Below are 60,948 nucleotides of genomic sequence, written 5' to 3'. Positions count from 1 at the left end.
AGGAGGACCTATGTGATACTTTCAATAATAAAGATTAAAAAAATAAAATCAAAGAAAAAATCATAGAGGCACACCTAAAATCTGTATTATGCATATTGTGTAAATATGGTCCTTCGTTTTATATATGCATGTACATGCATGTACATACATGTATAGAAATATAAATAAATAATTTAAAGAATATTAAGGGTGTCCCAAGCAAAGCAGTCCCATCTAACAGGCAAGGAAATGGAGCTTCTGAGCGGCTCTGGACGATTCCCCCACAGCATCTTAGCCTAATGGGACAGCCCGGAAGTTCACATGACTATTACTGACACAGGATTAGCGTGACTGTAGGGGAAAGGTTCAACGCGCGCGTCTCTGACGTAATTTATGCGCGACTCTCTCTTGTTTTCGGTGTTGAGTTTGAGGGTTTTTCTGAACTATGCCTAAAGTTGTGTCCCGATCTGTTGTCTGCTCCGACACCCGGGACCGGGAGGAATATGACGACGGAGAGAAGCCCCTCCATGTCTACTACTGTCTATGCGGCCAGATGGTTCTGGTGCTGGGTGAGTAGTGGGGAACTGGCGCACGCGGAGGGGGGAGGGGGAGGCTCTGTGAGGAGCAAAACTTACGGTTCTCAAGTGTGATTTTTCTTCTGGCTGTGATCTGGAGCCAAGTCTCTTTGAAGATTGGTAGGCTTTCCCTCTGCATCAAAATCTTCTACATCCCCGCCCCGGAAGGCAGCTTTTCTGTTTGCATCCAAACCTCCCTGGAAACTAATCACTCTTTCAGAAAAAGATACACTGTATCTTCTCCTCTCACTTCGCCGCCTGATGCAGTAAATAGCTCTTATGTGAAAATGCAAATGGAACCCTTCCTTGATCCAACATTCTCCTCCAGCTATAACCCCATTTCTTTGCTTTTTTAAAATAGCAAAACTTCTAAAAAGAGTTGCTTATATTGGCTGTTTCTGCAACCTCACTTCCCACTTGACCTCACTTCAGACATCCCACCTCACCATCTAAACCATATTTGTCAAAGTTAATAAATGAACATATTACCAGTTCCAGTGGTCAGTCAACGGTCATTTTAGTCCCCATCTCAGCAGCATTTGACAGATTTGAGCACTCTATCCTCCTTGAAACACTTTATTTGCTTCCAAGACTCTACACTCTCCTGATTTTCCTCCTCTCTCGGTTTTTTTTCCTCTTCTGAGTGTCTGGTTCTTTTTTTTCTGTTTCAGACTTTGGCCTTGCAAGGCCCTGGGGCTCAGTCCTCTGACCTGTTCTCAATCTGTACTCACTCCCTAAGTGATCTCAACCATTCCCAAGCTTTAAATACCCTATATACGCTTATGACTCCCAAATGTTCATCTTTAACCTGCACTTCTCCTCAAACTCCACCTGCCAATTTTTTTAAAATATATTTTATTGATTTTTTACAGAGAGGGAGAGGGATAGAGAGTTAGAAACATCAATGAGAGAGAAACATCGATCAGCTGCCTCCTGCACATCTTCCACTGGGGATGTGCCCGCAACCCAGGTACATGCCCTTGACCGGAATCGAACCGGGGACCTTTCAGTCCGCAGGCCGACGCTCTATCCACTGAGCCAAACCGGTTTCGGCTCGACCTGCCAATTTTATGTCTCTATTTGGATGTCTAAAGAGCCTTCCAAAGATATCATTGACTTCTGATGCCCTACTCCATGCTCTTCACTGTTCCCCTCAGTCTTCCTTATTGCAAACAGTGGTACCACTGTTCACCCAGTATCTCAGAATCATTTTGTTGTTGTTGTTAATCCTCACCCAAGGATATTTTTCCATTGATTTTTAGAGAGTGGAAGGGAGGGGGAGAGACAGAGAGAAAGAAACATCAAGCATCAATGTGAGAGAGACACATGGATTGGTTGCCTCCCACATGTACCCTGACCAGGGCCAGGGATGGAGCCTGCAGCTGAGGTATGTGCCCTTGACTGGAATTGAACCTGGGACCCTTCAGTCTGCGGGTCGACTCTATCCACTGAGCCAAATTGGCTGGGGCTCTTTTTTTTTTATCCTCATCTGAGGATATGTTTTCATTGATTTTTAGAGAGAGAGAGAAGGGGGAAGGAGGGGCAGGAGGGAGGGAGGGAGGGAGGGAGAGAGGGAGAGAGGGAGAGAGAGAGAGAGAGAGAGAGAACGAACCATGGATAGGGTGCCTCCCATACATGCCCTTACGGGATCAAACCTGAAACCTTCTGGTGTACAGGACAATGTTCCAACCAACTGAGCCGCCAGGATAGGGCTCAGACTCATTCTTGAAATCTCTCTCTCTTCTGGCTGAGTACAGTGAACTTTATTGATGCATGACAAGGTAGGGCTCCCTAAGCCCCTCCCTTTCTTCAGGGGTCTGGGATAGAAACTGTGGAGATCAAATTTTCAATGTGTTGGGGGATTGATTTGGGGCAAGGACTCCCCACCAGCTGAGGGCCTCTGCTTTCACTGGGGCTGGTGGTCCAGGGGGCTCTTACTGCTTGGAGGCCGTGTGGACCATAAGGTCCACCATTCTGTTGCTGTAGCCAAATTCATTGTCATACCAGGAAACAATCCTGACAAAGTGGTCATTGAGGGCAATGCCAGCACCAGCATTGAAGATGGAGGAGTGGGTGTCACTATTAAAGTTGCAGGAGACAGACAACCTGGTCCTCAGTATAGCCCACGATGTCCTTGAGGGGGCCCTCTGACACCTAATGATACCTTTTTTTTAATTTACAGATTTTTTAAAAATTTATTTTCCCTGTATTGATTAAGTTATTACAAATGTGGCCCTGACCGGTTTGGCTCAGTAGAGCACCGGCCTGTGGACCGAAAGGTTCCAGGTTCGATTCTGGTCAAGGGCATGTGCCTTGGTTGCAGGCACATCCCCAGTAGGAAGTGTGCAGGAGGCAGCTGATCGATGTTTCTCTCTCATCGATGTTTCTAACTATCTCTCTCTCTTCCTCTCTGTAAAAAATTCAATAAAATATATAAAAAAAGATATTACAAATGTGTCCTTATCCCCCCAATGTCCTCTCTTCCCCCCCAATCCTGCCCTCACCCTCACCCTCAGCCCCTGTTGTCCACATCCATCGCTTATGCTTATATGCATGCATACAAGTCCTTTGTTTCATCTCCCCCCCTCACCCCCACCCTCCCCTATCTTCCCTCTGAGGTTTGAGCATCTGATCGATGCTTCTCTTGAAGGGACAGAACGGAACTTGAAAGAACTAAGCAGAACTAAGCAGAAATGCACCCTCCTCCCTCTTCAAGGACGAGGCAGAGACATGCTCTTCTCCCTCTCCTCTATCTTGTCTTGCAAGGCTGGGCCCTCAGCCCAAGCCGCCCCCCCCCCCGAGACTGACCACAAGAATGCTGGTATTGTCCTAACTCTCCCAACCACCCACCTGAGTGGACCAATGAAGCTCCAGAAATGTAGCTACGGTCCTAATAAGGCTATAGTGGAGGACGGCTCCAACCTTCAGAATGTGATGGTCACTTCCTGACCCTTACGCTGTAAAACCCTGACCAATCTCTGTAACTCACGTCACCCCTAAAGCCCACCCCAAATAGCTAGCCCTATATAACCTTTGTTCTCCTGGGACACGCTCTCTCGCCTCACCGCTGCGCTGGATAGAGGCTGGGAGCCAATTCTAGAATTGATCAATAAAGACTCGTTGCTTTTGCATCGGAGGAGGCTCCCTGGTGGTGGATTGTTGGGGACCCCGAGCTCTGGGCATAACACTCTGTCTCTACATCTGTTTTTGTTCATCGGTTTATGTTGTTCATTATAATTCACAAATGAGTGAGAGCATGTGATATTTATCTTTCTCCGGCTGGCTTATTTCACTTAGCATAATGCTCTCTGATGATACCTTTTTGATATCATATTTGGCAGCTTTCTCCAGATGGCAGCTCAGATGCACAACTGACACATTAGGGGTCGGGTATGGAGACTGCCCCTGAGCCAGCTTCAAATCAGGTGAGGCAGAAGGAGCCGGCTCAGGGGCAGTCTCCATACCCGCAGGCCTGTGTCTGTTGCCCAATAGGATGCAAGGTACCTTCTTATTTCTGAGCGGAGCGCCTGGAAGGGTGTCCCTGCAGTGTGTGGAAGAAAGAGCAGAGGACACCGATCCTAGCATTACCCCTTTTGATGTTGGCAGGATCTTGCCCCTAGAAGATGGAGAGGGACTTCCCATTGATGACAAGCTTCCCATTCTCAGCCTTGACTGTGCCTTTGAACTTGCCATGAATAGAATTAGGAGAATGTAGACCATGTAGTTGAGGTCAATGAAGGTGTCATTGATGGGGACAATATCCACTTTGCCAGAGTTAAAAACAGCGCTTCTGACCAGGTATCCAGTATGGCCAAATCTGTTCATTCTGACCTCCACCATTATGTCTCAGGGTTGTGGCTGGCACTGTGCAGGAAGACATGGCCATCTGATGAATAGGAGGAGCAGAGAGACAGATTCTCCCTTTCTTATACCTTACACCCATCCAGTTCATCAACAAATTTGGCAGGTGCTTCCTTGAAAAGCTATCTAGAATCTGACTACTTATCACCTCCATTTCTACCACTGAAGTCCAAGCCACCATCATCCCTCACCTGGATTGCTACATTAGTCTCTTGCTCTCTACTTTGTCCCCAGTGGCGTATTTTCTACACAGAAGCCAGAGTCCTGTTTCAAACCGGTGTTTCCCTATAACAACCGAGAATAAAACCAAAGTCCATTCAAAGACCATGCACGATCAGACGCACAGCTACCTCTCAGATTTCATCTCATAACATTCTTCCCCTTGCTCACTGCACTCCAGCCACAGTGATGTTTCTGCGTCATGTCAAAATGTTCCTACCCCCAGGCAGGCCTTTGGGATTGGTATTTAGTCTGTCTCCACCACTCTTCCCTCAGTGCTTCCTTACTTTATTCAGGTCTCTGGTAAAATGTCACTTTCTTAGAAAACTTTTCTCTGGCTACCTTATGTAAAATAGCACCCCTGTCACTCTTTGTCCTCTTACCCTGCCTGATTTTTCTTTTCTTTTTTTCTTTTCTTTTTTCTGGGGATGGAGGGGAAGGGAAAGAGAGGCGGTGGTGAGAGGTGGAGGGAGGGAGGAGAAGAGGGGGAGAAGGGAAGAGAGGGAGGGGGAGAGGGAGAGAGTGGGAGAGAAGGAGGGAGAGAGGGCAAGGGAGCCTGCCTGATTTTTCTTGGTATCACTTAACACTTTCTGAGATCACTGTTCCTCCTCTTAATATTCTGTCTAAATTTTTAAAAAAATATATTTTATTGATTTTTTTTTTTACAGAGAAGAAGGGAGAGGGATAGAGAGTTAGAAACATCGATGAGAGAGAAACATCCATCAGCTGCCTTTTGCACACCCCCTCCCGGGGTTGTGCCCGCAACCAAGGTACATGCCCTTGACCAGAATCGAACCTGGGACCCTTCAGTCTGCAGGCCGACGCTCTATCCACTGAGCCAAACCGGTTAGGGCTCTCTAAATTTTTCATTAGCACTTATCATTATCCAAGATCATATTATATAATTATTATTTTTAAGTTTTCTGCCTCCGCTAGACTAAATTAATCAGGTGCAGCACTTTGTCTGCTTTGCTCTTTACTGAATCCCCAGCATAGTGTTGGAACTGTGCCTGAGTATATAGAGGAACCTCACATATTTATTGAATAAATGAATTCTCTTTTGATCACCTAGAGTTGGGTCTGAATTCTTGTTCTGCTTCTTATTAAATATGTGGCATATCTTTTATCCTTTCTAAACCTCAAGTCCCTCATCTCCTTATTTTTTAAAAATACATTTTTATTCATTTCAGAGAGGAAGGGAGAGGGAGAGAGATGGAAACATCAGTGATGAGAGAGATGGGCTGCCTCCTGCACGGTCTGTGGGAAACTGATATAGGGTTAAGCCTGGGACTGACCTGCTGGCAAAGTCACAAACAAGTCCTAGCTTAGAGGGCACAGTCCTCTTAGCATAATTAGGCTTGACCTTGTAACACTTCCTAGATCTTATCTGGGAAGCTAAGGGGCTGAGGAAGTGCAGGAAGTGTAACCATGGTGTAAACAAGTGAAACTCACAAGAAAAGTGTAACTTTGGTAACCACTACCTTGTTTACCGCTCACTATAAAAAGCTTGGTGAGGCCTGAACACAGTGGAAGTCCTTCCTCTTGAGTTGGACTCTCTCACCTGGTCCCCCAATATTCCCAAATTATCTCGTGTCTTTCCTTTTTCATTTGTTGTGCGGCTCCTCTTCCAGACCCGAACCCTGAACCACGCAGGACGTGGAGGGGAACACTTACGACAACGGTCTCTATTGGGGGTCGAGCCTATAACCCGGGCATGTGCCCTGACCGAAAGTAGAATCATGACCTCCTAGTTCAGGGGTGGGCAAACTTTTTGACTCGAGGGCCACAATGGGTTCTTAAACTGGACCAGAGGGCCGGAACAAAAGCACGGATGGAGTGTTTGTGTGAACTAATATAAATTCAAAGTAAACATCATTACATAAAAGGGTACGGTCTTTTTTTTCAATAGTTTTATTCATTTCAAATGGGCCGGATCTGGCCCGCTGGCTGTAGTTTGCCCATGGCTGTCCTAGTTCATAGGTCGACACTCAACCACTGAGTCACACTGGCCAAGCTCAAGTTCCTCATCTTTAAACTAGGAATACTAAAATATCTACTCTAACAGGTCAATGTGAGTAGCAATGAGCTATTGCGCAAACTGCCTGGTGGTCTCTCACTGTCCTCTCCACCTCCTCTGTTAATCTCAATTCACTCTGATCACTTGACTTCTCTGTGATCCTTTAGGTACTTAATTGGCATTATATCAATTTTCCATCTGCTTTATAACTGTACATAATTTATTTACTGTGTGTTTTTGTATTAAAACTTCCCTAACTGGGCTGGGTCATTTGCATATCACCGACCCTCTCTATCCTTTTCTAAGCACTTACCCACTTTTCCCAATGCTTTCCTCATAGGCATTGGAGTATGCTTGATTATTTCTTCTGATTCTAATGCATTATAACACAAACCAACTGTACCATGATGCTTGAATCACAGAAATATCAGAAAACTTGAATTGTAGTGCTGGGAAAGACTTTTGAGATAATATAATCTATTCATCCTTCAAATAAAGTAAAAGACCCCAAAAAGAAGAAGTGACCTGCCAAAGATCACCAGGGTAGTAACAGCACAGGGACTGAAATCCAGGTCTCCTGATACCAAGTCATTTTTAGTTTGAAAATTCAATAATAGGCTTCAATAAGCATAGTAATTATAGTAAAAATTACACTGAAAACTTCTGATTGCCTCAGGGTATTTTCCAGTGACTCTAGTGACCAAATCTTTCTTCATTACTTCAGACTGTCAGCTGGAGAAATTGCCCATGAGGCCCCGGGATAGGTCCCGGGTGATTGATGCTGCCAAACATGCCCACAAGTTTTGTAACACAGAAGACGAGGAAACTATGTATCTTCGCAGGTAAGAGGTCAATGTTCTCTGTCTAGGATTTCCTTATTGTGTTGGGGGTCTAGGTCTGAGGACTACAAATACCCCATCTAGCGTTGAACAGGTCTTTTGGGCCCAATACATTGATGTTTGTGGTAGATCTCTAATTTCTGTTAATGCAGCAGCAGCTCTATTGTGTTTTGTTGAAATGGTGCTGAGATGTGATTCTTTTGCCATTTGAGAGCTGTATATATTTTTTTGCAAGTAGAATGAGTTCATTTAACCTGTAATCTCTTGGAGCATACTATGTGCAGGCACTGATCTTGGGACTGTGTCTATGAGGATTAATCAAGTACCATCCTAACCATTAAAGAGCTCATGGCTCAGCAAGGAAACAGGCTACCTATTGTGATATGATAAAATATTGGTATGGTGAACAAAGGGCTACAGAAAAACACATAGGAGTGGCTCATCCTGCCTGAATGGTGGTCAGGAAAGGTAGAAGTAGATGGTGGCATTTGTGTTTGGCCTTGAACTAGGATTTTACAAAGTAGATGAGGTAAATGAGGAACATTCCAAATGGAGGGAATATGGAATCATTAAAAGCATCAAATTAAAAAAAGCATCAAATATGTGTGCTTGGGAAATCTGAGTAGTCCTTTGTGTCTAGAGCAGCCGTGGGCAAACTATGGCCCGCGGGCCGGATCCGGCCCGTTTGAAATGAATAAAACTAAAAAAAAAAAAAAAAAAAAAAAAAAGACCGTACCCTTTTATGTAATGATGTTTACTTTGAATTTATATTAGTTCACACAAACACTCCATCCATGCTTTTGTTCCTGCCCTCCGGTCCAGTTTAAGAACCCATTGTGGCCCTCGAGTCAAAAAGTTTGCCCACCCCTGGTCTAGAGCCTAGGTCACTCTACAGGAAGGGGTTCATGCCTCCTGGGGTGAGGACAATAAAATGCTGAAGCAGACAAGTTTGGACCTTATCTGCAGGCAATAACCATCTCCTTTTTTATCTTTTATTTATTCTATTTAAAAATATATATTTGTATTGATTTCAGAGAGGTACGGAGAGGGAGAAAGAGACAGAAACATCAATGATGAGAGAGAATCATTGATTGGTTGCCTCCTGCACACCCTCTACGGGGGACCAAGCCTGTAACCCAGGCATGTGCCCTGACCAGGAATCAAACCGTGACCTCCTGTTATAGGTCAACGCTCAATCACTGAGCCATGCCAGCTGAGCACCATCTCCTTTTTTAAGCAGAGAAGTGACATGGTTAGATCTGTTTTAAGTATGGGAGTCCTTGATATATATGGGTAATTGAAACTTGGGGAGGGATAAAATTACATAGAAAGATTGTGGAGCAAGAAGAAGAGAGGACTAAAGGTACAATCGGGGAAACACGGACATTTAAAAAGCAGACATCATCATTGGAACACAACCAGAAGAACCTGATGATGTGGAAAACAGGAGAGGACAGAGTTTCAAGAAGTGTGTGTAGGGAGGGAGGGTGGTCATCAACAGGTGCCGCCGAGAGGTCAATCTTAGGGAATTAAAAAGTCCGTCATTGCATTTAGCAAATATTTCATTTATTGATCTACCATATGCCAGGTGCTGACCTAGAAACCTGGGATATCCTAGTATATTAATGTGCTAAACTGGATAGCACCACAGAAATGAATTGTCTCACAGTTCTGGAGGCTAGAAGTCTAAAATTAAGGTGTCAGCAGAGCCATGCTCTCTCAGAAGGTGTAGGGGAGGATCCTTCCTTGCCCCTTCCTAGCTTCTGGTGTTTGCTAGCCATACTTCTCATTTCTTGGCTTGTAAATGCATCACTCTCATATCTGTTTGCATCATCATATGGCTTTTTTGTGTGCCTCTGTCCCTATGTTTCTTCTCTTATAAGGACACCAATCACATTGGATTAAGGGCACATTCTACTCATCTACATGACCTCATCTTAACTAATTATATCTGCAACACCCTCTATTCAAATAAGGCCATATTCTGAGGTTTCTGGAAGAACATTACTTTTTAAGGGGCATTATCCAACCCAGTACAACCAGTAGACAAGCAAAGAACCCTGCCCTATGGAGCTTAAGTTCTAGTGTTGAACTAGAAAAAACTACAGGCTGGCATCTAGCTATGTTTATTTAAGAAACCAAACTATTATCAGCCCGAACTAATGAAAAAAGTTAGAAACCACTGCTAGGTGACATTCAGTAGCAAATCAAGCATCAAGCACCACTGTGACAACTGGGTTTCCAGAACTGTGCAGTTGAAGAAAATTTTGGTCATATTCAAGATACAACCAGGGCCACAAATTATAATAAAACTTATGATAGTCACAAAGGGAGGCCCTCCAGAAAATAGTGGGGAAATACTTCATATGGTACATAGAAAGGTTTATAAGTAACATGCCCTATCTAAAGCTAATCCATTCTCTTGTGCTTTTTCTCCCTCCATTAATCTTTGTTTAGGTTTCTGATTTTGAAAATTATTAACTATCTTAGGGATGAATAAATTATTAATGATATATTTATATAACATTACATATGTAATATAGTATATTATAATTATACATTACTATATAGTAGTATTATATATTATATATATTTAAAGAATTTCTATTATTCAGTTAATTCAGGAAGTAATCTAATAACACAACTAGGCCACAGACTCCTGTGACATTATAAGGCAGATGCCCTCAGTTCTGCGCCAGAAAAGTGCGTGGCCCTAGGCTGAAGTAGAATCCTTGGAATGCAGTCAGCCTGATCCTGGAAGTGAGCCAGCTTCAGTCCCAGCCTTAGTGTTGGGTGCTGCTCAGGCTTGTGGCCTCTGGCCAAGTGACTGTTGGGCCACAGAGTTTTTAGAGTTTACCAACAAGGCATGGTATATTTCCCCCATGGTTGATATTGTTCCCGCTCTAATCATGGCCAGTCTAATGTGCGTCCCAACTGGTCAGAGTGGAATTTCAGTCTGCTCTTTACCCTTCCTCTTCTGTAGCCAACTGAGTGTGCCAGTTACTGAAGATATAGAGTTTTCCCAACACAGACCCCAGAGGAACCCATCACTTTCTACCTTCAAGTCTCTCTATTCTAAAGTACCTCTCCTTTGACAGTGTTTTAAAATATATATATATATATATATATATATATATATATATATATATATATATTGATTTCAGAGAGGAAGGGAGAGGGGGAGAGAGATAGAAACATCAGTGATGACAGAATCATTGATTGGCTGCCACCTGCAGACCCCCCCATTGGGGATGGAGCCTGCAACCCGGGGATGTGCCCTGACTGGGAATCTAACCGTGACCTCCTGGTTCATAGGTCAACATTCAACCACTGAGCCACACTGGCTGGACTCCTTTGACATTGTTCCCTAGTCCTCTCTTTCCCTTATCTAGCACCCCCCCAGTTACAAATCAGTGGGTGAGTTTCTGTCTGTATCTTTGTTGCTTGTGCCTCCCTTGATGCTGTCTCCTTCTTTGATTTTCGTGAAATTGCTCTGGTGGTGGTTCTATTTCTTTGGCTTTATGGGTCTTCTGTATTCTTCCTGCCCCTTAAATGTTGGTCTTCCCAGGGCTCTGACCTTGATTTTCTCCCCTTTCTCTTTATACTGTCCTTGGACATTCTCACCACCTTTTGTGGCATCAGTTACATTTATATGTTGAGGACTCACAAAATCTAGATTTGCCTACGATTTTCTCCTGTGCCTAGAACTGTACATCTGCTTACTCTACCTCCTCCCCTGATGTTCTGCCTCAGATCCAACATGACTAAGGCCAAACTCATTATTTCTCTAATGTGGAAGATATTGCAGATTGGTTCACTCAGCACCACTCCAAATCTTCTCTCTTACCCTCCTAAATACTAGAGTCTATAAAGTTAGTACATATTTCAGTGTCCCCCTCCCCCAAAAAAACCCCTCTAATATCTGAATGTGACTTAGCTTTTGCCAAGTAAAAAGGATGGAAGTAGAAATTGTTGGGTGGGGCTTCCAAGGAAAACCTTTTCTTCTCTTATTTCTTCGTGCTATTTTGGAAAATGGACTTGATCATTGGAGCACCAGCAGCCATCTTGGGACTGGGAAAGAAAGGCCACAAGAATTGCACACCTCTTGCCATGCTATTCTTGGGTCTCAACCATTGCCAGAAGCCACCTTCCTCTCGGCTTCTTTTACATTAGAACAAACTCTTGTGTTGAAGCCACTGCAGTCAGGTCTCTGTAACTATCAACCAAACTCAATTTCTTCTTTTTTCTCCTCCTGTGATGATGCCTTCACTCATGCAGTGGCCCAAGGCAGAAATCTGGGAGCCTATCCTCTTCCTCTCGTCCATCCCTGTCCCCACAATCCCCTGCACACATCCACTCACCATGTACTGTCTGTTTCACCTTGTAATCTCTCTTGTGGCTGCCTCCTCATGTTTGGCCCTGCTACCCTGCCATCGTTCTGGTACCCAACTTCACTTGCTTGGGCTGTTGAAGTGGCCTTTTACCTGGTCTTTGGCCTTTACTTTTACCGCCCTTCTGCCTGAATGATCTCAAATGCACATTATTTCAATCTTTCAGTGATTCTTCATGACCTACAGCAGTGCCTTTCAAACATTTTTTAAAAATGAATCCTTTCTTCAAATTAAATTCTTACCCAAAAGTATAAATAATCAGGAAGCTGCTCTCTTTTGGGAGGAAGTGAGCCCAATGCATTAAGGACTCCTTCCCTTCCCCTATCTGATTTCATTTAGGGGTCATTGCGGAGCACAATTTAAAAAATTCTGGTTAGCAGGATAAAATCTAAGCCTGAAGATTTTAAGATCTCTGTGATATGGCCTTGGCCTGCCTGGTATGCCTTTGATTTTTTTTTTTAAACAACTGAGAAACATTTATCATCTCATATATTTTCTGTGGGTCAGGAATTGAAGAGCAGCTTAGCTGGGTGGTTCTGGTCTCTTACGAGGCTGTGGTTAAGAGATTGACTATGGGTGCAGAAATTTGAAGTTTTTATTGGTGCTGGAGGCTCCACTTCCAAGGTGGCTCACTTGCATGATTGGCAGCTGAGTGCTAACTGTTGGGGAAAAGCCTGTTTCTCACCACAGGGATTGTCCATGGGCTGTTAGAATATCCTCAATGACGTGACAGCTGGCTTTCCACAGTGCGAGTAATCCCAGAGAAAGCAAGGCAGAAATCACAATGTCTTTTATGTTCAAGACTCAGAAGTCACAGACTATCATTTCTGCAGTGTCCTACTGGTGTCACAGGTCGGCCCTAGTCATTGTGGGAGGGGACAGTATAAGAGTGTCAATACGAGGGAGCAAGGATCATTGGGGGCCACCTTAGACGCTATCTGCCACAACCAGGGAAAATGTTTTGTTTAGTTTTCAGCCTTCCCTATCACATATATTCCTAGAGATTAAAAATAGGAAAGCCCTAGCTGGTTTGGTTCAGTGGATAGAGTGCCAGCCTGGACTGAGGGGTCCCGGGTTCAATTCTGGTCAAGGGCACATGCCCGGTTTGCGGGCTCGATCCCCAGTGTGTGGTGTGTGAAGGCAGCCGATCAGTGATTCTCTCTCATCACTGATGTTTCTATCTCTCTCTCCCTCTTCCTTCCTCTCTGAAATCAATAAAAATATATTTTTTAAAAAATGGGAAAGACAACAAGGTTACTTTGTCTAAATATTCAGCTCATTTAATCACTTTTTAATAAAGCACTTAAAAGCCTTGTCTCATTTTTATACATATATATATATATATACATACATATATATATTATTTTTTACAGAGAGGAAGGGAGAGGGATAGAGAGTTAGAAACGTCGATGAGAGAGAAACATTGAACAGCCGCCTCCTGCACACCCCCCACTGGGGATGTGCCCGCAACCAAGGTACATGCCCTTGATTGGAATCGAACCTGGGACCCTTCAGTCTGCAGGCCGATGCTCTATCCACTGAGCCAAACTGGTCAGGGCAAGCCTTGTCTCATTTACATTAGAGTCTCAATATCTGAAAAAGATAAACTTTTTGAGAGTAAGAACCCTGCCTTATACTTGATCAATTTTTATAAACTTGACAAAATCCAATTTGCCATAGGTATTTGAAAATAAACTCATTGGGAAATATATAGCCCCTTTTGTTTGATATTCCTGTGCTTTGAAAGCTCCAGCTTATAAGATTGGCTGACTTTAGATTCTAGAAGTCAGTTGCATGGTTAATATTTCCCTTCAGGCTTAGGTCGAATTTAGAATCCTAGTAGGAACCAGATGGGATACACAAAACAGGAAATATTGCCAGTGCCCTAGGTTAATGATGTTAGCAAATGGGGGCACATTTGGCATAAGTAATACTTGTAAGCAGAGAGGCAAAGTGTTAAAGAAGGTGGAGATCACAGTCTTTGGCGTTCCATTCCAAGCAGCACCACTGTATCTTTTTTCATTCTGTGGGTTGTGTTTTCACTTTCTTGATGATATTCCTGGAAGCACAAACGTTTTTAATTTTAATCAAGTCCCATTTATCTATTCTATGATTGCTTGTGCTTTATTTAGATGTTCTATTTCTTTGCCAGTGAGTTTTGGTAGTTTGTATCATTCTTTTGTTCTAGGATTTGTCCATTCCATCTAGGTAATCTAATTTGTTGGTATACAATTGATCTTAAAATCTTTCTGTCTGTAAGATCTGTAGTACTCCTTTGGTTTTTTTAAGGCTAGTAACAGACTATTTGTAATTCTCTGAATAGTTTGCATTTTCACATAGTATTCCCTCTGCCTGAAATACCATTTTCTATCAGGACTGTCAGCTTGAACATACCTCTTCATGAAGCCTTCCATGCTTGCTTCAGACAGATTGGTGCTCCAACCTCTGTGTTCCCATTAATTACACTGTATACATTCCTCCATTTAAGAACTTACCTCTGAAAGGCGTGCCGCCCGCCTCTCCGGGCGGTGCGGGAGGAGGAGTCTGGCCGCTGGCTCTGAAATCCCTCCGCGCCTGCTGTAGGGCCTGGCCTCCCCTGAGCGGGTCCGCTCGGACCAGCTGTGGGGTGGCCGGCGACCGACCACGGGGGAGGTCATGGGAGCGGAAGGCCTCACCGCCTGGCTCTTTCCTCCCTTCCCCTGTGGTCGGCTCCCCGCTTGCCCGCGCTGGGGCCGGGGGCCGGTCGGGGGGACCGGGGCCTGCGTGGGCCGGCCGCCGGGCCCCATGGCGGGGGGGGGGGGGGGGGGGGGGGGGGCGGCGTTGGCTCCCCGGCCCACAGCGGGAGCCCGGCGTGGGCTGCCACCCGCCCGCTGCCCCCCGGACTGGGCCCGGTGCAGCGGCAGCGGCAGCAGTGGAGTGGGGCGGTGCCCTAGCTGGGGGAGGCCGCCATGCTGCAGTGCACCGGCCCCATGGCCAGGCCTGCTCCGGGCGGATGCCGCTCCTCCGGGGCTGGGCCGCTCCGCCGGCCGCACCCCGTTTGCTGGGCCTGTGCCGCCCAGACGCGCTGGAGTCCCGATCTGCCCGCGGGCCAGCTGCGGGTGCTATGCGGGAGGGCCATCCTGCCTTGTGGCGAGTTCGAGCGGCAGCAGCGGGAGCTGGGCAAGGACTGCGCCCTCCATCTTGCCTTGGGTCCTCCATCTTGGGACAGAGCCACGTGCGCCCTCCATCTTGCCTTGGGTCCTCCATTTTGGGACGGTGCCATGTGCTTCCTCACGGGAAGAAGCCACTGCTAGCCACACCCAGGATTTCTCTGGACTGACCAATAATAATCAAGGGAAGTGCATGCCATCACTGTGACCACATCCTGTACCGACTTGTGCCTGGCCAATCGGCGGGGAAAACAGTCCCCTCTCCTGCCCTCACTCCACCCCCCTTTAAAACCCCCTGTCCCATCAGGTCTCTCGCTCTCTCTCGGCCACTGGAGCTTACCGTTGCATCGGTGAGTGTGGCAGGGGAGCCAAACCTAGGTTTGAAATAAATGACTCTTTGCTTTTGCATCGGACTGACTGGCTCCCTGGAGGTCTTGGGAACTTTGAAATCTGGGCACAACAACCTCCATGATTATAATTATACTCACTAAACTGAATTCTTAAAATAATTCAACCCATATTTATTGCATGTTTATTTTGTTTCTAGTACTTTGTTCAGCTCTAGGGATAGAATGGTGAGACAGACAGGCATGGTCTCCACTGATTTCTGATCTCATGGACCTTACAATCTCGTGGGATGACAGAAAAAATAAAGTAATTATGATTATGAAAGGTCATATGAATGAAACAAAGGGCTCATACAGAGAACTACATGAGAACCTCTTTAAAAAGGTGGTCAGGGAAGGCCTCTATGACTAGGTGATATTTGAACTGAGTCCAAAAAAGATGAGAATGGCACAGCTGTGGCACAGTAGTAAGAAGAGCATTCCAGGCAGAGAGAAGAGTATGTGTGAAAGGTCAGGTGGGAAAACACTTGTTGGTTCAAAGAACAGAAGGAAGACTGACATGGCCGGTGCATAGTGAGAGAGGGAGGGAATGTGTGAGGATGAGGCAGGGGCCCAATTGTGGGCCCAGTTGCTGCCTAGTAGGTCATGGTAAGGAGTTTAGATTTTATTCTAGGTGTCTTGGGAAGCCACTCTTGACTACTTAGAGAATGATTTGGGGTGAGACAGTAGTAGAAGCAGATTCTAGAATAAGCATTCAGAATTATTTTACATATGAATTTGGAATGGGAAAGGCCTCTCTCTCTCTTTATTTGGTCACACAAACATCTAAAATTTCTATTTGGGGGGAAAAGTCAGAGAGAAATGTAAAACTGGGTAAGAAATATTTGCAAGGGCCCTTAACATTTGCAAGTCTCCTTAGTATATAATAAAAAGACGACTCAATAGACAAAGGGTAGAGACTGACAGTCCACCCCCCCCCCATACAAATGCCTATTAAATATATGAAAAGATGCCTAGCTTCACTCTTTAAAAAAAAGAACTACAGTTTATGAGATCACATTTTTCACATGCCAGATTGGCAGTGGACCTTAATAGCATACTGTGTTGGTGAGACTGTAGGGAAACAGGAACTCTCACATGGGTGGTGGGAGTGTAAATTGGTTCAACTTCTCTAGAGAGTAATTTGGCAGCGTCTATCAGAATTTTAAGTGGATACACTTCTAGGAATTTATCCAACAAGTAAAAGACATTTTGGTTCATCCATACAAAGGCATACAGTACAGACCTTGTAAAGAATGAAGCATCTCTTTATTAGTGATGGGGAAGGATCAATATATACTTTTTTATATGCTTTTATTGATGAGAGAGAGAGAGAGAGAAACATTGATGAGAAACATCAACTATTGGCTGCTTCCTGCATGCCCCTAACTGGAGATCAAGCCCACAACCCGGGCATGTGCCCTGATGGGGAATCAAACTGGTGACTTCTACATTCATGGGTCGACGCTCAACCACTGAGCCATGCCAGCCAGGCTAGGCAACATTTTTAAGTCAATAAAGTGGTAGAGAACAATTTAAAATATTCTACACTTGTTTAAAAAGGCAAAGAAAAAATGTATTTTCTTTATGTACAAATAAGGATTCCTTGCTTGTATCATCTACTATCTCTGGGAGGAACAGAAAAAAACCAGAAACAGTATTTGCCTCTGGGAAAGAAAACTGTGAGTGGAGGATGGGTAGGGAGGATATTTACTTCTCATTTTATTCTCTGTATATACCATGTGTACATGTTTGAAACAAAGGGAGGGGGAGTGAGGAGACCAGTCAGGAAGCTGTGACCGTAGTCCAGGCAAGAGATACCAGTGGTCTGGGCTAAGATGGTGGTAGGAAGGTGGAGAAGAGCAGACAGGTTTAAGTTTTTTTATTTTTATTTTATTATTTTTAATATATTTTTATTGATTTCAGAGAGGAAGGGAGAGGGGGAGAGGTAGAAACATCAATGATGAGAGAGAATCATTAATCAGCTGCCTCCTGCATGCCCCACACTGGGGATAGAGCCTGCAACCTGGACATGTGCCCTGACCAGGAATTGAACTGTGACCTCCTGGTTCCTAGGTCGATGCTCAACCACTGAGCTGTGCCGTCTGGGGTAAGATTTTTTTTAGATAAAATGCACAGGATTTGCTGATGCAGAGGTGTGGGAGATGAGGGGAAGCAAAGAATCAAGGATGATGAGTCCCAGGTTTCTGTTAAGTAACGGTGGGTGGAAGAATTGGTTATCTAGGGCTCTTGAGCCTGATGGCCTTGGCTTGAATTCAACCTATTTTGCTTTCTAACTCTATGACCTTGGGCAAATTATGTAATTATTTTGAATTTAGGAGCCCTCATGTGTAAAATGGGAATGATAATGTGACCTACCTCACAGGTTTGTTGTAAGGATTAAATGAGTTAACACATGTACACTTTAGAGCAGCTGCCTGGCACATAGTAAAAGCTATACAAGTAGTTACCTCTATTGTTGTTCTTATTACTGCCACTGAGTTGCTGCTATGACTACAACTGCTTCTCCTCTTCTTCTGTCAGAGAAATGCCTGGCTCCTATCAGTAAATATTTGTGGAAGGAAGGAATGCTTTAAAATCAACACTTGTTTCATAACCAGTTGATCTATGAAATGAAAAAATTTAAAGATAGTTTATCGATTTTTAAATAGAGGAAAGGAAGGGAGAGAGAGAAAGATTGATGTGAGAGCACAACATCGGCCACCACTGGGGACCAAGTCCACAACTCCGGGCATTTGCCCTTTACTGGGAATTGAACGAGCAACCTCCCGGTACACAGAATGACGTACAACCAACTGAACCATACTGGTCAGTGCGAAATGGAAAAATTTGAAAGGCCCTTTTAGCATTTGAAGAAATGAGATAGTGATGTTGGTAGGTTATGAAATTTGTTCATATCTTTCCTCTTTGACTTGCTTTTTTTGTGCAGGCCTGAAGGCATTGAACGGCAGTACAGGAAGAAGTGTGCAAAGTAAGTATTAACAGTGTGGATTTCTCTGAGCATAAGCAAGTAGTGACAACAATGTGTTAGGACCAGAATTGTTTGGATCCAATTCTCTGTTGTATCTTTATCCTTAAAATCTCTACACAAATAACAATATGTTTCTCAAAGAGACCAGTCAGAGTTACATCTTTGACCAGCAGGCCACAAAAATGTTTTTTGTTTTTTAAAAAATATATATTTTATTGATTTTTTACAGAGAGGAAGGGAGAGGGATAGAGAGTTAGAAACATCGATGAGAGAGAAACATCGATCAGCTGCCTCCTGCACATCTCCCACTGGGGATGTGCCCACAACCAAGGTACATGCCCTTGACCGGAATCGAACCTGGGACCTTTCAGTCCGCAGGCCGACGCTCTAGCCACTGAGCCAAACGGTTAGGGCAAAAATAAGTTTTTTCACATGATATAATTTTTTTAAGTTGAGGTGTAATTTATATATAATAAAATTTGCCCTTTCAAGTGTACCATTTGACAGAAGCATGCAATCATGTAGTGCCACCACTATCATGATACAGAACAGTCCCAGGACCCCATGTTCCCTTTGCAGTTAGTCCCTTTCCTCACCCCTCTCCCTGGGCAGTCACCAATCTGCCTTCTATGACTGTGGTTTTCGCCTTTTCTAAAAGTTTATGTAAGTTCTACAATATATGTTTTACTGTATACAATCTGTATCTTTTATATCTGGTTTCTTTCATGAAGCATAATGCTTTTGGAATTCATCCAAGTTGTTACGTATACCAGCAATCTGTTCTTCTTTATTGCTGAGTAGTAGTCCTTTGCACCAGCTTGTTTCACCACCCCTTTGTTGAAGGGCATTTGGGTGGTTAATGGTTTTGACTATTCCAAATAGAGCTGCTATGAACATTCTAGTATAAATCTTAGTGGGAACATGTGTTTTTCTCTTGAAGTGGTTTTTCTGGGTCATATAGTAAATGTAACAGAGTAATTTAATCCAGGCCCATTTATAAAGCATGCTATAGGACTCCAGACCTCAGAAGTTTATTTAATACAATATAAATATATATATTTCCAGCTTTAGATTAATAGAACATTAAACAATAGTAAGTTTAATCTTGTTTCAGTAATCACAGGCATTTGTGAACCGACCACTGCAGTGGAGCCTTTACACACTCTCTTGACACTGCAAAAACATAAAACAAAACTAGACAAACCCCCAAACTAGTTACCCAGACACCAGGGAAGAATACCAGCAGTTTTGGCTGGAAAGTAATCAGTAGCAGGAGCCAGGGTTCACCAGACTTGCCTAATGATAAGAATCACTTGGGATGCTGAGAAAAATGACAGATTCCAAGGCCACAACCCCCAGATTTGCTGAATCAGGATCTTCTGGGGATGTGGGGGTAGGCATCTGATCAGCAATTTTATTTTATTTATTTATTTTTTTAATTTTAGAGAAATTTATCAATCATCATGAAAGAAAAAATATATTTCAAGTAAATTCTTCTAGAACGGTTTATATTGTGGAGGGAGCAGAGGTAATAAAGACAAGAGTGAAATAAGGAGAGCATCTCTCCCATCCTCCAGGTTGTCAATGTAATCAAACTAATAGGCCCAGTGCCTGAGGTGCTTACTGACAGGCTTAATTAGTCAGAACCTCAAATAACTTGTTACTTCTTCTTGCTCATGTTATTAACAGTAGATCGAAGAGTAGAAATTCTAGTCCAGGCAAACTCATAACATTTATATAGTTAAGACCTTTTCACAGGCTCCTGTCACATTTTTGACAAAGATTGTCTTAGTGACCATCTGCTTTTGCTGTCAGTGATGACCTGTGATTGCATCAGATCAATTGCCACCTACTAGATCAATTTATATAAGACCTGTCCTGCATATTCATAAAGCAAGATAGTTCTTGTCACATATATGTGAAAGACTGCACCAGAAAATTAATCAGTGTAATGTCAATGGAAGACCCAATATCTATCTACTCTTTTTAAAAAAAAATCTTCAACAAGTTCTAAGTCCCATGAATTTTAAAATATGTACTTCATTTATTAATTTTTGGTTGTTAAATGGAGGATCTCAAAATTTCTTGAAAACCTGAAGTTTTCAGTTGCTAGAAAATAAATGTTTTTCTGTTACAGGAAACTCTTTTTGCTACAATAAAGGAGTTAGACTGGATGGATGAGAATAAAATCTGATTGAATCAGATAAAGTCGAACAGAAAAATAGATCCTGGGCGCTATAAGAAACAAAGGTAGTTCAGATGTCTTAACTGTGCAGATCTGCGGGGGTCCAACCCCAGCAGGTCCAGGGGTCCCCAAAGATGTGGACGGAGTCGGCGAAGAAGGAATGACACAGAGACAGCGTTCAGTTGATCAGCAGCCTAGCCAGGATCTCTAGCCAGGATCTCCAGCCAAGTTCTGTTCAGGATCTCCAGCGAATCCTGGTTAGGATCTCCAGCCAGGTTCTGTGTCCATGTTCTCTTGCTAGGTTCTGTCTCCAGTTTCTGTCCAGGATCTTTTGCCATGTTCTCTCCAGCGAAGTTCTTCTGTCTCTAGGTTCTGTGTAGGTTCTGTGTCTAGGTTCTGATCAGCAATTTTAACAAGCACCCTCAGTGATGCTTAGTGAGTAGTTTTGGGAAACACTGGAAAGAGCGCACCATTAGTTTATGCCACAAACAAAAATATTCCTGAAATCTCAGCACACTTTGCAAATCTGGATTCTGAGGTCTCCCAAAGACTCACTCTCCTATTCCCAGGTGTGGACTGCCACTCTTCTACCAGTCCCAGCCAAAGAATGCTCCCGTGACCTTCATTGTGGATGGAGCAGTAGTCAAGTTTGGCCAGGGTTTTGGCAAAACGAATATATATACTCAGAAGCAAGAGCCTCCTAAGAAGGTAATTGTCATTGAAAGAGACAGAGTGGTTAATATAGCTATGGATTTTGCCCTGGCTGGGTGGCTCAGTTGGTTGGAGTGTCATCTCATACACCAAAGGGTGGCGGGCTGGATTCCTGGTCAGGGTACTCTCCTGGCGTGCGGGTTCGGTCCCTGTTCGGGCCTGTATGGGAAGCAACCAATCAATGTTTCTCTTTCACATCAATATTTCTCTCTCTCTCACCCTTCCTCTCTAAAACAAAAACACAAACAAATCCTTGGGTGAGGGTTAGAAAAATTATATATATATATATATATATATATATATATATATATATATATATATATATTATATATGGCAATGGATTTAGCCCTAAATTTTAAATTAAGATTATATTGTGCAAGAAATTTTCCGTTATGAAACCATTCTTTATTAAGAGAACGCCATTTTTGTGCATAATATTGTGTTCTTTTTTCTTTCCTACAGCTGACCTATGAGTAAAATTAGAAATTGTATCGTTTTTATTCACATTTATTTCCTTCCACATTTCTACTTTTTCCAGTGAAAAAAAAATTACAAATGGACTGAATTAGGCTAATTTTTAAATATACTTTTAAAACTCTTGATGGAAAATGTTAGAAAAATGTAATGCAAATAAACACATTGGCACTTTTAGATAGGCCACCTTGTTTCAAAGAGGTGGGTGTCCACTCCCCAAAACTGCATTCCCCAGCACACAGATACATGTGCACCTGCATGTGCAAGCACACACACACACACGCACACACACACACACACACGGCTCACAGAGCCTCTTGCTGTATCTACACTGATTTCTCTTCTGCTACTCCAGGTGATGATGACCAAACGGACTAAAGACATGGGCAAGTTCAGCTCTGTCACTGTGTCTACTATTGATGAAGAGGAAGAGGAGATTGAAGCTGTAAGTGCTTCTGCTCTCAAGGGAATTGGATGGGGGTATGGAAGGAAAGGGGCTCTAGAACTACAGCATCCCAGTAGCAGAATAATCAGAGTCTGCTCATAGACCCTGCTCTGCCAGTAAACAACTGTGATGCCGGCTAGTTCCTGTGTCCCTGGATCCCCAGCACCATCTGTAAAATGAGAGCCAGGGAGTTGGACTAAATCAGTGATTTTTTAAAAAAAATATTGTGTTTTTGAGATGCCCTAGGGGGCAAATCCCTCATCCCTCTTCAGTTTAAATATTACAACGATTTCGGGTCCCTTCTAGTCCAGCTCTGATGGTTTCTGAGTCTGCCCTTAGCAGTAGCAGCAATTACCTTTATGGTACTTCAGTATAATGATGTTTACAGAGGGAGAGATGTTATCTATTATTTTTTAATCGTTTCAGTTGAAACCTGAACTCTTCTGGATTACTGAAGAGTTGAAATGGAACAGCCATACCATTTCAGTGATAATTTCATAATTTGAATGGTATAAATTGCTACTTAAGGTCTCTGTTGTTCCTCATTGGTGTGACTGCTGCTTTAAGGATGCTTCTTTTTTCCCCTCAGCGGGAAGTTGCTGACTCGTATGCACAGAATGCCAAAGTGATTGAAAAACAGTTGGAGCGCAAAGGCATGAGCAAAAGGCGGCTGCAAGAGCTGGTGAGTGGCATGTAGCAGCAAGATGCTAGGCTGGACTATTTGGATCTCTTGGTTGGGAAGATCCTCTGGCAGTCAGGGAAATCTTTCAGGAAGTCTGTCAGGGGTTACTAGTGTAGCCGGCTGCCAGGTGTTAACTCTGTCTGGGCTATGACTGTTGGTATGCCCTGCTCTGAGGTAGTGACCACAGGATCCAGGCTCTAAATGATAGTACCTGTTAGCTAGCCCTAAGTAGAATGATATTTTACTCTGCTACTTGTGGTCCAAGGTCAGGAGTTAGATCGGGGTTTATGGATGCTTTCCCAGGATGTAATGGCACACGGTAGTGTGCCATTGGTAGGCCTGGGGTTGGGGCTGGTTATTGCTGCTTTAGTTTTTTAGGTTTTTACTAGAGGCCCGATGCACAAAATTCATGCAAGGGGCTCATTCCTCGCAGCTGCAGCGGCTTGCCTTAGCCCTCACAGCCGCGCTTGCCTCGGCCCTTGTAGCCCCGGGCCCTTGTAGCCCCGGCTTCGTCCGGAAGGTTGTCCGGCTGTACAGTCTAATTAGCATATTATGCTTTTATTATTATAGATTGATTTTTAGAGAGAGAATTAGGGAAAGAGAGATAGAAACATCAATGAGAGAAACATCGATCGGCTGCCTCCTGCACACCCCCTGCTGGGGATCGAGCCTGCAACCTGGGCATGTGCGCTGACTGGGAATCGAACCAGCCACCTCTTGGTGCATGGGTTGAAGCTCAACCACTGAGCCATATTGGCCAGGCTGGTCGTTGCTTCTTAAAGCCTTGGTACCACCACCAGTTTCTGTATTATTCATGGGCTCATCATAGAGCATGCACACCTATATATGATGGTGTCTCCATTTTTTTTCTTTTTGATAATAATTTACTTATATTTCTTTAAAATCAGATAGCACTTCATTGGTGCCTCATTAAAAGTTATACCAGTCTATCCTAATGACTGTAGAAGATTTTTTGGTGACAGAGGTGGGTAGGTCTTGGTAGCTGCTTTACCTTGCCATGTGGTTTAAAGCAGTACTTATCAAATTTTCTGAGGTGAAGGCCAGTGCTTTATCTTTTTTAAATTTCCAATTTGCAAGAACAGATTTATAATTGATAAAATGCAATAAAATAAGTTTGCCTCGGCTCTTATTAAACTTTTTCATTTTATTATTATTCTGTCAAATGGTGATAAAAATTTCTAAATGCTTATTCTCAATTTTTGTACATATCTTGCATGGACCAATAACAGACAGTTCATGGGCCACACAACATTAAGTAGCACTGTTCTAGAACAGTGTTCTTCTTTTGTTATGCCAAGAATAAGATACTAGTGAACCACGATATTGATTGATTTTCCTCGGCCCATTGGGGGTCCTGGGGCTGGGAGATATCGCTACGTTGATTATCATTGACTGCAGCCTTGTGTATATACCCCATTTTGTTATACAGATATTATAATTTTCTGTGTGTGCCATAGCAGTTGCTAGAGATTCATAAGGACGTTAGAACCACTATTCTAGTTTGTATACTACATGAGCATGGAGGGATAGTGTTTGGGCAGTTAGAATAAGGAAGGAAAAGAAGAATTTCATGTCATGTATCAGTACATATGCTTTTCTTTCTCTCCAGGCTGAACTGGAAGCCAAGAAAGCAAAAATGAAGGGGACTTTGATTGACAACCAGTTCAAATGATCAGGACCTTTCTCTGAACCCAGACTAGAAACAAGCATTTAGACCAGAAGGCAAAAAAATTTTTTTCCTTTCATTTAATTTATTGGGGTGATTCTGGTTTACAAAATTATATAGGTTTCAGGTGTCCAATTCTATAACACATCATCTGTATATTGTATTGTATGGTCACCAACTGAAGTCAAGTCTGTCCATCACCATTGATCTCCCCTTTACCCTCCTCCACTTCCCCCCACCCTCCTTCCCCTGGCAGTCACCACACTGTTGTCCATGTCCACGTGTAAAAGAACTTTTTATTGACTGCATGGACTGGCTCCTACCTTTATGCGCCAGCAAAAGGCTTTATGTTGCTTCCTACATTCAGTGAAGTCTTTTGAGTCCATCTGACCTGCTTTCTAGAGGTGAATTTTAAAAATCTTTCTATACTATTACATGTGTCTTCTGTACTATATTTGTCCATTTGATGTAACTTATTTAGCTTGACAGAAAAAGTGGCATGGATGAGATTTTAAAGTTACAGTAAGTGAGATCCTTGTAGGTTACTCTGTCTCTCTTCCTAGACTGGCAGGTGTCACCATGGCTTGAATCTCTCCTACTGGGAGAGAAAATCCATAAAACGCCAGAATCTGCATAAAACTTCCTTTACTTCATATAAAAACAATCCCATTTACCATCGCACCAAAAAAATTAAGCTACCTAGGAATAAACTTAACTAAAGAGGTAAAAGACCTATACTCAGAAAACTACAGGACGTTGAAAAAAGAGATAGAGGAAGACATAAACAGATGGAAGAACATACCATGTTCATGGACTGGTAGAATCAACATCATTAAAATGTCCATACTACCCAAAGCAATCTATAAATTCAATGCACTTCCCATTAAAATATCAACGGCATACTTCACAGATCTAGAACGAACTCTCCAAAAATTCATCTGGAATAAAAAACGACCCCGAATAGCTGCAGTGATCCTGAAAAAGAACAAAGTAGGTGGGATCTCAATACCAGATATCAAGATATATTACAAAGCCACTGTTCTCAAAACTGCCTGGTACTGGCACAAGAACAGGCATATAGATCAATGGAATAGAATAGAGAGCCCAGAAATTGGCCCAAACCAATATGCTCAATTACTATTTGACAAAGGAGGCAAGAACATACAATGGAGCCAAGGTAGTCTCTTCAATAAATGGTGTTGGGAAAATTGGACAGATATATGCAAGCAAATGAAACTAGACCACCAACTTACACCATACACAAAAATAAACTCAAAATGGATAAAGGGAGAGAACCAAGATGGCGGCATAGGTTAACGCCGGAGTTTGCTGCCTTGAACAACTACTTCAAAAGTGAAACTAAAAGACGGAACGGACATCACCCAGAACCACAGGAACGCTGGCTGAGTGGAAGTCCTACAACTTGGAGGAAAGAGAAATGCATACGGACACTCAGAGGAGGCGCATTGCTGAAGTCAAATTCTGAGGTGCGGAGTGCGCGGAGCGGGCTGGCGGCGGAGGGTGCGGTTGGCGTTTTCAATCGGGAGGGAGTCGCAGACTCTGAGCTCCAGATACAGGCAAGTCTTTAGGGACCCAGACTCAAACGGGAGAAGCGGGACTGTCTGGCTTCGGTCAGAGCGAGTGCAGCTTTCTCTCTGAGGTTTGCAGCGGGTGCTGGGACTCAGAGAGGCAGAGCCCCTGGGGACAGGACTGAGAGCCGCCATAACTGCTCTCTCCGGCCCACCCTGTTGATCCTGTGCGACCCGCCCCGCCCAAGCCCTGCACAGAGGCATTTGCCGGATAGCCTCAGGCAAACGCCAGATTAGCACCTCCCTAGAGGACAGAAGTTCTCTCACTGCAGACACAGCTGATTCTCATAGCCACTTGGCCTGGAGGGCAAACCCTCCCTGGTATTAGCTACAACAATCAAGGTTTATAAGACTGCGCACAAAGACCACTAGGGGGTGCACCAAGGAAGCATAACAAAATGCGGAGACAAAGAAACAGGACAAAATTGTCAATGGAAGATATAGAGTTCAAAACCAAACTTTTTTTTTTTTTTTTTTTTTCCAGAACCAAACTTTTAAGGTCTCTCAAGAACTGTTTAGAAGCCGCCGATAAATTTAATGAGATCTACAAGAAAACTAATGAGACCCTCGATGTTATATTGGGGAACCAACTAGAAATTAAGCATACACGGACTGAAATAACGAATATTATACAGACTCCCGACAGCAGACCAGAGGAGCGCAAGAATCAAGTCAATGATTTGAAATGCGAGGAAGCAAAAAACACCCAACCAGAAAAGCAAAATGAAAACAGAATCCAAAAATGCGAGGATAGTGTAAGGAGCCTCTGGGACAGCTTCAAGCGTACCAACATCAGAATTATAGGGGTGCCAGAAGATGAGAGAGAGCAAGATATTGAAAACCTATTTGAAGAAATAATGACAGAAAACTTCCCCCACCTGGTGAAAGAAATGGACTTACAGGTCCAAGAAGCGCGGAGAACCCCAAACAAAAGGAATCCAAAGAGGACCACACCAAGACACATCATAATTAAAATGCCAAGAGCAAAAGATAAAGAGAGAATCTTAAAAACAGCAAGAGAAAGAAACTCAGTTACCTACAAGGGAATACCCACCCGACTGTCAGCTGATTTCTCAACAGAAACTTTGCAGGCCAGAAGGGAGTGGCAAGAAATATTCAAAGTGATGAATGCCAAGAACCTACAACCAAGATTACTTTATCCAGCAAAGCTATCATTCAGAATTGAAGGTCAGATAAAGAGCTTCACAGATAAGGAAAAGCTAAAGGAGTTCATCACCACCAAACCAGGATTATATGAAATGCTGAAAGGTATCCTTTAAGAAGAGGAAGAGGAAGAAAAAGGTAAAGATACAAATTATGAACAACAAATATGCATCTATCAACAAGTGAATCTAAGAATCAAGTGAATAAATAATCTGATGAACAGAATGAACTGGTGATTATAATAGAATCAGGGACATAGAAAGGGAATGGACTGACTATTCTTGGGGGGGAAAGGGGTGTGGGAGATACGGGAAGAGACTGGACAAAAATCGTGCACCTATGGATGAGGACAGTGGGTGGGGAGCGAGGGCGGAGGGTGGGGCGGGAACTGGGAGGAGGGGAGTTATGGGGGGAAAAAAGAGGAACAAATGTAATAATCTGAACAATAAAGATTTAATTTAAAAAAATGGATAAAGGACTTAAATGTACGACAGGAAACCATAAAAATTCTAGAAGAATCCAAAGGCAACAAAATCTCAGACATATGCCGAAGCAACTTCTTCACTGATACAGCTCCTAGGGCACTTGAAACTAAAGAGAAAATGAACAAATGGGACTACATCAAAATAAAAAGCTTCTGCACAGCAAAAGAAACCATCAACAAAACAACGAGAAAACCCACTGTGTGGGAAAACATATTTACCAATGTCATATCTGATAAGGGCCTAATCTCCAAAATTTATAGGGAACTCATACAACTTAACAAAAGGAATTTAAACAATCCAATCAAAAAATGGGCAAAGGACCTAGACAGACACCTTTCAAAAGAGGACATTCAGAAAGCCAAGAGACATATGAAAACATGCTCAAAGTCACTAATCATCCGAGAGATGCAAATCAAAACAACAATGAGGTACCATCTCACACCTGTCAGACTGGCTATCATCAAGAAATCAACAAACGACAAGTGCTGGAGAGGATGTGGAGAAAAAGGAACACTTGTGCACTGCTGGTGGGAATGCAGACCGGTGCAGCCACTATGGAAGACAGTATGGAGTTTCCTCAAAAAAACTGAAAATGGAACTCCCATTTGACCCTGTGATCCCACTTCTAGGAATATATCCCAAGAAAACAGAAACACCAATCAGAAAGAATATATGCACCCCTATGTTCATAGCAGCACAATTCACCATAGCTAAGATCTGGAAACAGCCTAAGTGCCCATCAGTAGATGGATGGATTAGAAAACTGTGGTACATCTACACGATGGAATACTATACTGCTGTAAAAAAGAAGCAACTCTTACCATTTGCAAAGGCATGGATGGAACTGGAGAGCATTATGCTCAGTGAAATAAGCCAGTCAATGAAGGAAAAATACCACATGATCTCACTCATTCATGGATAATAGAGACCATTATAAACTTTTGAACAATAATAGATACAGAGGCAGAGCAGCCTCAAACAGATTGTCAAACTGCAGCGGGAAGGCCGGGGAGGGTTGGGGGGCAGGAGGGAGGGGGGTAAGAGATCAACCTAAGGACTTGTATGCATGCATATAAGCATAACCAATGGACATAAGACACTGGGGGATAGGGGAGGCTAGGGGACTGTCAAGGGCCGGGGGGAAAAAAGGACACATATGTAATACCCTTTGTAATACTTTAAGCAATAAAACTGAAACTTAACATCCATAAAACAAAAAACAAAAAACAAACAAAAAAAACAACTTCCTTTACTTCAAATATGAAAGCTAAAGTGAGCCGCTCCTTATCAGACTTTGTACTTAAAGAAGCAAAAGCCAGATTGGAGTGAGGGGGTAGGATAGGTGAGATCTGAATGAAAATGGAATCTCAGTAACCAGCTCAGGGGAGCTACCATCCTGTCAAATAGCTAAGAGCACTGCTTCTGTTTGTGGGTACGTGGGAGGGAGATATTATAGAGTAAGAAAGGATGCTGGCTATTTTATTTCACATTTGGTATTTGTGGAGGAGTCTTATAAGTATTTAATGTTACATTGCTTCAGTGATATCAATATGTAGTGCTTGTATCCATATTTTCATCTGTTCATCTGTATTAAAAAGTATTGCCTGCATCTAGTGACTCTTTACAACTGACTTGTCCTCTCCACCTCATTTCCTGTCTTCATTTGGAGACATAATTAGACATCATGTGGATAACCAACCATAACCTCCACACAATTCCTTGACCTCAACTCCAAACAATAACCTTTACCTTCACACCACTTGAGCCACAAACTACCATGATCACAGTCTGGATGTCATCTATTCTGAAATCCGGTATTCTGTTCTCTGCCAACAACCTCCTATCATTGCTACTCTCGTACTCTCACTTTCACTAAACGTGTTTTGTTTTTAGATTTGTAGGGTAATTTTGGTGATTGTTTTATTCATAATAATAATAAAAAATAGTACTAATGATTATAATAATACTAACTACATTTTATTGACTACTTACTATGCATCAGGTACCATGGAAAGCACTTTATAAGTATTACCTAAATTTATTTATTTGTTTGTTTATGAATATATTTTTATTTCAGAGAGCGAGGGAGAGGGAGAGATAGAAACATCAGTGATGAGAGATAATTATTGATCGGCTGCCTCCTGCATGCCCCCCCACCAGGAATCGAGCCAGCAACCCGAGGATGTGCCCTGACTGGTAATTGAACCATGACCTCAACCATAGGTCAACGCTCAACCACTGAGCCATACTGGCGGGCAATATTTGGTCTCAGGGACTGGCTTCACTTACTTACCATAATGTTTGCAGCGTTCATTCATATTGAAGAATATTTCAACACTCCAATCCTTTTTATGTTAAATAATATTCCACTATATGGGCAAACCAGGTATAACCTTAATTTGAAGATAATCTCATGAGAGAGGTTTAACTACAGTAGCCTTCCGCCTTATCCAGGGGTATTTATCCCAAAACCCCCAGTGGATGTGTGAACCTTATATATACTATGTTTTTTTTCCTATGCATAGATACACTTTATAGCTTCTCTTTGACATATGTGAGTTGCCAGCATTATTACTCTTGTGCTTTGAGGCCATTAAGTTAAATAAGGGTTACTTTTACATGAGCACTATGATACCTTGACAGTCGATGTGATAACTGAGACGGCTACTAAGAGACTGATGGGTGGGGAGTATATACAGTATAGATGTACAAAGGGATGGCTCACGTCCCAGGTATGAAATTTTAGCACCACATACAATTTAAAACTTATTTTCCATTTAATATTTTCCGACCATAGTTGACTATGGATAACTGAAACCATGGAAAGTAAAACCGCAGATAAGGGTGTGTGTGTGGGGGGGGGGGGCTACTGTGCTATGTATCATTATTATGGTACAAGTATGTACTCTGAGACTCTGCAAGTTTCAGTTTTCCAAGTTCTCATAACCAGTGAGTGATAAAGCCAGAAATCTGACTATGCAACTACATTGAATCTCATGTGGGATTAAAAAAAATTATATATATATTTTAATTTTTTTTTACATATTACTGCCCGACTGCCATGGCTCAGTGGTAGGGCATCAACCTATGAAGCAGAAGGTCACAGTTTGATTCCCAGTCAGGGCACATGCCAGGTTGTGGGCTCAATCCCTATTGGGGGGCATGCAGGAGGCAGCCAATCAATGATTCTCTCTCTTCATTGATGTTTTAATGTGTGGTTACCTCTCTAATCTTAAACCATTTCAACATCTGGTTCAAATTATGCATTTTGCTTCATCTTTAAGACTGCAAATTGTTCCATCATTAGCACCAAACAAGAATGTGCTCCTCATTATCTTTTATTCCTTCACATTGAAATAGTTATTAAAATAACATGACATTTCTCTGTTGTCTTTATTTGTATTTTAGCAGCGATTACAGTGCTTTAATGTTAGTATAAAGAGGCATATTTAAATTTCAGAGTCTTAATTCTCTTTTTTGCTTTTAAATTATCAACTGTGTTAAAATAGTAAAATGTTATAAAATGTTAATCCTGACATTTGGAAGTATAATTTTATTGTTTAAGAAAAATTGAGAAGCTTTTTTAAAAAAAACCATATTTTATTGATTTTTTACAGAGAGGAAGGGAGAGGGATAGAGAGTTAGAAATATCGATGAGAGAGAAACATCAATCAGCTGCCTCCTACACACTCCCTACTGGGTATGTGCCCACAACCAAGGTACATGCCCTTGTCTGGAATTGAACCTGGGACCCTTGAGTCTGCAGGCCAACACTCTATCCACTGAGCCAAACCAGTTAGGGTGAGAAGCTTTTAATAAATTAGCTTATGTTGACCACTAGCTATGGACCCACCTCCCTTTCTCAAGAAAAAATTTTCGTTTTTTTATTTCTCTGATCTTTCATTCTGCTTCTTCACCTGACTACTCTTCATTTTCATTTTATTATAATGAAGCACACTCCACTGCACGTGAGCTTTTAATATTCTATATTCCTCAAGGAAAATAAAAGACATCACTTATGGTGAACTAAACCTGTTTTCAACTTCATGGAACCCCGATCCTCCTGTTTTTCCCAATATTTCCATTCCATCACCATCTCTTTCTTTTAACTCAGCCTGATCCTGTGATTAAAGATCTGAATTTTCCTCACCAGCACCTTTAACTCCTCTTTAAAAAAAAACATTTTTATTGATTTTAAAGAGGAAGGGATAGGGAGAGAGAGATAAAAACATCAATGATGAGAGAGAATCATTGATTGCCTGCCTCCTGCATGCCCCACACTGGGGATTGAGCCCACAACCGGGGCATATGCCCTGATCAGGAATTGAACCATGACTTCCTGGTTCATAGGTCAATGCTCAACCACTGAGCTACACTAACCAGGCACCTTAAACCCTTCTTGATTTTTTTTTCACTTTTTAAAGTCTCTGAATAATTTTAGATTTACATAAAAGTTCCAAAGATAGTACAAGGAGTTCCTGTATACTCTTCACTGTAGTTATCCTAATATTAACATCTTATATAATGCTATGGGCTGAATTGTGCCCTCCTTCAAAATTCATACATTGAAGCCTTAACCCCTGCTGTAATAGTATTTGGAGATGGGTCTTTGGGAGTTAATTAGGTTTAGATGTGGTCTTGAGAGAGGGATCCTTATAATGGGTTTAGAGTAGTGGTTCCCAACCTTTTTTTGGCCCTGCCCTACCTAAGCATCTTTCAAATACTGATGCCATCCCTGTGACATCTAAATTTTTTTAAAAATATATTTTATTGATTTTTTACAGAGAGGAAGGGAGAGGGATAGAGAGTTAGAAACATCAGTGAGAGAGAAACATCGATCAGCTGCCTCCTGCACATCTCCTACTGGGGATATGCCCACAACCCAGGTACATGCCCTTGACCGGAATTGAACCTGGGACCCTTCAGTCCGCAGGCTGATGCTCTATCCACTGAGCCAAACTGGTCAGGGCCTAATTTTTATTATTCAAAAAGGAAACTCCACGTGGAGGAAGCCTAAAAGGCCATTAACTTGGTCTAAACAAGCTGTCAAAAAACATGGCATCCATGAAAGAGAAAAATAAAAGAATGAAAGGACAGCTGAAGTACTGAGGAAGAAATCACTAAGAAGTTGTTAAAAAATAATAATATGAAGTGATATGAAAAAATAGCAAATAAAATTTCAAAATATATAATAGAGAACTGTAATGCATAAATGTCACAATATCTTCTCTCTCTCTCTCTCTCTCTCTCTCTCTCTCTCTATATATATATATATATATATATATATATATATATATATATATATATATATAAAGCTAATATGCAAAGTTCTATCGGGAAAATGGGAGTTCGATAGCTCGCTATGACGTGTGCTGATCATCAGTGGGTGGCACGAAACATGGCGGGTGACCAGTGGTGGTGGGGCGCTGAGGGAACAAGGGAAGGAGGAGGCAGGGAGGCGGGGAACCTGATCGGCCCTGATTGCTGGGCAGGCCTAGGGACTCTACCGGTGCATGAATTTGGTGCACCGGCTCTCTAGTATATTAATATACTGTCTATGAGGCTCCTAGGACCATAAGAAATGCAAAAAATTCACTATTAATAACTCATTCTTGAATGCCCCCCTTAAAAATCAAATTGCCCCCCTGTGGGGCGTGTACCCCACGTTGGGAACCACTGGTTTAGGGCCTTCATAAGAGGGCACTGCCTCTGCATCTCACTGTCTCTTTGTCTCTGTCTATCTCTGTGTGTATCAGTCTCTGTTTCTGTCTCTGTCTCTCTCTCTCTCTCAGAAGAGAGCTCTCACTGAATCAGCAAGCACCTTAATCTTGGACTTCCCAGTATCCAGAACTGTTAGAAATAAATATCTATTGATTAAGCCACCCAGTCTTTGGTATTTTGATTTAGGAACCCTAGCAGACTAATATGTACAGGGTTGGGAAAAAGTAGGTTTACAGTTGTTCATATGGAAAATAATACATTTAATAAATAATACAGAATAAACTTTGTTTTGCATACTCACAACTTTAAACCTATTTTTGCCACACCTGTATAAAACCACGTCACAACTAAGAAATTAACATTGGTCTAATAACATTAAACTACAGACTTCATTTGGATTTCATCAGTTTTTCTGCTATGTCCTCTTTGTTCTAGGACCCACGTTGTATTTAGCTGCCATGTCTCTTAAAAAATTTTTTTTTTATCATTTTATTTATTTTTATTTTTTATTTTTTTTAATTTATTGCTTAAAGTATTACAAAGGGTATTACATATGTGTCCATTTTATAAAAATTTTTTTTAAAAGTTGATTTCAGAGAGGAAGGACATGGTAGAGGGGGATAGAAATGTCAATGATGAGAGAGAACCATCGATCAGCAGCCTCCTGCATGCCCCACACTGGGGACCGAGCCCTCAACCTAAGCATGGAAATCGAACCATGACCTCCTGGTTCATAGGTCGACACAACCACTGAGCCACGCGGCCAGGCAACTATCATGTCTCTTTAGTATCCTCTAATCTATGACAGTGTGAAATGATATTTTATTATTTTGATTTGCACTTCTCTAACAATTACTAACAATGAGCAACTTTTTATACTTGTTGGCCATTTGTATCTTTGGAGAAATGGCTATTCCAATTATTTGCCTATTTTTAATCGGGTGATTTGATTTTTTATTGTGAACATATTTTTATTTGCTAATTTTTCTCTGTATAACTTCTTTGTGAAGAGTTTGTTCAGATCTTTTGCCCACTTTTAAACTGTTTTTTTATCTGGGTATATCTTTTATCAGATACATGATTTTGCAACATCTCCCAGTCTTCATTCTCTTAATAGTATAGTACCTTATATGACTCAGGATCATGCAGATTTTCTTCTCTATTTTCTTCTAGCAGTTGTATATTTTATATTTAGGTCTATGATTTATTTTGAATTAATTTTTACATAAGGTATGAGGCATCCTATATAATAAAAGCCTAATATGCAAATCAACCGAATGGTGGAACACCTGGCGGAACAACTGGTCACTATGACATGCACTGACTGGGGCAGTTCCTGTGTTGAGCGTCTGTTCCCCCCCCCCCCCCGCCCCCAGAGAGAGACGACTGGTAGCAGCGATTGGGGGGCAGGGCTGACCAGCAGGCAGCACCAGGCCTCCAGCCAAGGTGGGTGCCAGCGGGGGGGCCTCCCCAATCGCTCCACCTGACAGTCGCCCCACAGATGGCCCTGATTGCTGGCCAGGCCTAGGGACCCTACCCATGCACGAATTTCGTGCATCAGGCCTCTAGTGTGTGTATAGAGGTCAAGTTTTTCAGTACTATTTGTTGAAAAGACTCTTCATTCAATTCCCTTTTTACCTTTGTCAAAAATCAGTTGACTATATTTTGGGGCTTTTCCTTCTATTGTCTATCTTTGCACCAATACCACACTATCTTGATTTAATTATTATGTAACTTTATAGTAAGTCTTGAAATCAGGTAGTATAAATGATTTATGTAACTTTATAGTAAGTCTTGAAATCAGGTAGTATAAATCTTCTCACTTGGTCCTTTTAAGAATTATTTTGGTAATTCTAGTTACTTTGCTTTTCCATATAAATTTTAGAATCAGTTTATTGATATCTCTAAAATTCTTGCTGGAATTTTGATTGGAATTGTGTAAAATCTGAAGATCAAGTTGTGTAGAATTAACATGTTAATAACATTGTATCTTCTAATACATGAATATGCTATATCTCTCCATTTATTTAGATGTTTGATATCTTTCATCAGTGTCTTTTTTAAATTGAATCTCCCACCATTTCTTTCTCTTTTCTTTTCTTTCCTTTCCTTTTCTTTTTCTTTGTCTTTGTCTTTGTCTTTTTCTTTTTCTTTTTCTTTCTCTTTCTCTTTCTCTTTCTCTTTCTCTTTCTCTTTCTCTTTCTCTTTCTCTTTCTCTTTTTCTTTTCTTTCCTGTTGAACGTATTGACCTCTTCTAGCCCGCCCCTGCCTCCCACCCCAGGCCTTCACCACCCTATTGTCTATGTTCATGGATTATGTATATTTGCATACAAGTTCTTTGGTTTATCTCTTCCCACTTACCTTCCCTTGCCTTCCCTCTGAGGTTTGATATCATCAGTGTCATAGTTTTTCATGTACAGATCCTGCAAATATTTTAAATTTATACCTAAGTACTTCATTTTTGTGGTGCTATTGTAAACCTTACCTCTTTTTAAACAAGGAAAACAAACTCAGGGTGTATTTGCAAACTCACTAGGCCAGTTCTGATATGAACTCAGGCTGAAATTCCATTTATCTCCTGGCCCCCTGCCCTAAACTCCCAGTCTGACTTGTCTCACAGTGGCATTTTGAATGCCCAGAGCCATTGTCTGAGCATTGCCCTTTTCTAGTTGATAGTAACTCTGGAAAATAGCTGCAGGACTTTTGGAGGAAGGTCATAAAAACATTTCATATTACATATTTGCGGCAATGTTGAGGGGATGCACTATCTCTTGGTTCAAAGGTAGACCAGCTTGGAATTGCAACAGGTCTGGGAAATGGGTGAGAGGCAAGAGCACTTCATTATAGTGACAGCGATTAGAACTAGGTGTACATAGGCCAGACCTAGAATTCGTTTTTAAAAAAAGTTTTTACATAAATCTAGGGAAATAATCTTCTGCCCAAATATTTTAAGCCACCGGAAATGATTCCTAATTACCAAACATTTTGGTTGCTATTGGACTTGATTTCTATTACAGCAGCCATTCTTAATTGAAGAAAATAAATAACCCAGCCGGTGTGGCTCAGTGGTTGAGTGTCAACCTATGAACCAGGAGGTCACAGTTCAATTCCCAGTAGGGGGCATGCAGGAGGCAACCATCAATGATTCATCATTGATGTTTCTATCTCTTTCCCTCTACCCTCCTCTCTGAAATCAATAAATATATATATTTTAAAAATAGATAAATCTTACCTTCTTTTAATATGATATCTGCCTTGTGAGCACCCAATTTAGAAACAGTCCTACAATATGCTTTCTCTGATCCTTTACCCAAATAGGTGAGTGTCCATAGCTTGTAAATGAGTGGTATTTGACATTGTAAATTTATGGTTCCAATATCAGATGTTCTCACCACAGCTAGTCAACCCCTCTACTACATATTTTGGATCAGCAAGTCTCTTGCTTCCCTCAGGAACAATTTAGAGTCTTCACCCACCACTTTCCCCAAACCTCTGCCTGCAAACTCTCAGTAGATGATTTCCCTCCCCAACGCACCGAGAATGTAGGGGAATGCTTATTTGTATCAGCTCCCATCCTTTTCTCTTTCCAGTCTCAGAGGAAGAGGTGGCCCCTATTCCTGCTCAAGATTAATCTGCCACCTATTGTGATACATATTCAATATCTATATCGTGCTAGATAGAGCAGATCCTTGAATAATGTTTCATTCAGTGATATGGAAAAATAGATTCCCAGCCAGGGCCACTATCTGTGTGGAGTGCACATTCTCCCCATGACTGTGTGGGTCTTCTCTGGGTACTCTAGTTTCCTCCCACATCCCAAAGTTGTGCATGTGAGGTGAATCAGCCTGTCTACAGTGTTCTGGCATGAGTGAGGATAGGGTTGTATGTAAGTATGCCCTGCAATAGAAGGGCATTACGTCCATGGTTGCACCCTGAGCTGCCAGGAAAAGTTCCAGCCACCCATGACCTTGAACTGCAATAAGTGTGTTGGAAAATGATGATCTTACTTGTTTTTAACGCATCTTTCTTAAATAGATGTATAGCTCACATTTATTTCATTGTTTAATATTAGAAGTGCTTTGAGTCTTTATTTAGAAGTTTGGTGATGTTTTTGTGACCAGACATATACAATGGTAGTTTAACTGTTGTTTATATCAATTAGCCTATGGTAAAATTGGTCTTGTTATAATTTATTTTGCTTAAAGTCGCAGTTTCCAAGAACCTATTGATAATGTTAAGTGAGGACTACTGTACTGTACTTGATCTGGGGATATAGTGGAGAAGAAAGCAGCTCACGTTCTGGGAACAGGGATAACAGACAAACAAGTGAACAAGAAAACTATCAGTTAAAATAGTGTGATGTGGCCGAAACCGGTTTGGCTCAGTGGATAGAGCGTCGGCCTGCGGACTGAAGGGTCCCAGGTTCGATTCCGGTCAAGGGCATGTACCTGGGTTGCGGGCACATCCCCAGTAGGGAGTGTGCAGGAGGCGGCTGGTCGATGTTTCTCTCTCATCGATGTTTCTAACTCTCTATCCCTCTACCTTCCTCTCTGTAAAAAATCAATAAAAAATATTTAAAAAAAAAATAGTGTGATGTGATAGAGAATGACAGGTGGACAGAGATGGACTCTGAGGAGGGGCCATCTGAGCCATATAAAATCTGAAGGATGACAATGAGAGCAGGAGAAAAGCATTCTAGATGATGGTGACAGAAAGTACAAAGGCCCAGTGGAAGGATAAGCTTAGCACGTTGGAGGAACAGAAAGAAGGCCAATGCGACTAGATTGTATTGAGGGAGAGGATGAACAACTGGTAAGAGGTGAGGTCAGGGGAGTGAGCAGAAGCCAGGCCATGTATGGCATTGCAGACTCAAAGACTTTATCTCTTAAAAGCACAGAGGGAAATTATTGGAGACTTTAAAGCAGGGGAGTAACATGATTTATGCTATAAAATCATTCTAGCTGCTACATGGAGAATGGCTTGTTTTTTGTGTTTGCTTTTTAAAATATATTTTTATTGATTTCAGAGAGGGAGAGTGGGAGAGATAGAAACAAAAATGATGAGAGAAAAGCACTGATCGGCTGCCTCCTGCATGCCCCCCACTGGGGATCAAGCCCGCAACCCAGGCATGTGCCCTTGACTGGAATCAAACCTGGGACCCTTCAGTCCGCAGGCCAATGCTCTATCCACTGAGCTAAACCAGCTAGGGCAAGAGTGGCTTGTTTTGTTGGGAGGCAAGAATGGAAGCAGAGAGACTAATTAGGAGACTGTTGTCCTAAGACCGGGCACCAGAAGAGATTGGTTGTGTCAGGATAGTAAAGGAAGAGTTGGAGAAAGTGAATGCAGATGTGTTTTGGAGATTTTGTTGTCAGGACCAACAGATAGGTTGGTTGTGGAAAGAGAGAAATCAAGGACAACATCTTGATTTGTGGCTAGAATAACTGGGTGAATTGAAGTGCTGTTTACTGAGATGGGGAGGAACAGCCTTGGCGGTGGGGCAGTCAAGCACTGTGGGGATAGCAACTATAATGGAAGGAAGTTTAATATCACCAGTCATAGGAATGCAAACTAGAACCACAATAAGATATGGCTACATCCTTATTAGGCTGATTGTAAAACAACCAAACAAACCTGACAATACCAAGTGCTGGTGAGCATTCAGAGCAACTGGAACTTTCATAGATTGCTGGTAGGAATGCCAACTGTTACAGCCATTCTGGGAAAAAGGTTTGTCAACTTTTTACATAAAGCAAATATACATTTACCAGATAACCCAGCAATTCTACTCTTATATATCTAGCCTAGAGAAATGAAAACTTACGTTCACACAAAAACTGTATGTGAATATTTATAGCAGCACTATTCACAACCACCAAGAATTAGAAACAAGCCAAATGTTCTTTAATGGGTGAGTAGATGAACAAACTGTGGTACATCCAAACAATTAAAATATTTACTCAATCTAAAAATAATGCACTATTGATTCCTGTAACAAAAGGAATGCATTTTCAAATGCACCATACTAAGTTAAAGAAGTCAGACTTGAAAGGTTGCCTATTAGATTTCCTGATCCTAGATAAGAGGCCTGACAAGACCATCCTTTGGGCCTCTGGACATTGCTGCCTTTAGATGTAGTGCCCGGAGCTTTGTAGCCATCTTGAAATAGTGAAGGAGAATCCCTGAGGACAACTCTGACCCACTGAGGAATGGCAGAGCAGCATGAAGGAGAAACGTAGTCCTTCATGACACTACTGAGGCTTGGGATCAACTTCCCCTGAAACTCTCCCTACTTTGGACTTTCTAGTATGTGCAGTAATGTGTGTTATGGACATGTTATATTTGAAATGCCTACTGACTATTGAAGTGGTGATGTTAGGTAGGCAGTTAGATAGGTATCTGGAGCTTCATTGGGGAGGTCCAGCTAGAGATATAAATTTGGCAGTTTTCAGTATTTAGATTTTTTTCAAAGGCACAAGACAGCATGAGATTCCTAAAGATGTAAGTGTAAATCACAAAAAGAATAGGGCCACAGATTGTATCCTAGGGCATTTCATCATTTAATGGTCAAGAGATGAGGAGAAATCAGCAAAGAAGACTGAGTAGGAATGGCTAGTAAGGTTGGAGGAAAACAGTGAAATATTTTAAAAGCTAAGGGCAGTGGATGTTTTCTATCTTTCAGGGGTCAGTTAAAAAACAGATACCACATTCGGAATTTTAAACAAAAAGAATTTAACATGCAGAATTGGTTACTTGGATGAGAGCTGTTCTCAGGAAGAGTGGAGAAGCCCAGGAGGGAATAGTGAATTAACCCAGAAATTTAGCAACAGCAGAAAGCTGCTTCACCCCTAGGTCATCTCTACTGGAGGTGAAATTAGAAGGTAGTGTCATCCAAGTCAGGATCAAGGGCCACCCATCTGAAGCAGGAAGGCTGGCCCAGCAGCAGCTTGGTCCTTGGAGAGAGGCTTATCCAGTGGGAGCCACAAAGGAGACACAGCACTGCTAGAGATGACACAAAACTGAGGGAAATGGAGGAGAATATCCTGGCTTTTCCCCTTCTGCCCTCCAGCCAATGATTTTGACCAGTCATTCCCATTGGCCAATCTATCATGATGTCATTCGGGAAGGGTGCCTGAGAAATGCAGTTGTCTGTTCTACACAGCAGAGCAGGAGAAGAGGGGAAATGGCTCTGAGAGCAAGTAGGCACATGTAAGATGACGACTTGGAAATGAGTATTGTGTTTAGTAATGGGGGGGTCATTGGTGACCATGACAAGAGCAGCTCAAAAGAGTGGTGTGAGCAAAAGCCTAACAGAAGTGAGTTAGGTATTTTCAAGATGGAAGAAATAACAGCACATTTGAATGTTGATGAGGAAAAAGCCAAGAGAGAAGTAAAAATTGATAATGCAAGAAAGAGAGGAGGGTTACTGGAGTGATGTACTTGAGTAGGCAAGAGGGAATGAACTTCAGTACAGAAGTGGTACAATAATAGGATTTGTAAAACATCAGTCATTGAATGTTCATCACTCAAGTTTGTAAAAGATCTTAAAAATCATGTGTCCTGCCGAAACCGGTTTGGCTCAGTGGATGGAGCGTCGGCCTGCGGACTGAAGGGTCCCGGGTTCGATTCCGGTCGGGGGCATGTGCCTGGGTTGCGGGCACATCCCCAGTGGGAGATGTGCAGGGGGCAGCTGATCGATATTTCTCTCTCATCGATGTTTCTAACTCTCTATCTCTCTCCCTTCCTCTCTGTAAAAAATCAATAAAATATATTAAAAAAAAATCATGTGTCCTAACCTCTCATATGCAGAAATTCCCTGTGAAGCCTCCCAGACACATGTTGGTTCAGCCTTTGCTTAAAAGTCTCAAGTGATGGTAAACTTACAATTTTCCAAAGCAGTTGTTTCTATTTTACAACAGATATAATTGTTAGAAAAATTTTCCTTTTCAAAACAGCAAGATGCAATTAGTGCCTGGTTCTAGATTGTTATGATTTGGATAAGCCAGCTGTAAGGGTTATTTGGGGGTCAACTGGGAAAATATAAATATATGGTATTTATATTTATGATTTAAAATGTATTAAAATGGTGGAGATAGTTGGCTGAAAAAAGCAGTTTGCAGAACAGTATGTAGAATGGTCTCATTTGGTGTATTTTATACCTGTTCATGGATATCCTATCTAATAAAAGAGAAACATGGTAATTGGCGTACGACTGCTACCCTTCCCATTGGCTAATCAGGGCAATATGCAAATTAACTGCCAGCCAAGATGGCAGCCGGCAGCCAGGCAGCTTAAACTGAACATGAGGCTTGCTTGCTTCAGTGACAGAGGAAACCAACGTTCCCCGCCTGCCTTGCCGGCCTCTGAGCTTGCAGTTTAAGAAACATTGTAACAAATATAGAAGCTAAACAAAACCCCAGAAACCAGCTTTCAGCGAGCCGGGATCTCAGAACTGGAGTTGATACAGAGTTTTGATTATAGAACCTACACAAACCAGATACCTACTTTCAGCAGCAGAGGCCTCAGAGCTGGAGCCAAGCCTCAGAGCTAAAGCTGGCCCAGAATAAAAAAGAAAAAAGAAAAAAAGGAGCAGTTGGGAGCTTCAGCCCTCAGCCCCTCACCCAGACTGGCCAGGCACCCCAATGGGGACCCCCCACCCTGAAGGGTGTGTGACCAGCTGCAAACAGCCATCATCCCCTCACCCAGGCTGGCCAGGCAACCCAGTGGGGACCCCCCACCCTGATCCAGGACACCCTTCAGGGCAAACAAGCCAGCCCCACCCATGCACCAGGCCTCTATCCTATATAGTAAAAGGGTGATATGCCTCCCAGCACCGGGATCAACGGAGCCGTGAGGCCTCCCAGCACTGGGATCAGCGTGACGGGGGCAGCGCCCAAACCCCCTGATCGCCCTGCGGCTCTGTGTGTGACAGGGGGCAGGGCCACAACCTCCCTATCCGCCCTGCTCTGTTCATGACAGGGGAAGGCGCCCCAACCTCCTGATCAGCCCTGCTCTGTCCCTGATACGGGGGAGCTCCCCAAACCCCTGATCGCCCTGCGGCTCTGTGTGTGACAGAGTGCAGCGCCCCAACCCCTCCCCCCCACGGGCCCTGCTCTGTGTGTGACAGGGTAGAGCCATAACCTCCCCATTGGCCCTGCCCTGAGTGTGAGAGTGGCGGCGCCCCAACCCCCTGATCGGCCCTGCTCTGTGGGTGATAGAGGGCGGCGCCTCAACACCCCTTCCCCCCACGGGCCCTGCTCTGTGTGTGATGGGGTAGAGCCATAACCTCCCCATTGGCCCTGCCCTGAGTGTGACAGTGGCGGCGCCCCAACCCCCTGATCGGCCCTGCTCTGTGGGTGATAGAGAGCGGCGCCCCAACCCCCTGATCCGCCCTGCTCTGTGTGTGATGGGGCAGTGCCCCAACTCCCCTATCGGCCCTACTCTGAGTGACGGGGGAGCTCCCCAACCCCCTGATCGACCCTGCTCTGTGCGTGACAGGTTAAGGAACCCCAACCCCCCTAATGGGCCCTGCTCTGTGCGTGATGGGGCAGTGCCCCAACCCCGATTGGCCCTACTCTGCGTGACAGGGGGTGGCGCCGCAACCTCCCCATCAACCCTGCCTTGAGTGTGACGGGGCAGTGCCCCCACCCCCCAATCAGCCCTATCCTGAGCGTGACTGAGGGTGGCATTGCAACCTCCCAATCCACCCTGCTCTGTGAATGACAGGGGGTGGCGCCCCAACTCCCCAATCAGCCCTGCTCTGAGCCCGACCAGGGGCTGCACCTAGGGATTGGGCCTGCCCTCTGCCACCCGGAAGCAGGCCTAAGCCAGCAGGGCGTTATCTCCGGAGGGGTCCCAGACTGCAAGAGGGCACAGGCCAGGCTGAGGGACCCCCCCCTCCCCCCCCCCCGAGTGCACAAATTTTTGTGCACCGGGCCTCTAGTACACATATAAAGAGATATCTGGAAGAATATGCATTAAGATATTGACAGTGATGATCTCTGGGTAATGAGAATGTGTCCTTGAGTTCTAGCAGAACCTCAATGAACAGATAGTTCTTAAATATAAAAATATAACATTCCCTAATTGTTTTTTTAAATCCTCACCTGAGGATATGTTTATTGATTTTTAAAAAAATATATTTTTATTGATTTTAGAGAGGAAGGGAGAGGGAGAGAGAGATAGAAACATCAATGATGAGAAAGATTCATTGATTGGCTGCCTCCTGCATGTCCCCTACCAGGGATTGAGCCCACATCCTGGGCATGTGGCCTGACCAGGAATCGAACTGTGACCCCTCGTTCACAGGTCGATGCTCAACCAGTGAGTCACACTGTTTATTGAATTTTAGAGAGAGGGCAAAAGGAGGGAGGGAGAGAGGGAGAGAGAGAGAGAGAGAGAGAGAGAGAGAGAGAGAGAGAGCGCAATGTGAGAGAAACATAGATTAGTTGCATCCTGTATGCATCCCAACTGGGGATCAATCCTGTGACCTTTTGATGTACAGGACGATGCTCCAGCCAATTGAGCCACCCGGCCAGGGCATCTCCAATTCTTTGTATGAAAATGGGATAACTGATATCAAACTTGACAGTGATAACAGAAACAAAGTAATATATGAACCAACCTCACCTACAAATATAGATATAAAATCCTGAATATAGATGTAAAAGTTCTACATAAAATAGTGGAAAATAGAATTAAGATAAAATACTAGAGCAGTGGTTCTCAATCTTCTGGCCCTTTAAATACAGTTCCTCATGTTGTGACCCAACCATAAAATTATTTTCGTTGCTACTTCATAACTGTAATGTTGCTACTGTTATGAATCATAATGTAAATATCTGATATGCAGGATGGTCTTAGGCGACCCCTGTGAAAGGGTTGTTTGACCGCCAAAGGGGTCGCGACCCACAGGTTGAGAACCACTGTTCTAGAGGCATTTTCATTAATGTCAGAAATAAGACTAGGGTGCTTGCCATCATTTTTTTTTTATTATTGCTTAAAGTATTACAAAGGGTATTACATATGTGTCCTTTTTTTTCCCCCCGCCCTTGACAATCCCCTGGCCTCCCCTACCCCCCAGTGTCTTATGTCCATTGGTTATGCCTATATGCATGCATACAAGTCCTTTGGTTGATCTCTTACTGCCCCCTCTCCTGCCCCCCAATCCTCCCCGGCCTTCCTGCTGTAGTTTGACAGTTTGTTCGAGGCAGCTCTGCCTCTGTACCTATTTTTGTTCATAAGCTTATAATGGTCTTTATTATTCATAAATGAGTGAGATCATGTGGTCTTTTTCCTTCATTGACTGGCTTATTTCACTTAGCATAATGCTCTCCAGTTCCATCCACGCCTTTGCAAATGGTAAGAGTTCCTTCTTTTTTACGGCAGCATAGTATTCCATTGTGTAGATGTACCACAGTTTTCTAATCCATTCATCTACTGATGGGCACTTAGGCTGTTTCCAGATCTTAGCTATGGTGAATTGTGCTGCTATGAACATAGGGGTGCATATATCCTTTCTGATTGGTGTTTCTGGTTTCTTGGGATATATTCCTAGAAGTGGGATCACAGGGTCAAATGGGAGCTGGAGAGAGTGACTTATTTTTTAATTAAATTTATTGGATGACATTGGTTAATAGAATTATATAGATTTCAGGTGTATAATTCTATAATATATCGTCTGTATATTGTATTGTGTGTTCACCACCACAAGTCAAGTGACATCCCCCCTTTAATGTCTTCTATCTCTCCCCACCCTCCTTCCTTCTGGCAATCACAATGCTGTTGTATGTGTCCATGAGTCTTTTTTTCCCTTTGCTTAATCCCTTCACCCTTCTCACCCAGCCCCCACACCCTCCCCTTTAACAGCTGTCTGTTCTCTGTATCCATGAGAGTGAGTTATTAATAGGCATTCCTGTGGGGCCTCCACTCTCCCTTGTGAGTTCCAGCAGGATTTGGAGGGCTTCCACATTGTGAGACCAGCTTGGTTCCCATGCTCCCAGGCGCCAGACACAATTTCCACTACTTGTTCATTCATTCTGACCTCAACCCCTACTACAATCTCTCTCAACTCACTCCCCTACAGCTCCAATAATCTCCTCTTTGGCCCGCAAACATGCCAGGCACACCCCACTCTTAGGCCTTTGCATTTGCTGTTCACTCTGCTGGGTATACTCTTCCCTCAGATATCTGTGTGGCCTGCTCCCTCACCTGCTTCAGGCCTTCACTTAAATGTCATTTCCTCAGAAAGTTCTTTGCTGTCCATTATATCTGAAATTTTATCACCTCCCCATACTTCCTTGCTTTTCTCCTAAAAAGCCCTATATATTTTTGTTGCTGATTTTATTGTTTGGCAATCCCTCTGTAATGTATATGATTGTCTGACCACTATGGTACACATCTGAAACTAATACAAAATAATATTAAGTGTGAACTATAATTTAAAAAATACATTTTTTAAAAAGATCACTTGTACTTTGGCCCAGCTGGTGTGGCTCAGTGACTGATAATCAACCTATGAACCAGGAGGTCGCAATTCGATTCCCAGTCGGGGCACATGTCTGGGTTGCGGGCTTGATCCTCAGTGTGGGGCGTGCAGGAGGCAGCTGGTCAATGATTCTCTCTCATCATTGATGTTTCTATCTCTCTCCCTCTCCCTTCCTCTCTAAAATCAATAAGACTGTATTTTTTTAAAAAGACTACCTGTACTTTGTGTGTGTGCATGCATGTGTGTTTCTAACACTTTGGAATAAGGGATGGGGAACAGTAATTGCAGTTCCTGGAAATTGTACTGAATAGTCAGGGAGGCAGGTGGAAAGAGCTATCTATCTACACTAATAAAAGAGAAAGATGCAAATTGATATACCTTCACGATGCCCACCAGCCAATCAGGAGTGAGTATGCAAATTAACCCAACAAAGATGGCGTAATTCCTGCATGGATTTTAAAAGCCTGTTTAAGTAGGCATTATACTTATCTTTTGTCACACCAGTACCTGATGGGTCACCTGTTCTACATTTCGCCATTATAGCAGCAGTTTTTCCTTTGTAGTCCATAATTTGTTTTCCTTTGTAATTTTCTACATTTTGTAATTTGTATATGCAGGCGCCGAGCAGCCAGGGGCGGGGCAGAACACAAACGTTCCGTACCACCCCAGCTGCTCTGGGCCTCTGGGCAGTGTGGGAAGGTGGAAAGGCGGCTCCAGGCTGGAACAAAGGCAGAAAGATGGCTCCAGCCTGAGCGAAGGCGGTGCCAGCAGCCAGGGGAAGGAAGGTCCATTCTTGCACAAATCTTCGTGCATCAGGCCTCTAGTATATACATAAAAGGCTAATATGCTAAGTGTCCTTCCCACCATCCAGGCGATGACGGCACGTAGAAACTCCCGGCTTCCTCTCCCTAGCGACAGCTAGCCTCCTTGCAGTTTCTTCAGTCCAGGAACACTTTAGCCAGGTGGAAACACTTTGCACTGTAACCAAATGTCTGTGGTCCTCACAGAAGTCCTGGAGTAGGTAGATAGGAGACTCGGTGGAATCCTATTTTCTTATTAGCCAGAAAATGAAGATTTAGAAAGCTTAGAAACTTGACCTGACTGAAAAGAAGTAAGAAATGGTGGACCTTGAAAATGACGTCAGGTTTTCTCACTGTGCAGAATATAGGTCAAACACTGCTGCAGTTAAATATGTTACCCTTTGTTCTCCCTGTGTGATCTACAATAATAACCTGCTTCGTGTTGATATTTACTGCTGTTTTGCTGACAATTACCTGAAAGAGAAATTGGGGTGCTTCACTGGGCTGGAAAAAGTTTAGCTAAATCAGAAAGCAGGTCTAATTAAGCAAGTTTGTTCTATATCTGTAAAAGGCTAAGTTGACTCACTCATGTGCGATACATATAAAGCTCTTGCTGGCACCAATCGCAAGTGTGTGTTTCCATCTGTCATTGTCAATCATGAATTTGGTTGACACCTCTATTATAGAGAAAGGGAGAATAGTGATATTAAAATATTTCTTCTAATTAATTTCCTTTCAATATGTACGAATTCGTGCACTAGGCCACTAGAGCTGGAAGCAATACTGACTCAATTTGTATTTGGAATGAGTTGGGATGCATTGAAGTAATACCTACTACATAGCAACTCTATAGGTCTGCTCTTCTCCATGTCCTAAAATTCTATACTTAGAGTCATAGCTTAGGCAACAAAGTCTTTGTTAAAATGTATGCTCAGTGACAACTTTATGCAGAGAAGCAGGATGAGGTCCCATCACAGATGTTGATTTTGTTCTTGAATTGGATATTTCTTTTTCCCCCTAGGAACCACATTGCTACTGCCAGTTATAAAAGTTTCTGCTACTGGCTCATAGCTACTCATACTTGACAAGCTGGTGTCCTGAGGTACGTACAGTTGGCTGCCTAGCCCACGCTTAGGGCTTTAGGCCAAGTGAGTTCTTATTCTAACCACTCCTCCTCATGCAGGGACCCTTTCTTCTCAGAACAGCAAGGCACTGTTTTTGAATGTTTGCCCATGTAATTCCTGCATGGATTTTAAAAGCCCGTTTAAGTAGGCAGTATACTTATCTTTTGTCACTCCAGTACCTGATGGGCCACCTGTTCTACATTTCGCCATTATAGCAGCAGTTTTTCCTTTGTAGTCCATAATTTGTTTTCCTTCGTAATTTTCTACATTTTGTATTTGCCTGCTAATTAGGTTTAATCTTGACTCCTATAATTTTTGTCTGTTCATAAACAAGCATTTCTTTTCTTTAATGTCCACTCTGAAATAATTTTCTTGATTGGTTTATAATATTTTAATAAAATAGTTTTATTTGTCATTAGCCAGATTGTTGCCACTAGCATAAGTAACTGTTATTGCAACAAAAATAATAGTTATCTACTGAAGTCCTTGAATGCAGATTTTGTTTATGAAATAATTTAGGTAAAAAGTTTGCGAATTTAGGAAATAGATGAAAAGTTTGCAAAAGGAACACTGTCATAATATGTTTTTCCAGTTGTCGTGGCTCATTGGTTGAGCCTTGATCTATGAGCCAGGAGGTCAAGGTACATGCCTGGGTTGTGGACTCGGTCCCCAGTAGGGCGTGTGCAGGAGGCAGCTGATCAATGATTCTCTCTTGTCATTGATGTTTCTATCTCTCTCTCTTCCACTTCCTTCCTCCCTGAAATCAATTAAAATTTATTGTAAAATTAGAAATAAATGAATAAATAATATAGACATCTCCTGATACAAACTAACTAAAACCTTGAAATCTGAACACATAGGCCTGCCAAAATGATTCATTCTCTGGTTTCAATTAAGACCCCAACACCACTTGGCAATCCTATCATATGTCCCTGGTCAGCTCCTCTTCAGTATCCTGAAGCAACCACCCACAGCCATTTCACTTTCTTCCAGCCTCCCCCTTTCAGCAGAAGGACTTGTTTCCATTTTCACAGGGCAAATTCAAGCCAACAGTGCAAACTCCTACCGCCTCTTACTAACCCACAGATTCAACTCAAATGCAATAGCACTCATTTCCTTCCTGTAGTGGACACGGTATGTGCTTCCCTGACCCCCTTTAGGACTGAAGGACTCAGTGCCTGCAGCAGACATCCCTCAGCTGTCAGATCCCTTTGGGGTTTGCCTCAGCTGAAGAGACCTACTTTGCCCAAGGCCATGCCCCCTTTCCAGGGCAGCCTGCATCCAGTGAATGACTGGTAGGGGTATAAAGGCCTGGCTCCCTGATCCCAACTCCTAGCTTCAGTGCTTCCCTTGGCTCAGGCTGAGGTCTTTGTCAAACATGCAGTGAAGATCAATGGCTCCTTCCTCCAATTCCTTCTCTTCCATGGCTGGTGAACCCAAGGGTGCTCTCCAATAAACATCCTGCATGCTGATCTCCAAGCAAAATTGGATTCTCAGCAAATCCAACCTGGAAATGCCCTCTTCTCCTACCCCAACTCCCTCCTCTTGCCAAAGGCTGAGACCCCGCCTCCGTGTGCTCAGGTCCTGCTCTTCCCTTGGGCCTTCCCTAAGATACATCCCTAGGATACATGTTGTTTATTGTTTCGGCATGTCCTCTCTCTTTCCTGTAACTTCAACCTCCTTTATCTCTTCCCCTCTACCTGGAAATTTGAATACCTTCAACAAAAACCTTCTTTGACACAGAGTCCCCTTCTAGCTTTTGTTATTTCTTCCCCTTCATGGTCTAAACCAGGGGTGGGCAAACTTTTTGACTTGAGGGCCACAATGGGTTCTTAAACTGGACCGGAGGGCCAGAACAAAAGCATGGATGCAGTGTTTGTGTGAACTAATATAAATTTAAAGTAAACATGATTACGTAAAAGGGTACAGTCTTTTTTTTTTTTTTTTTTTTTTTTTTTTTTTTTTTTTTTTAGTTTTATTCATTTCAAACGGCTGGATCCTGCCTGCGGGCCGTAGTTTGCCCACGGCTGGTCTAAACTCTGGGACTAGCCCACTGCAGTCTAACTTCTGCTTCCACCACTCTGCTGACATAGATCTCTCCTCCTTGTTCAACCCTGTCTTATTTGACTTCTCTGGTGCATCAGGCTCTGACAGCCATTCTTTCCTCCCTTCATTTCTAGAACATTTGGCTCTCCCACTTTTTTTTTTAATCTTTAAATTCTTTATTAGTTAAGGAATTACAAATGTGTCCTCATTCCCCCCATTATCCCCCGTCTCCCCCCCCCCCCCCACACTCATGCTCTCATCCCTCTGTTATCCATGTCCATTGGTTTGGCTTATATGCATGCATACAAGTCCTTTGGTTGACCTCTTCCCCTTACCCCCACCCTCCCCTACTTTCCCTCTGGGGATTAATAGTCTGATTGCTGTTTCTCTGTCTTTGGATCTGTCCCTGTTCTCTATATTCCACAAATGAGTGAGATCATGTGGTATTTATCTTTTTCTGACTGGCTTATTTCACTTAGCATAATGCTCTCCAGTTCCATCCAAGCTGTTGCAAAAGGCAAGAATTCCTTCTTTTTTACCGCAGCATAGTATTCCATTTCTCCCACTTTCTTTACATTCCTTAAATGCTTGTGATCTTCAGAGGTCCATCCTTAGCTCTCTTCTCTTCTTATTCATCATCTCATTCAGAACCATGGCTTCAACTACCCCCATATGTGGAAGATGCCCAAATTCGTGTATCTAGCCCAGACCTCTTCTACCGAGTGATAATACTTTTATATCCAAACAGATATCTCCACCTCCATATCCCACAAGTATCTCAAACCCAACATATCCAAAATGGCCCTTGTCTCCAATCCCTGACCCAGCCTAGGTCTTCTCTGTGTTCCAGAACTCAGTTAATAGCACCAGTATGTACTCAATTAATCAGATCAGAAAACTGGTACTTCCCTTGGCACAACTTCTCTCCCTTATCACCTACTTCCCATCAACCACCACATTCTGTTAATTCTGCTGATTTAAGGATTCTCAAAGCCCTCCTTTATATCCTCTCTGACAATGTCCTAGTTTGGGCTTTAACCTATATAACCCAAATGATTGCAACAGCTTCCTTGCCAGTCTCCCTGCCTGGAAGACCCTGCCCTTCTCTCTGCTGCCAGAGAAGTTTCTTTTAAACAAATATTTTTTACTGATTTCAGAGAGGAAGGAAAATGGAGAGAGAGATAGAAACATCAATGATGAAAGCACCATTGATTGATTGCCACACTGGGGGATGGAGCCTGCAACCTGGGCATGTGCCCTGACTGGGAATCAAACCTTGATCTCCTGGTTCATAGGTTGATGCTCAACCATTGAGTCATGCTGGCTGTGCCAGAGCAGTACTTCTTAAAAGTGATTTGGATAGGGTGCTTGCCTATTCAGAATGCCCCAGGGGCCCCCTATTGCCTTTAGAATCAAGTAAAAACTCCTTTAACTGGCACCTCTTAGATCTAGCTGCTGTCTGCCTGGCTTCATCACTCCCCCACCCCTGCCCCGCCTCCATCTAGAATTTTATATTCTAGCACAGCTGGACAACGTGAAGTGCTTTGAACATGTTTCATTCTCTCACATCTCAATGCCTCCTTTGTACATGTCCTCTCTGGACAGCGGCTTTGTTACTCCCAGTTACTCCTGCCTCTCCAGTCCCCATTTATTATTCAAGTGTCCTTGCAAACTTGCCTGACTCTAAAGCTACCTTAGGCCCTGGCACTTCTCCATCTTTTTAAAGACACCACTGGACTTATCGCACCCCTACCCAGCTCCTCTCTTTCCGTGTCCTTCTACCAGACTGAGTTCCTTGAAGCCAATAGTACCAACCCATAATCCCAGTGCCTGGCACAGGGTTTGGCAATTGGTTGCCACTCTTTAAGAGCTTTTAGAATGAATGCACCAATGGGGTGTGAATGGGTAGCCGGAGGAGAAAAGGGAACAAGAGCTTGAGGGGAGGTGGAAGACCAAAGCCCCTGTCTCACAATTTTGTTCTGGCTATACACCCTGTCTGTGGTGTCTGACAGATTGTCCTACAATGCAATGTGCTTGTGCCCGGAGGTCTGTGGGTGGCTGTGATGTCCTCACCTCTCTGCGTTAGGAAAGCAGCACAAGTGAATCAGAGCCCGCAGAGCTCCATCGTGTGGCTGGGGCAGGCATATAAGACCCTTGCCCGCTGCTCAGTGGTCATTCCCACCTCTGTCCAGGGCAGGGGTGGGCAAACTTTTTGACTCGAGGGCCACAATGGGTTCTTAAACTGGACCAGAGGGCCGGAACAAAAGCATGGATGGAGTGTTTGTGTGAACTAATATAAATTCAAAGTAAACATCATTATATAAAAGGGTACGGTCTTTTTTTTTTAGTTTTATTCATTTCAAACGGGCCGGATCCGTAGTTTGCCCACGGCTGGTCTATGGTCTCTGCGGGTCTCTGAGAGGAAGGGCCACCCAACCAAACCTTTGCTGGCTGACTAATATGAAAGAGGAAAAAGAACTGCTTCTTTGACTGCTTTGACATAACACTTTTAAAAGATTCTAGGAAGGCTGAGATATCATACCCTGCACCTTCAGGGTAGCTGGGCCAAATCTGGGACAGCTTTTCTCACTTCCTTTTACCCCAGTGTGCTAGACAAATATTTTCTGTGTGTGCTGTGACATAGAAAAGGGTCATAAACAACAAAAAAGGTCATAAACATTGTTCAATAATACCTAATAATTATAGGCAGGTACCAAGAATTTCATGAGTACCCCTCTGGAGCCTTGGCATCTTGAATCTACCCACACATTTCCCCCCAATTAAAGCTTTTTCTCAGGTTTTAAAATATGGTGGACGTCTGTCTGCCCAGCCGGTGTTGCTCAATGGTTGGGCTTGGTGCCCAGTAGGAGGCGTGCAGGAGGCAGCCAAACAATGATTCTCTCTCATCATTGATTTTTCTATCTCTCCCTCTCTGAAAACAATGAAAAATATTTTACAAAATATGGTGGGGGCCCTAGCCAGTTTGACTCAGTGGATAGAGCATTGGCCTTCGGACTGAAGGGTCCTAGGTTCAATTTCCAGTCAAGGGCACATGCCCGGATTTCAGGCTCCATCCTCAGTAGGGGGTGTGCAGAACGCAGCAGATCAATGATTCTGTCTCATTGTTGATATTTCTATCTCTCTCTCCCTCTCCCTTCCTCTCTGAAATCAATAAAAATATATTTTAAAAAATATGGTGAGGGTCTTTGTTTACCTCCATTTTATAGATAAAGAAATGGAGATGCCATGAGGTTGAGTTAGCAGTCAGAGTCAAATCAAACCTTGCAAGGGTTAGCTGGCTTCCAATGAACAGGAAACTATGGGAGCACAGCTCTTTGTAGTGCAGCAGGCTGAGTGAGGGCCAAGGCCTCTAAGGATGTCCGGCCTCAGTGCATTTACACTCTGCCCACAAGAGGTCAGTAGGTGCCATAGGAGCAGAGTGGGGTGCTTAGAAGCAGCCCATACTGTGGAAGGTGGGGCCAAGGTGGAGCCATCCTGTCCTTGCTGATAGGAGCACTGGTTCCTGGCTACACAGCAGCTCCCTAAAAGGAAATCCTCTACCACAGGACTTCCAGGAAATGCCTCCTCCATGATAGACCAAAGGTTGTGACTGTTAGGTTGGAGAGAGCCCAGGATCAGATGCATGCAGATGCGTGACGAGATAATGGACCCTCCCTGGAATTTCTAACAGATCAGCGTGCGAGACACAGATACCGGCTCCTCCCTGGTATCCACGACGACCCCCCACACAGATACTGACTCCTTCCTGAATACCCTGCCGACCCCTGCAGCGGGAACTTCCTCAGCTGAATACCATGATGACCCCTGCAGCAGGAGCTTCCTCAGCTCATGCCCCTGCCCCTCATTAAACACCTGTGTAAAAAGAAACCCCCCTTCCCTGTTGGCGCGAATCCACTGGCTCTGTCCTTGGGGTTCATGGGTCGCCCAGGGATGCAGATTAAAACCTTTCTTTTTCTTTCTTTTCTGATTGACTCGGCTCTCTTTATTTCCTACGCCGCCTCCTGAGCCACCTAACAGTGACTGGCCAAGGATGTGCTTTTCCTGGGAAGGCTGTGGAAATTTCCCGGGGCAGCCCCCTTGTTATACGTCCAATCTTTGGGGGTATGAGTCATTTGTGGCAGGCAGTGCCTGTAGATGGAGCAGCTGGTATATATGCCCTCTGCCTGGAGGGATGCCAGTCATATTCACAGAAATAACTGGAACCAAAAAAAAAATCACAGTACTGTGTCAGTTAGTCCAGAGCCTTCCTGGGTAAGGGAGGTTGAGGATAGGGGAAACTTGAAGACTATATATATATATATTCTCCTGAATTTAGTCAGACAGACCTGGGATTGAACCCTGACTCTTCCTCTTACTTAACTTCCCTAAGCCTTAATCTCCTAATTGGTAGAACGGAGAATAATAATGCCTGCTTTTCAGGATTGTTCTGAAAAGGGTTGTTTGTTATGCACTTACTCTTTTGACAAATAGCAGAGGGCTCATCTGAGACTTGCTACTACATTCAGGGTATACAATGCTTAGATTCAATGCCTGGCACAAAGTAAACATTGAATTAATGATAACTTCTCTTTGAAGGTCAGGCCATGAATTTACATGCAAAATAGCTGGCAGTTGGAGGCATTTTGAACAGAAGAGTAGCAGCAGGAAAATGCTGTTAGGGAACACTCATACGTGCTGTGTGGAGGCAGGATTGGAAAATGCCAGCATATTGTTTCCACAGCATTTTCTGAGCACCGGAAAATACAGGCAGAGCAAGTGGCCGAGAGCTAACACTGGCCAGGACTTGAGCCCACATTGCAGTTAGGGATTGAGAAGAAGCCTCCTGTTCTTTTCCTGGAAGTTGACAGACTTTACTTTGCAGATCACCTTGTATGTCTTTGGGCAGTGGTTCAGGATGTGGGAAGAAGGTGTGGGCATGCATACCCAGCAGCATGGACTTGAGCCAGGGCATTTGAAGGACATGAAAACACAAGATCATAAACATGCCACATTGTGGGTGAGGCCCGACTCAGGCAAGGGCATCATGGGATACGAATACCCAAGCGTTGTCTTTGAGTTCTTTAGTAAACTATCAGTCGTGGCCCAGCCAGTGTTGCTCAGAGGTTGAGAGTCGACCTATGAACCAAAATGAGGAGGAAACTGGTCTTGCAAGGCGTGTCAGGCCATAAAAACTGAACAATGGCACTGACTGGTTTGGCTCAGTGGATAGAGCGTGGGCCTGCGGACTGAAAGGTCCCAGGTTCGATTCCGGTCAAGGGCATGTACCTGGGTTGCAGGAACATCCCCAGTAGGGGGTGTACAAGAGGCAGCTGATCGATATTTCTCTCTCATTGATGTTTCTGACTATCTCTCTCCCTTCCTCTCTGTAAGAAATCAATAAAATATATTAAAAAACAAACAAACAAACAAAATAAACAATACACTGCCCTGGGGGGTGGGGAGGTCGTTATCGCTGGCCCCAGGACAGATCATCTGATATGACCTGGGAACCCCAACATCTGGGGGCCTTCCTGTAAGCCCAGCAGGGGGCGGAACCATATCTGCAAGACAAAGACCCCAGAAGATTATAAAAAGTGAAGCCTCTGTGTGTTACTTCACTCTCATTTGGAAATTACTCCCGGAGTCCACTAGTCACTAGTGTTAATAAATGGGTTCCTCCCTTTCTCTAGGAAGTGTGCTTGGCATTTCTTTGCTCTTCTGTAACAAGAGGTCATGGTTCAATTCCCAGTCAGGGCACATGCCCAGGTTGTAGGCTTGATCCCTAGTGGGGTGTGTGCAGGAGGCAGCCAATCAATAACTCTCTCTCATTATTGATGTTTCTATCTCTCCCTTCCTCTCTCTTCCTCTCTGAAATCAATAAAAATAAAAATAAAAACTATCAGCCATAAATTAACCCAAGCCTTTCAGAAGCTGCAGTGTTTCTTTCCAGCCTGCCTCACCAACTGGGGTGTTTTCCACACACTTTTGCTTCCTCCTAGACCAAAGTGATTTGTTAGGTTGGAGGCACCAGGCCAATTTCTAGACAGTATCCAGGAAGTAAAGCAGTAGACCTTCCTGTCAGGCACCAATGCAAGGTGCTGGTGTGGGAGTCCTCCCAGAGCTGGACTGAGGGTGAAACAAGGACCCTGTGGAGAGGGGAATATCTAGGCTAAGGAGCACAGGCCTGGGTCTCCAGCCAGGGTCATCTCTGGGTGGTATTGTAAGAAGCAGCTATATCAGATAGTTGACAGAAAAACCATTTATTATTTTTTTCTGGAAGAATTGGCTGAGCACCTCCAATGTACCAAACACTGACTAGGCGCTGAGGATATCACTATGAATGAGAGGCAAAGTCCCTACTTTCATGGAGTTAGTGATATTTTTTTAAAAGGTTTTTGTTTGCTTTTTTAAATAAGACATAGACTTTTTCAGTCACATGTCTGTCCTCTACCAGATGTTGGTCATGGTTGGAGTACCTCTTGGACTTTTGGACCTTGTGTTTCTGGTGCCAAAGGAGTTCTGAACCTTGGGCTTAATCAGTGGTGTGATGGTAAATGTTTAACAACTGGCTCTCTAGGGAGAAGTGTGTGTATGTATATCTGTAAAGAAGTTAATTATAAATTTTACTGATATAAAGGATGTATACCACACAAATTAAACACAATAATAAAACAATGTTACTAAAATAAATATTAATATTTGTAATATTTATTAATATTAATGATAATATCAATATTATTGACTACTCAGTAGCCAACTGATTCTCACAGGATGCTTTCATTAATTTTTGCCAGACTCTTATATTTGGAGCCAATCTGTGGTTTGCAATTGATGAACAAATGTAGTTCTGACATGAATGTTGGTTGATATTTTCATTTATGTGTGAAACAGCAAAGACATATGTCAGAACTTTCATTAATTCTTCAATAATGTGAGTGACTGCTGAATAAGTTCGTGGTTTTCAAACACTGGGAGATTATTTCCTCATGTTTTGGTATGATTCACAGTGTAACAGTTACATGGCACACAGCTGAGTTTAATCTGCATTAGTAACATTTTCCTCCATCACTTTCTTAGATCCAGGTAATGAACAAAATAAATCAAGCCACAATTTGCAGCTTTTACTGACTTCTGGGTTGTAAATACTCCCACCATGGCTGATTTCAAGCTGCCTATCTCAGGTACAATCACACAGTATTTCAACCATGCAGACAATAAATAATGTCAAGTGCACAGGTAATAGTAAACTGATTAGGAAGTGATGAGTTTTGGGGATATTTATTACCTTAGTTTTAATAGAATTTATTTCATTGTAAATATATATATATATATATATATTTAAATATGTTTTTATTGATTTCAGAGAGAGGAAGGGAGAGGGAGAGAGGAAGAGAGGGAGAGAAATATCAATGATGAGAGAGAATCATTGATTGGCTGCCTCTTGCATGCCTCACTGGGGTGTAGCCTGCAACCCAGGCACGTGCCCTGACTGGGAATTGAACCCTGACCTCCTAGTTCATGGGTCAACATTCAACCACTGAGTCACACTGGCGGGGTATATATATATATATATATATATATATATATATATATATATATATTTTAACAATAGCTGTGTTTAACAACTAGCTCACAACATTTCTGAACATGTAGCATTTGGCTTTCAGGTGCCAGAATTAGCCAGCTCCAGCACACCCCTGGGCCTGAGTATAGTTCTAGGTCCTGAACCACCCTCATTACTACTCCCATTCTACTTTGTCATTAATTCAGGAACTCCCAACCCACAACCATGGATAGGGAATTGTAGAACTAACTCTAGCTACCACCTTGAATGAGGGCGCTGGAGACAGTTTGACAATGCTTTTTCATGGCTGGGTGGCCTCCTTCTGCCTTAAAAAAAAAGCAGAGGTGGCCAAGAGCCGGGAACACTTGCAGTGGCTCTGGAAGGCACATTGGGCAAGCACTCAAGACTGAGGGGACGAATGAAGGAGTGAGGTCAGGGTAGCTCTGGCTCAGTCCTCTTTCTGTCCACTTGGCCCTGCTCCTGACTGGGCTGTTATTTATTGTCACCAGAAAGGCTGGTGACACTGGAGACTGTAGTTTGGGGATGGGGCCAAACCCTTGTCTCTCTTTTTTTTTTTAATATATTTTATTGATTTTTTACAGAGAGGAAGGGAGAGGAATAGACAGTTAGAAACATCGATAAGAGAGAAACATCGATCAGCTGCCTCCTGCACACCCCCCACTGGGGACGTGCCCGCAACCAAGGTACATGCCCTTGACCGGAATTGAACCTGGGACCCTTCAGCCCTCAGGCTGACACTCTATCCACTGAGCCAAACTGGTCAGGGCCAAACCCTTGTCTCTTGCCTCTCGGATGTCAGCCAGAGCCTTGGAAGCTACTCCTGAGGGTGGCCCGGAATCTGCATTTTGCAGCCGTTTCCTTTTCAGCAGGTGAGGGTGGCAGTGGGACTGTGGGTCTGTAGTCAGGGATCTTGCTGACTGGCTCAGTCTGCTCTGGAAAATGCCCCTTTCTGATGGGAAGCCCATCAGGCATTCTGGGCCATCCTGTGTGTCAGGCCTTGAATGAACCCTGGCTACTCCCGAGTCACTTGCACTTGCCTCCACTCCTCAGGTCACCCCCAGACAACTTATCAGGCACAACTGCTCTGATGCAGTTGGGGCCATGTTGGGATACGCTGCTCTGATGTCACTGCACAATTGAGTGTTCTGTGTTTGCACCTAGGCTGGCAGCGGTCCAGGGGCACAGTCCTCAGCCCCGCCCCACCCAGCACTCAGTACAAAGACCAGCCCTCAGTGACTGAATGAATCAATGAGTACAAGCCTGGCTGACATTCAAGATTTCCTCTTGGTGAAACAGAAGCCCAGTGTGGAGTCCTGTGTAGGAGTCCTCTAGTCATCTTTAAAAGGAGTGTCCTTTCTTATTGCTAACACTTGGGGGAGGGGAACTCCCCAACCCCCACCCCTATGCACATGCAGGTTTTTATTAGCCAGATGTTCTGTAACCAGGAAGTTCAGACACCAATTTTTTTTCTTCCAACCTATGAGGAAAGTCACCTCTGCCCCCCATGGCCACGCACGCTGCTCCACCCTGTGCCTATGAGGCTGGCGGAAGTGCTGACTGGGACTGATTTGCTCTTGGCATGAGCCTGAGAACATCCTGTGCAGCTGAGAGGGTGGTGCTGCCCTCCCGTTAGTACATGGGATGGGGATTGACGAGGGTGAGAATACAGACACTAAGGGCTCAATACACTCTGAAAAGGAAGGGATCAAACTCTACAGATTTATGAGTGTTCCACTCCCTATCAAGCGCCCCTGCCCGGCCCACACCCACTCAGCATTCCCACACATCCTCCAGCAAATGCCTTCTGACAACACTATTCATAGGGGGTTGGAAAAGAGGGGAGGCGTGCTACGAAGTCTGCAGGGAGGCATGGCTCTTCAACAGTCAACCATCTCCGGGCCCACTATGACTATTGTCATTATGATGCTGCATAATGACGGTTAAGGAGGAATTGTACCTGCAGTCACTGTGCAGGGACTCTCCATCCTTGTCTCCAAGGACATCCACACCTTTTCCCGTCATTCTGCACTGTACTCAGTGACCTGTGAGTGAACCAAATTAGAAATTTTGGTGTCTGTGTGTGTATTTCTGTGTGCCTCTGTGTTTGTGTGTGTGTCAGTATGTGGTAAAGTATTAAAACTTTGTTTCCAGGCCAGACTTTGCTCCTGTGCTCTAGATCCCCACCCCCATCCAAGAGCCCCCTGGACAACCCCACTTAGTTGTAACACAGGCAGCTCAAATCAATATACCCAACCACATTTATCAACCTTTCCTTCCTCCTCAAACCTACAGTCTGTCCTGCTGGATGATCTCTTTCTTAATGAATGGCACTACCACTCACCTGCTTAGCCAAGCAGGAAACCTGGACACTCCCTTATCCCACATCTCCACACATTCAGTCATGCAGTCAGGCCTGTTCTATCCTGCACATTTTCGTTTCATCAACCTAGCCCTGCATACCCTATCAAGACATTACATCATGCCTGGCTGGTATAGCTCAGTGGTTGAGTGTCAACCATGCCTGGGTTTGGGGCTCAATCCCCAGTAGGAGGCATGCAGGAGGCAGCTGATCAATGATTCTCTCTCATCATTGATGTTTCTATCTCTGTATCCCTCTTCTTTTCTCTCTCTGAAATCAATAAAAACCTATTTTTTTTTTAAAAAAAAGACTTTAGGTCAGGTTGCTGTCTTCTTGAAGTACCAGCAACAGCCTCTTTTTTTTAAAAAAATATTTTTATTGATTTCTGAGAGGAAGGAAGAAGGATAGAGAGATAGAAACATCAATAATGAGAAAGAATCATTGACCAGCTGCCTCCCGCACACCCCCCACTGGGGATCGAGCCCACAACCCAGGTATGTGCCCCTGGCTGGAATTGAACCTGGGACCCTTCAGTCTACAAACTGACGCTCTATCCACTGAGCCAAACCGGTTAGGGCAGCAACAGCCTCTTGATGAGCTTTCTTGCCTCCAGTTTCCCCATCGTCCCTACCCTACCCCCACTCCATTCTCAATACTGTCCATAAACCAGGCCTGAATGATGTGCCCAAGACAGCAGGAAGAAGGCCTACGTGGCCAAACGTATCTTTCACTCCAATTTGTAGGTGCCTGAAGTTCCCCTTATTTCAGTCAATTCTGGGGATGTGCGCTGGCATATTAGCTAGCCCACTTTTAAGCAGAACCTACTGGCATCAAATTTTCCTTGGTAGAAAGGAAGGAATGTTAAATGAAAAGGAAGTTTTGATACCAACGAGGAAGTCGGGGGAAGGCCCAGAGTAGGGTAATAAGCATGTCCACAGGGCCAAAGGGGATTCCCAGGAATTGGGGGAAGTGGCTGCCAGTAAAGGAGTGGCCTGGGTC

At 43.4% G+C, this 60,948-nt stretch overlaps 1 protein-coding gene across 1 annotated transcript; it reads left to right on the top strand.

Moving 5' to 3' along the window:
- The first annotated feature begins 352 nt into the window (after positions 1-352).
- STEEP1 (STING1 ER exit protein 1) lies at positions 353-26,975 on the top strand. Its single transcript, XM_081115275.1, has 7 exons — positions 353-548; positions 7,376-7,493; positions 18,367-18,408; positions 21,163-21,301; positions 22,134-22,223; positions 22,813-22,905; positions 24,536-26,975. The coding sequence occupies exons 1-7, from the start codon at positions 425-427 to the stop codon at positions 24,596-24,598; spliced, it is 669 nt and encodes a 222-aa protein (XP_080971401.1). The 5' UTR covers positions 353-424; the 3' UTR covers positions 24,599-26,975.
- Positions 26,976-60,948: the final 33,973 nt, after the last annotated feature.

This window comes from Myotis nattereri, assembly GCF_964212035.1.
Source record: "Myotis nattereri genome assembly, chromosome: X".
Lineage (NCBI taxonomy): Eukaryota > Metazoa > Chordata > Mammalia > Chiroptera > Vespertilionidae > Myotis > Myotis nattereri.
Note: the sequence above shows the minus strand (reverse complement) of the source record. Positions and strands in the feature narration are given on the sequence as shown.

Bases quoted from the DNA above. Each gene is read 5' to 3' on its own strand.
- STEEP1 (XM_081115275.1), top strand. From the start codon at position 425: ATGCCTAAAGTTGTGTCCCGATCTGTTGTCTGCTCCGACACCCGGGAC. The intron at 18,409-21,162 runs GTAAGTATTAAC...TCCTATTCCCAG, and splicing joins TACAGGAAGAAGTGTGCAAA to GTGTGGACTGCCACTCTTCT. The intron at 22,224-22,812 runs GTAAGTGCTTCT...TTTTCCCCTCAG, and splicing joins AGGAAGAGGAGATTGAAGCT to CGGGAAGTTGCTGACTCGTA.